The 56,743-nt window shown below is 38.0% G+C and overlaps 4 protein-coding genes across 4 annotated transcripts; 1 reads left to right on the forward strand and 3 right to left on the reverse strand.

Moving 5' to 3' along the window:
• Positions 1-8,538: 8,538 nt before the first annotated feature.
• LOC138607135 (prohibitin-2-like) lies at positions 8,539-17,856 on the reverse strand. Its single transcript, XM_069679700.1, has 10 exons — positions 17,815-17,856; positions 17,350-17,485; positions 16,533-16,617; positions 13,127-13,206; positions 11,848-12,032; positions 11,434-11,563; positions 10,178-10,281; positions 9,926-10,003; positions 9,689-9,768; positions 8,539-9,224 (listed from the first exon to the last, which is right to left on the reverse strand). Exons 1-10 carry the CDS (start codon positions 17,833-17,835, stop codon positions 9,203-9,205), a joined length of 921 nt encoding a protein of 306 aa, XP_069535801.1. The 5' UTR covers positions 17,836-17,856; the 3' UTR covers positions 8,539-9,202.
• A 3,397-nt stretch (positions 17,857-21,253) lies between these two features.
• Positions 21,254-34,869, reverse strand: pde6d (phosphodiesterase 6D, cGMP-specific, rod, delta). Its single transcript, XM_069680144.1, has 5 exons — positions 34,650-34,869; positions 27,986-28,074; positions 26,045-26,170; positions 23,486-23,591; positions 21,254-22,986 (listed from the first exon to the last, which is right to left on the reverse strand). Exons 1-5 carry the CDS (start codon positions 34,697-34,699, stop codon positions 22,905-22,907), a joined length of 453 nt encoding a protein of 150 aa, XP_069536245.1. The 5' UTR covers positions 34,700-34,869; the 3' UTR covers positions 21,254-22,904.
• A 2,996-nt stretch (positions 34,870-37,865) lies between these two features.
• Positions 37,866-40,992, reverse strand: rpl36 (ribosomal protein L36). The gene is made up of 4 exons (XM_069680583.1): positions 40,915-40,992; positions 39,912-40,006; positions 38,201-38,335; positions 37,866-37,991 (listed from the first exon to the last, which is right to left on the reverse strand). Exons 2-4 carry the CDS (start codon positions 40,002-40,004, stop codon positions 37,902-37,904), a joined length of 318 nt encoding a protein of 105 aa, XP_069536684.1. The 5' UTR covers positions 40,005-40,006; positions 40,915-40,992; the 3' UTR covers positions 37,866-37,901.
• A 2,351-nt stretch (positions 40,993-43,343) lies between these two features.
• Positions 43,344-56,007, forward strand: lmnb2 (lamin B2). Its single transcript, XM_069679908.1, has 13 exons — positions 43,344-43,738; positions 44,914-45,050; positions 45,180-45,336; positions 46,576-46,701; positions 47,141-47,239; positions 48,473-48,544; positions 48,692-48,817; positions 49,026-49,246; positions 51,011-51,248; positions 51,525-51,632; positions 52,102-52,221; positions 52,388-52,465; positions 53,190-56,007. The coding sequence occupies exons 1-13, from the start codon at positions 43,526-43,528 to the stop codon at positions 53,223-53,225; spliced, it is 1,731 nt and encodes a 576-aa protein (XP_069536009.1). The 5' UTR covers positions 43,344-43,525; the 3' UTR covers positions 53,226-56,007.
• Positions 56,008-56,743: the final 736 nt, after the last annotated feature.

Genomic DNA, 56,743 nt, shown 5'->3' on the forward strand with positions numbered 1-56,743 from the left:
GCCATGGAGACAGTTATCCGTAAGGGACAAAAGTTACTTGATAATGGTTGTCACGAACCAGCGCCAATCAGTGACAAAAAAGGGTATCACGTTAAATACTGTTTAAACAATATTACATGTATTGTAAAACTAAAAACATAATTATGTAAATTAGCTGGGTCCGTCATGAATGCAGTGTATGGATGAGTGTAGTGTTTGCAAACAAGACAGAAACAACCAAACCAGCTGGTGGAGGCCTGAGAGGAAGAGAGGTGAGACAGACATTAGAGTGAGAGCCACTTAAATAAGCTGAGGCCCAATTAACTCAGGTGCAGGCAGTTTCCTGATGTCCTTCCAGACTCTATTGGCTTGAACCAGGAATTCAAGCAAACCAATAGCACGCAGAGAGGGACGGACGTCACACACCCCCTTAAAAAGCTTCCACTCCCACCAGCTATATAACCTAAGGGACTAAGAGTATAATTAACAATAACCAGTGAAATTTACATTTTTCCCTTACTATTTTAAAAGTCAAATTTCACCATGATTACTATTCCATTGTCAGAGTCTATCCCCCTTCAAACCAAATAAATGCAAAATTTGAGAAATGTACTACCTGTGCCCCAGTCATGTCTCCTCATTACACCAAACTGTCATCCATGCTGTGTTTGAAATCAGATACTATATACTACATACTGCGTTTGGCGGTATTGTGTAGTACAGAGCTGTTTAAATTTATTTTGTCGTATGCAACGCCAGGCAGCAGTTCCCAGTTTTGGAAAGCGGAAGTAATCAATAGCCTGCCAACAACAAAAAGATGCTTCTTTAGTCTATGATAGCGCCCCCTTCTGCTCTTCTGCTGCCGTCGGCCATTTCAACTGCCGTTGCGACGTTTCAGCGCTTTGCATTGTGCGATACAGTAGGCGAGGTAGACTGGTCCGATGCATCCAGGAGTTTTTTTTCCTGGATCAGTAGGACATCTGGGTATTTTTGGCACACTGCACATTCTGCTTTTGTTTGCATACTGCATACTACATATAAGCTAAATCAGTACGTACTAGTATAGTATGGCATTTCGGACACAGCCCTAGTCCCATCCCAGTGACCTTGGATCCTGAGGAGTAATTTAAGAGGAAGATTGAAATAACAGTAAAGATGAAACAAACTGATATGCCAAAGAAAACAATGACATTCTAGAGCAATGAGCAAGCACCTACAGATAGACTGATGTAGAATGTTAGGATTGTTTTTTTCTGCAGGGAACATGGAACAGTGGGAACTCTTTGGTCAGTATACATACCAAATGCTCACTACATGACCAAAACTATGCTTTAAAGGTTTTGCACAGAATTCGTACCAATGCTGAAATGTTCAACCATGGGGTCTGCAGCTAGGCAAGACAACATACAAAATGCCTTGCCTTACAAAACTCCAGCTAACAAAATCCAAACAAAACTGGAGTTAAAGACGCTTAATCAAATTACCGAAACAAGGTCACTCTACCCAATAGTACCAAAGGCTAACTAGCCACCAAAATGTCCAGAGACATGTGCAAATTGTGCTCCTGAGGCAACTACTCTACTCACATTTGCTGTCAAACTAAACCAAACTATAAATAGTCCCCTATTGGGAAATAGACATCTAAACCTTGCATAAGAGTCAAGGGTCAGAAACAAAATAGTAACTCCCCACCAAGATCTAGTACTCCAAAGGCCAAAGTCCATAATTTGTCTAACCTACCCCCAATTTAAGTCAGGATGGGCAGCCACATGCTAAACTTTCACAGGACTTTGGCTTTTCTAAAACACTATAGAACCCACCCAGTTTCCCTAAAAATCTATACTGTTACCTGTTTATCTTCAGTTATGGCCAGGGGCCACCTCAGGGCTATCACACAAAAATAATGAAGTGGTGCTGGTCCAGCACCTGCCAGCTCACTTAGCATGGCACGTTCAAGAAACTACCTCATGTGGCTGCAGACAAATGACCTCACTGACTAACCAAATGGACAAGCCCCTAATTTGTCACGAACTGGCTCAAAGTCAGTGACAAAGAAGGGAATCACATTAAATACTGTTTAAACAATATTAATGTATTGTAAGTATTGTATTGTATGTATTGTTAGCTGCGTCAGTCATGGATGAAGTGTATGGATGAGTATAGTGTTGAATGCAAAGGAGAGGAGAGACAGACATTAGAGTGGAAGCCACTTAAATAAGCTGAGGCCCAATTAAGTCAGGTGCAGGCAGTTTCCTGATGTCCTTCCCGACTCTGCCTGGCTCCTGAACCAGGAAGTCAAGCAAACCAATAGCACGCAGAGAGGGCAGGATGTCACATGGTTGAAATTTTGGGGGATACACTTCTCTCTGCTCTGGTTTTAGATCTCTAGTTGCCCACTGACTCCTGGTTAATGATCTCTGACCACATTCCTGTCAATGCTGAGAGAGGTTTTGATCTGGTGTTCACAGACAGCTGTTGCTGTCTGTTTCCACTGTAATACAGTATCTTGCAAACAGTTTAGTAAGTCTTTATACATATAATCTTTTACTCCAACTAGACTTCCTCAATTTATTTTGTCTAACTAGTAGGCCTACAATGCAACCCCCTGCATTATTTTTACTCATAGCTGTTTTCTGTCTGCTTAAGGTGTTGAATGGTTTGTGTAAGTGTTGTTTCCCTGTGACTTGAGGACTCTGCTGGAGCCAAATTGTGTTTTTATATTTATATGTTCTGTTTATTTAATCTTGGCTGACAGTTTTTGACCCAGGTTTAGTTGATTTTGTCTGTTTTCTGTTTATGTTGTGGACTGATTAATGGAATTTTTTTAGTTTTATGTAAATCAAAGACTATGCTAAAATATGAATAAATGGATCGTCGCATCCAAAGTGGAAATATGCATGTGGACATTAGTTTTGTTGCTTCGACCTGAACACCCCTCTGACACTTGTTCTCCAATTCACGCCTCTGTGTCTCTGTTCTTTAGAAACAGGTGAGTTTTATTTAAATTTAGGCACTACACTCATGTTAGATGCTATGAAAGCCATGTAAGTGAGCCCCACATGAATGCTTCTAATGGTTCCAGTTGACTTAGCTGTCTCTTTTCTGGTGTGCAGGCAGAGGTGAATTCTCATTGTCCAATTTGTTAAGCCATTTAGGTTGCCATTTAGAGTGTCTCTAGGACCTATTGCACATTCCTCTCTCTTTCCACCTCCACAATAGCAAGATGTTGTGCCCAGTGTAGGAGAGGCCTGAACTTTTTAGGGTTGAGATATTTGGCATAAGCAAACTATTCATTAGATCGTTTACTTTTTATAAGAATTGCATTGATGTCATCAACACCAAAACAGACTTTGTTTTTTATTAGGCTTGCTGTACTATATTTACAATAAAACTTTAAATACAACAATAATACAAAATAAACAAGCAAACTACTTTGAGATTTGTAATGACTTATAATGACTAATCTGTAGCTTTGATAGTTAGACAGCAGGGGCAGCATTATACTGACAGTGGACAGACAAGTAAACTGGACATTGTGCTTAGAGAAATGGATATACTGTATTTAAAGTATTCAAATAGTATTAAGGCTATAGTGTAACATATTGTTTTAACTTCTGTTTACTTCTTTCTGAGCTTTTTAACTTTTACTCCCACAATGTGTCTCAGATAATCTTTCAAATTCACTGTCACACAAGAATCAAGCACTGCTTTCGTTCATTTTTTTCTTTCTTTCAAATCATTACAGTGTAAGCTAAAATTTGCCAAACATCATTTAACTGCTAAATTATCAATACACTGTTCACAGGCAGAGGGAAAGCGTGTGTTCTTATTGTCAGAAGATACACATACAATTAATTTGACTGTGCTACAGCAGATCCACAGTGAAACTCCTCTCCACCAGTAAACAAAAAAAGACTTGAAAGTATTATAGGAAAACTTTGCACATTTCTTATATTTTTTTTTTTAAAGCAAAGCTACTCGGCTGTCAAGCACATTTCAGTTGCTTTACAACTTAACCATAACCCTGTAATAACCCACAGTACTGCTCTTATAAAAACACATATAGGTTCAGATGTAAGTTTAGCTCAGGTCTTGGACTGTGATCAGATGTCCTGATCATCTTATTTGACTTTATGAACAAAAGGATTGGAAGGTGACTTTGACTTAAAGGCCCTTTCACCTTATAAGTCCCTCGACTTGTGTTGAGTAAACCTGTTTAGAAATCCACCCATGGAGACAGCTCAAGCAAATGAAAGGCACTTTTTTGTCAACTATAACCGTATCATGCCATGAATTCTGATGTCTATAAAGTCGAAAAGAACACAAAAAACAGATAAGTCCTCAGAGTGAGAAAGGCAAGTGCAATGGCCTATGTGTTGTTAAAAAAAATTATAATCATTATCTAATTGCATTTTCACTGTTTAACTGATTGACAGCCTTTAAGAAAGAATCAAAACCCTCTCATCTGCATTTTAAAATGTGTCAGCTCTGCACTGATCACTGGGCCTGATCTTTTGTCAATAACTCATATGACTTGATTGATCTTGACATGCAGGGTGTTTTTGATGTACCATGACCGGACTGCTAGTGCTATTACTTTTTTTGTCTGTCTGTGAATTGTGTATGGTTTCAGTCAGCTCTTTCCAGCCTTAAAACCAATACAATGTCCATAATGTTGCCAAAAAAGTTTGTGGGTTGGCAAAGCTGGTGAGCATGACATAAACATAATAATACACATATCATATAACATTAAATAGATATGTGGAAACAAACTTAAACCATCACCAAACGAAAATGAATGTGTTCCTCCTCCTCCTCCCATCTAATCTATTCCTCCTCCTTCCTTCCCATCCTCTTTTGCTCTCTGGTTAACAAAGCTCTTCTCCCTCCTCCTCCATCATAGGGCAGGCTGCAGCCGTTTGAAATGGCGGAGGAGAAAGAAGGAAAAAAGTAGCACTGCAGAGCGGTTGCACAGAAAACCCAGTGAGGAGCCACAGTGCAAAGTGGAACTGGATTGACTGGAGACGTTTCATGAAGAGGAAGCATAAACACTTAGGAGCTGTAGTTGTGTGTAAATTGAACAAATTAACAACTTTGATTTGAATGCTTAAGAATAGATCCTTTAAACAAGAAACCCCAGACAGCAATTAAAGGGCAGCTTATTTGATTGTTTTAAAATATCCACTGAGGTGTGTCCTTTACAAATTACTCATTACATCTGTTTCACTCAAATGGTTGGATATTGAATTACTTTCTATTTTTTCAGGAGTGAGGCAAGGCAATTAATGTTCATCCTTTGAGTGTGTGATAAGTACACACGTTAGTCAGACATTAATTTAACATAGCTCAGCATTAAGACAGCAGGCAGAGGGAATATGCTTTGCAGGCTTGGTAATATTCAAAAATACACCTCTAACCTACTTGTTAGTTATCTTTTGTTTTTCAACAGTACACAAACAGAAATAAAAAATGAAAGTTTTTGTATTTAAGGGAAGCTATGTGCAAGAAATATATCAATAGCACTTACAGCATTGGATGTTGTTGTTGCAGCGTTATGATTGTGCATAAGGAGAGACCAAAACCAAAGGCTGTGTTCTTCAACTGAATCTGGCGACTAAAGAGTAAATGGGCGAGGTAACAAGTAGATATTCAAGCTTATGTTCAGCATGTAACTAAATTGTTGTGCCCGTTATGTGTCCTGTGTGTGTCCCTGCAGCAAGACCAATCGCTGATGATTATGTTAATAATGGAAAAACTTGTTTCAGCATTTATGATGATGTCCGGACCGGATTTATCATACTAATGGAGCTTTGACACAGAGGGTCTTGGATACAGTAAATACAATATGCTGAGTGACTTATGTTTCATCAGCATTTCTGGAATTTGCTGCTTTTAAAAAAAGCACAAGAGGAATAATTTAATTTTTACATCAGTAGATTTCATTTTGTGTATTGTTTTTCTAAGGTGTTCATGCTCAGCATGTTTTTATGTGACAAATTCTGATGTTGAACCTATCAGTGTCTATGCTCTAATGAAAGTCTCTTCGTAAAAGAGACTTTCATTATGCCACCCTTTCTGTATTATTTTTAATTCTATCAATAAAACCCCTTTTTGATATGATTAATGGCTACCATTTTAGCAATTTAATATTTGCATTATTTGATTGCTTCATTCAGGAGTAAAAAAGTGACTAAACACCCAAGAGCCCGTTTCCTTATTTTTTCAGCTAAATAATGTACATTTACTGTAAAGAATTTGTGTTCAGTACTAATTTTGAAATTCACTTTTGTCATACAGATATCTTTCTAAGTTAAGATAAAGAAGCACATAGATGTCTAGTTGGGAGCTCAAGAATACTGTTGCATCAGTTTTTTACCTTCTATATTAGCTCTATAACTATTTATCATCATGACACCTCCCTACCTCTCCTTGTAACGTCAAAATTGGATGAATGTCAGATCAGCTTTGAAGCTGCTGTTGTAGCTATTACGGGACTCAGAGATGTACACAGATCAGCCATAACATTATGATCACTGATAGGTGAAGTGAATAACATTGATGGGGGGAGCGAAGACCCCTGTCCACCACCGAAAGCGCCTGCAATGGGCACGTGACCATCAGAACTGGACCGTGGAGCAATGGAGAAGGTTGCCTGGTATGAAGAATCATCATAACTGGGTGTGCGTCGCTTACCTGGGGAAGACATGGCACCAGGATGCACTATGGGAGGAAGGCAAGCCGGTGGAGGCAGCATGATGCTTTGGGTACGTACCACCTACCTAAACATTGATGCAGACAAGTACAACCCTTCATGGAAACTGTATTCCCTAATGGCAATGGCTTCTTTAAGTAGGATAATGCGCCCTGCCACACTGCAAAATGGTTCAGGAATGGTTTGAGGAACACAACAAGTTCAAGGTGTTGAATTGGCCTCCAAATTCCCCAGATCTCAATCCAATCAAGCATCTGTGAGATGTGCTGGACAAACAAGTCTGATCCATGGAGGCCCCACATCGCAACTTACAGGACTTCAAAGATCTGCTGCTAAGGTCTTGGTGCCAGATACCTCAGCACACCTTCAGAGGTCTAGTGAAGTGCATCCAAAATGCATATTTAATTTTCTTCTAGTGTATATTATGCTTTCATAGATATCAAATAATTCTCCTCAACTTCAGTAACATCAGAAATGTATTAGTTGTTACATCATTGTTCATATCACTGCATAAGAGGGAACTACAGTGGGATCTTAGCAAGGGTTAAATTTTACAACGTGCAATAGCAATGCAACATTTCAGCAACCGAAGAACAAACCAAAAAAAAGTAAAATAATAGAGTAGTAATATTATTTAGATGGGAAAACTGCGTTTCACAATTTTGGGAAATGTATATTGGGGGGAAAAGTACTTCACCATTATACAATTTAGTCCTCATGTCATCAAAATCATTGTACATATGAAAACTAAAGTGTAGTAGTGTAACTAACAGGAGACCCCTGGTGGTTGAAGTGATTTTCGAGACCTAACACTTTAGAAAGTTTAGTTTTTACATAGTTTTCCCAATAAAAAGTGTTGTAGTATAACCAACAGGAGACAATCGGGAGGCAATTTGCAGAGTGATTATACTAAACTGTATGATAATGAAGTTAGTGAATATTTTTGTAGCATCTCTTGTTGCACTTTGTAGACTGACGTTACGCAAATGTCTCACAGGCTGCTGTAGGTTCTCCATATGCAAGTTCTACAAAAAAGAAAAGTTGATGAAAATCTGCATTGTATGTTGTCCACATTACAACAATCGGAAAAGATGTGTTGTTTGTGTTTTGACTTGAGTTATTGATTACAAGTTGTGTTTTTCTACCGTTATCATTGAGGCTGAAATGCCATTCTTTTTCATGAAATCTAGATCCAGTAGGTCATGATTTCCCTCCCCTCAAAGGTTGGATGGCGTAAAACCTGCAGTTTTCACTTTAGTCATAAGTTTGGTCCCTTTAAAGCAACAGCTTAATTTTTTAAAAACAAGTTATTTGTTGAAAAATCTTTTGCAAACACTGTCACTTAAAATTATACAAAATTATAAGGAAATATAAAAATTAAAAAATGCACTGGAGGAACTTAAAAGCTTAGCCCACACCAGAAAAAACAGACCTATGCCTTTAACAGGAAGAAACACTGGTGTTTGCCTATTCGCGCGTAGTACCAGGTGTAATGATGGGTGACAACGGGAAAAACCAACAGCTTCAGCGCTCCTTTTCATTGATTCTCCAAGTTTGCCCAATTTGTGATAAACACCCCTTGAAATTAATTCTTCTTATATGGTGGCTGATGTTGTCTCAAACAACAAAACCTCTAATAGCTGTTGAAGTTGGTTGAGATCCTGTGGCTGTGAAGACCACAGCATACGAAATGTTAATGCTCATCAAACTATTCAGTAATTCTTGTGTGCTGTATGGAAGCATTGATGTTCATTCGAGTTTAATTGATGTAATTTAACCTCCTGGTTGCTTTAAGTTAAATTTGATCAAATGTAAATGCGAAAATACAGAAATGATATGAGAAAGTGTACTTGATAATAAAAGTTTATTAACAGAAAGCCAACACTGGCAGCTGCAGTATTAGATTTACCGCATGAATCCACACACTCCACCAAACATCTGTACCACCTGCTTCACCTAACAGAGATATGACATTCAGACACATTTTAAATATCACACCTTTAAGGACTATTAGGAAGAAGACTAGAACTTTAAAAAACAAAACATTTTTGTGTAGATCCTAGAAAAGATTGGCAGCCAGATTCAGAGTTTTGCAGCAGTTAAATCTGTCATTTAGCACATGACACTGGGGTCAATAAAGATCATCTTATCTTGTCAGTAGTGCACTGATGTCTCTTTCCTCTGACATTATTGACATATCAGGCTAACAAGCCTCTCCTGACAGAAGCTACATATCCTCTAAATGTTGTTTTGGAAATTATTGATGCATGAATTCTAATTCACAAGAGGCCCTTGCATGTCATTTTGCATTCTACTAAATAATGTGATACGAGCCCTTTTTTACAATAGTGAAGCTGAAATAAGATCGCTGTTTAATCGTTTTTTCTTGTTGTCCCCAATCACAATTGTCACAGATCACAGAGTCATCTGTTTTGATTCTCTAAGCCACAAGCACAACCGAGACTCCCTGTGACAGGGACAGCTCTACTGCCTCTCTTCATGTCCTCTTCATCACTTGTTTCCCAGTGACATGCTAAAAAACAACAGAACATTCATTAACCACCAGCACTGTCACATTGCTGCACAAGGTAGAATGTCATACAATTTGTGAAAAGAAACCATATGGAAATGAAAAGTTGCCAAAAACAGGAAAATTCAATGCTTTTCTTTTCACAAAGAGAGGAGGCTTGAGTTGGTTGATTAAGAGGGTTAAAGAAGCATGCATTTTAAGCAATACTGAAAAGTTTTAATCAAACTGTTTCCAAATTAAATCCCTAATATCAGGGTGTTTGACACGATTGAATTTAAAACCAGAACTTTTAAACCACTGACTATCATTGGAAGTGTTTGTGTGTCCGAGTCAATGTTTGTGTGCGTGTATGTGCGCTAGTGTGGGTGAGATCGAGAGAGAGACTGAATGAGTGAGTGAGTGAGTGAGTGAGTGAGTGAGTGAGTGAGTGAGTGAGTGAGTGAGTGAGTGAGTGAGTGCAAACCTACGTATTAAAAGATGTCTGATCTTGTAGGTTCAGGACCAAACAGTCAGCATTAAGGTACACCTTGTTCTGAGATGATGCCACCTGGAAATAGACACAGTCATCATTATCATTATGATCATCAAGTCCAATTACATGAGATCTCACACAGTATTTAAATCTTATGTTTTCTAAAAAAATCCAGTTAAAAGCAAAGTGGAAAAGATAGATGGAGTCACATGAGACAAACGATTGCACTGACCGTCTTTGCGATGTTTTGTGCAGCTCTGATTCGCCTCAGCTTCAGGTAACCTGGGTTCTTAGTCACTGCTAGGCCCAGCTGACACATACACAAACACAAAAGCACAACCAAAAACACAAAGTTTTTGTTTAGTGAATATATTCATTCAGTAAGTTTCATCAGTGTATTTCTTAGTAGAATATAACTCCTGAAGTTGAGCACTGTTTTTTCTATTGTAAAATGAGAACCAGGTTAGTTCAGTCACTTAGTCACCATTTTGGCAGCTTCAGCCTCTCCCTCAGCCTGGATGATCTTCTGTCTTTGATCCTGTTTGGCTTTCTCCACATAGAACTGGGCCCTCTGTGCCTCTTGCTGGGCTAAAACATACAAATGCATTGTTATAAATTAAGTTAATAGTAAATATTTGTAATTTATTTTAAAACCTTCAAAGTAAAATATAATAATTACTATTTCTGAGATATTAAACATTTCAATAAATGTAAAAACTTTAATAACATTCTGCAGCTTTCTGTGAAAATAGTAACATGTTACAGCCAATGCAAAGCGAGAAGAACCTAACAAGCAGCAAAGACAATATTTGAATCAGTGGGAAACCTACTATTGCTTACTTTGCACTTGAGCTTTTCGGACTTTACATGGGATCAACATTGTTCTTTTACATCCTCTCATTAAAGAATATATTTATTTATATTTAGTTCCTTACTTTATTCTGTTGTTGGCCAATAATATGTACTAGGTGTTTCATGAGAAAAAGTAAAATTTAAATGACAATCAATAATCACAATGCACTTCAGCCCTGTGTACCCAAGGCACACAATATTCATTTCAGTAGTAGCGTTAAACCCTTGCAGGTTGTCTGTATGTCGTTTCGACAGTGTTGCATGTGAATTATTTAATGTAAAAGTAGATCGCCTTAGTGATACCTTCGGATTGTCATTGTTTAAAATATTCTGTAAATAAAAGAAAAGATTCGGTAAACATGACCCCAGAGTCATCCTACAGTTACAATGTTGTTACAATTTCATTAAGCAGACACTTTTGTCCAAAAAAGCATCTGCCTAATGAAATTGTAACAACATTGTAATTGACCCCAGAGTCATCATGTGTAAATGCACATGCAAGGGTAGTGCCAATTAGTGCCAATTGCCGCTCATAACAGCTGTTGACAGATGTATTTCATCATTAAATTTTGTCTTTTTATCACAAGTCATTTCCAATTGAGACAAGCTTATGTGTTTATCTGTTGCATCAATTAGACAAAGCAACAATCTGTGTCTTAATACTGAAAGCCCCTGCCTATGTAAAGCTGACCAGGGTATTAAACCCTGTTAAATTTGAATAGGCGATATTTAAAATCTTAACTTCATATTCAAGAAACATTTCTAGAATGTTTAAATTAAAGCTCAACAGAAAATAGTCGGAGATCAATGGGGCTGTTAAAGAACATAAGAATGCTGTTGGTAAGTATGAGCCATTCTGCTGCCTCAGTGTGTTATACTGATTCTTACCAACTTGCTTGGCCTCCACAGCAGCAGTGTACTGGTTGCTGAAGCTCAGCTCAGTGATGGCCACATCATCAAGAATGATGTTGAAGTCTTTGGCTCTCTCAAACAGCTCCCTGCGCACCAACAGGGACACCTGGAGAACAATACACACAAACAATATTTAACACAGGTATTAGTTTCTGTGGTAAGACTTGAGGCAGTGGTTTGTAGGTTACTATATTAGATTGCATACATTATATTGTCAAGTATCTGGAGACCTCAATGTTCAGAAAAACAGATTATAATTGTCTTCATAAAAGTTATTGTTTTTCAGGTGGTGCTGCAACAATTTTTTATTACATTAATTGATTGAGAAAAAAATAACATTTAAATACAGACTTTGAAAAAACAAATATCACAGAGCTTGTGACAACATACCTGTGCTCTCTGTGTGATGAGCTGTGAGGCATTAAACTTTGCCACCACAGACTTAAGGACCTCATTGACAATGGAGGGGAGGACTCTCTCATCATAGTCCTTCCCCAGCTGTTGATACATGGTTGGTAGGTTGGACGCTAGGGGCCTGGACAACACCCTTACTGCTATGTTCACCATCTGCAGATCTACACGCACACACACACGCACGCACACGCACGCACACGCGCGCGCGCACGCACACACACACACACACACACACACACACACACACACACACACACACACACACACACACACACACACACACACACACACACACACACACACACACACACACACACACACACACACACACACACACACACACACACACACACACACACACACCATCTCTATTGCATTACATCGATAAAAATATATTTAAGTTAAACTTGTTTAAATGAACACTGGCCAGTTTCTCGCTGGGGCTCCACCGTTGATCTGTCTGAGTAGGAGTTAGTTATTATTTTTTTATTAATTTGATACTTTTATCAGGCCTGCTCGGAGACAACTCTGGGTTTAGGCTTAACAGACCAGGCTTACCCACTTATCTCGCTTCATAATACACCCCTCAGGTTTGGTTGAGAAAAAACAGATATTCTGTATGGACACACTTTATTTATAATCTGACAGAAATGAAAAACACAACGGCTACTCAGAGCAACACAACAGACTCACTCTTCAACTCACTTGTGTATGGGGCAGCCTATAGTTTTTTCTGGTCTGTGCTAGTTGCAAATCTCCTTATATATCCATGGACTTACTATGACTGAACAAATAAGGACATGATGATGATGATGATGATGATGCGGCTGAGCTGACACTGATTAGATCTCTTTATTATTATTATTATAATTATTATTGTTCCTGCTGCTGGTGCAGTCAAATTGTTGATATTTATCTTATTGTATTTTACTTTCTTTTTCTTCACAGAATTGTATTGTTTTTCAGCAGCCATTATATCAGTAACATACAGTTGGCGATAAATAAAATAATATAAAAAAATCAATAAATCCCCCCAGAAATGTAATAAAATAGCATCATCTATACATTTGAAAATGATATTCTCTCAGTCCACTGCTTATCTGAACGGGTACGGTTCTATGGTAGGAATACCCTAAGCATAAGTTAAAGTTTCACAGTGACACTTCAAGATGGTTTACTAAAATGGTAGCGGCAAATGACCAATTCCCCGTTTGTGTTTGTGTGGCTCCAGTGTGTTTTTTTTGTTTTTTTTTACCTTTGCTGCCCGTCAAAGAGGAGATCTTCCTGGGCTTGGCTCTGATATCATATATGATAGGGTACTGGAACCATGGGATCCTACATCACAGATAGACAGACAAGTAGTAATATTAGACAGATGGATATTACTATTCCCAAATTAGTTTATGTATTTGATTTAATCTGTAAAAAATACCTATAGGCTAATCAATTTTATCGTCTGTGTTTTAGCTGTAAAACAGAGTGACCATGGTGCTCTAGCCATGTTAAATGACAGCATATATATAAAACCATCAAAGCCCTACCTCCAATACCAGAATTATAAAAATACATTGATTATTGACATACATTGATTACTGACATTGTGCTAGCTTTAAATAACATTACACTCTCTGCTAGCCGTGCTTGTTTGTTATCAACACATGACAATTTGCCTGAAACCAGTAGATCTTTTGGGGGGCTAATAAATTACGGTATTGAACTGGTGCCTGACTGGCATGCTCTCCAATATGTATACTGCCTAATATGCAGTATCGGAGGCCGATACCCATACTGGTTGTCCTTGAACTTAATGTTATGCAGCTGCAACATCGGACTTAATCTGAAAACTGGAGTATGGAACACTACAATTTGGCCAGGAAACCTGATCACTCAGATTGGGCTTTGAGTAAACCATTATCTTGTAACATACGGAAGCACAATCCGCAAAATTCTTAAAAGCCTAGACCAAGGTTTATTCCGCTTTCTAAATAGTTGAAAATACCTTTGGTCACATCTGTAACTTTGTACAACTAATCTTTTACGACCATTCTCATAGAGGTCAGATAAGATCCCTAAATTACAGTGCTGGTCAACAAGCCTTGATCCTAACTGAAGCCATATGACACTCCTTAGACCACACACTTTTCCAACTTTTCTGTAACTGATTGGTCAATGGTATTGTAATGGCACTAATGGCATCAAAGTTGGGAACTAAATGCCTTCAAGCTCCAAAAGTATCCATACAGCATGAATTGTGTTTCAATTCGGAGAACACTGAAGTCAACAGTGGCTTGGACTGCTCATTTCTACATCGCATCTAATGATCATCATGAACACTTTCCCCCACAACAACCAGTCCAACCACCTCAGAGGGACCATACCCGTTATCCAACTTTGGGCAATTGCTCTTCTCATGCAATGATTTTTAACAGTAACACTGCTTTCTTCAAATAATTGTATTTTAAACCTGTGCATTGTTCTAGTGCTCTGAGTGCTGTCCGACCATTCGCACTAAAGCACTGTGATCCAAAACGCTTAGGTCAACTTGCCATCGCCCATTTCTCAAAGATTTCGAAACTATTTCCAGTGAAGTTTTACATAAAAGGGGTAGCACAGAGCCCATCTTCTTAATAAAAATCTTCACGTCATTTATGTCACTTTTTGCTCTTCCTTTTGGGCTCCATCAGCGCTCTGTTTTCTCTCTTTTTCTACTGGTCATCCTTCTATTCCTCCTGTTCTAACCAAATACTTTCTGAATAGTAGTGATATTTTTAGTTTGCCATGTTTTCCCAAAGTCAAGTTATTTCCCCCCTTGTGTCCTGATTAACTCAAATTTTTGAGATATCTAAACTACAAAAAATTGTCTCTTCTGAAACATTAGCCATTATGCCACGTTTTGTTTGTTGAAAATGTTACAAAAACCAGCCTGCTCCTGTCCTACACATATGGAAAGTTTATTGGACTTTAAATGTTGGAACTTACAGAAGGCAATCCACAAATATCACACTGTCTACATCCAGGTATTATTAAAAATGTGCTCTGTAAAGTCATAACCAAATATACAAACAAGGTAGAGTTTGATTTAACATACAAGTGTTATAAGCTTTACAAATGTAAAGTGTTTCACCACAACCAATGTAAAGTGAGACATATTTATTTATTTGTGAATCTATTTCTATAGGTGAAAAGGGTGAAATTCGTTTTGCACATTTGTTGATCATTTTCTGGCAATTTTAGGCCACATAACATTTCCAACTTCTCTCCTACTTGTCTGACAATTTTTGTCCTTTGTATAAAAAGGACAAAACAGTTTAGTAGAAAAAGACCCACAACTGTGAAATGCAATTATGTGTTTTATGCATAATTGGTATAACAGCATACTATATGTGTAGAGAAAATCCAGGTGCATTTACGAGATACACCAGCAGGTGGCAAAATTCCCACATGAGTGGACATAACCAGTCTGTACAGGAAGAAGGCAAAGACAGTGACCTTCCAGTTCCCAACAGACAGAACCATTGCAGCACTAATTTATAGAATATATAAATACTATTCACTTCACATACACTTTTTAAACTCATCAACTGATAGGAAAGTTCTATTTAACATAATGTATAGTGTACAACTCCAAGGTAGTAACAGAGGTGTATCAGTCTGTATAAATTGGGGAGCCAGCAGGACAGGTCAGAGCTGTGCGTGTGATGCTGGTGCTGCTGTTTACAAGTCAGGGCTCTTTTGATCTAGCATGCTGTGTAGAACTAAACACTGGGGCAGCAATGACTCAGTTGTTTGGTTAAATGTGAAAAACAAAGCCAGCTGAACAAAAGAGATTGTTTAAAAACATTTATCTACAAATGCTTTTTATATTACTTTTTAAAGTGGGAGTTATGTTTATTGAAAATTGCTCTTTATTTCTGTTGATATTGCTTTTCACAACACCAATACTAAAATCAAATTGGTGAATAGTAAAATATTTGTAAATGTACAAACAGAACTACAGATGCCTCAATATGTCTTTACAGGTATCACTGTATTTTTGTGGTTATTTTGTGACTTTTTACAACATGAATAAAAGAATGCATTTCGGAAAAATTTGATATTTTGGAATCATTGAACACTTCTTTATATATGTCTACAGCATTGATTTGCTTCTCACATTTCTGGATTTTTTTCTACTTAACTGCTTCAGTATGAATTGAAAAAAAACACTTGCCAACATAGAGGATGTACGTCACAATGGCATATGGCCCACAAACTAACAGGATGTGATCCACATCTGTGTCAAAACCTATTGTAAATGGACCCACAACTCCACATAAATAAGTCACTTTGTTTTGAAACTGTTTACATTTGTAAAACCTATAACAGTTTTATGTTTTATACAGATTATCGGTTATTTTTATTTTCCAATTGCTGTGTATTTTTGTGGATATGACTTTTCACAACAGAAATACATCCAAAAAAATCTACTTTGGGACACCCATACTAAGCTTGAGATTGGTCTCAGTTCATACAGGTCAACATGATGATGGACATTCATTCACTCTTATGTTATCCTCACTCTGCTTCCCCTTGAGCCTCTAAAATACTATAGACTCATACTATATATTACAAACAGTACTGATACCAGAACACATCAGCTAATAATTGTGTGCGGATCCTACCTTAAGTGCAGCCCCTCAGCCAGAATAGTGTCCATCTGCATCCCGCCAATCCTGTTGAAGATGATGGCTCTGTGACCACCCTCCACTACACACACACACACACACACACACACACACACACACACACACACACACACACACACACACACACACACATTTCACCTATGACTCCATTTTCAAAACAGCAGCTAGGCCGCAGCTGAAGCAGGATTGAGGACGAGTAGGCATATCAAAATTATTAAAACCAACATGGTGATCACTTGAAGGCTTTTAAACAATGGCACAAGTTGGTCTATAGGACAGTAGAGGTGGAACCTCAATCAATGCAATTAGAGGAGTGATGTACCTCGCTTTTTCTCTCTGAATTTATCTACAAAGCATCTGTATGGACCCCTGCCCCACGTCAACGGGGTAAAAAGCAAGAGGAGTCAGTCGACTAGCAAATTGATCTTGGGTGGCGTTGTTTTCTCAGATAGAAAAAATGGACAAATCACAACAAAATTAGTTGCCAAATTTACATTAGAGGCTGTTAATATACAGTAACTTCCCACAAACTTACCTAAGTCTATATGTGGGAAGCCATATGTTGACAGGATGAGTAAGGAATCAAACAAACTGTACTCTTAATCGCCTACGCTCTCTCAATCATATAGGTGGAACCACATACGACATCATTGGTCGGTGGTGTCTTAGAGGCATCTTTATCTCCTGTTTTTCAGGAGTATCAACTTTATCCGGAGATATGAACCATCTATAATAGTATAGTCACATGTTTATAGTTACATGTTAAGACCATGGTACAAGTGTGTGTGTTTACCTGTGTAAGTGGCTTCTTTAATGCCATATGCCAAAGCACCAGCTCCAAGCAGCAGCTTCAGTCCTAATCCTGCCCCTTTGCCACCACCAGATGAGGACATCCGACCTGCCAGATCCCTCAGGTGCTGGACAAAACGCTAATTGACAGAGATGGTCAGAAATTACTTATCAATATTAAATAGCCATCAAAAATATCAAGCCAAGTCATACAATACGACTTTGCTAATGAGGACGGCTGTTTGACAAGTTAAGCGATGCACGAGCTAGCAGAACTGTCAATTAATGCGACATGCTAACTGACCTGACAGAGTGACTAATGCCAATGTTGTCTTTACCAACAACTAGCTGATATACAAAATAAGCGTTTATTCGTTACCAGACCATTAGTTCCTTATGTGGTATATAAACATACGCTCAGTACCCAAATTCAACTCTCCAAAACATATTTAGCAATTAAAACACTTACATTCGGCTCCTTGCTCGCCATGCTGCTGTACGTCAAACCCCAAGGTCGAGACAATCCTCTTCCGCCTGGGCCGCAAAGTCTGATGGGGCTTGTAGTTCCAAAGCATCTTCAGTAATCCTGCTTATTGCTGGTTGTTATTGTAGGATTTCTCATTGGGTGTAATGAAATATAATTAGGGATCAAAGGGGGAGAAACCATCTGAGTCTACCACAGTTTTACTATTATTGTTAGGATAATCATTAGTATTTGGTTTCCGAGGCAATCACTCAGTTTGTCCTGAGACTGAAAAAGTAGGTTAAACATTTGAAAAGGCCAGACATTTGGTTGATTTTGTTGCATTCAGGCTGCCTGCCACACTTAAAGGAGATCTATAAGGTCACTCCACAGTGCAGTTTATTCACAGGAGCTCTCAGCTCTGCTTTTCACCATTGTGAGAATAGTATAGTTCTGACCATTCACCTTTATGGCACACCAGTAACAGTCAGTTGACTGCTGGTCAATTCCCCTTGAAAACTTGAGGGGGGGGGTGGCCTCACCCAAATTTATGTCAGGGTTTTTACAATTCTATGTTAATGAAATGTTATGCTAATAAAGCAGTCTATGGCGAGTCAGAAAGGCTGATGATGTCAGTTCTCTGCAACATATTCCATGTTTTTGAGAAGTGGTAAGCAGATCGGTAACTTCTAGAAATCTTTCAATTGCACTTAAGTGACTTATCAGATGGTGGGTTACAGTTTGTGATCCACAGTAATACCTTCTTAATTTAAGAAATTTAAATTAAAACTTTTGACAGCTCACAAGGATTATCCAGAAAAAGATAAATTGCAAAAAAAAAAAAAAAAGTTTAATGTTGTCAGCTGATACTTCAGTCAGTCAACCCTAACCCTAAAATTAGAGTTCAAAGATATGCATTGAGATTATGTCAGGCATCGTCTTGTAGGTGCTACAGGGACTCCGAAAGAAAAATTTGGATCCAAAAGGTTCTGTGATTTTTTTGTTGTCATCTTATTAAACGCAACAAAAAATCTCAGCCTGCTTTCTTTTAACATTCAAACGAGTCACTCGCTGTGAATCTTTGCCGTGGAAAATATAGAAAAAAGGCTGATTTGGCAATGCAAAGTTGACTGACACCTACCCCCCTGCAGTGGTTACAGGCATTAAAATTAACTATACAGATATGATCAATCTTGTTGCTAATGGTCTTGTTTGCTTTTGGAGCTCATAAAAAGTGCATCCAGAAAGTATTCACAGCGCTTCACTTTTTTCACATTTTGTAATGTTACAGCCTTATTCCAAAATGGAATAAATTCATTTTTCCCCTTCAAAATTCTACACACAACATCCCATTATGACAACATGAAAAAAGTTTCTTTGAAATCAAAAATAAAAAACTAAGAAATCTCATAAGTATTCACAGCCTTTGCTCAATACTTTATTGATGCACCTTTGGCAGCAATTACAGCCTCAAGTCTTTTTGAATATGATACCACAAGTTGGGCACACCTCTTTTTGGGCAGTTTCGCCCATTCCTCTTTGCAGCACTCTAAAGTCTCGAACTCTCAAGCTCCATCAGGTTGGATGGGAAGCGTCGGTGCACAGCCATTTTCAGATCTTTCCAGAGATGTTCAATCGGATTCAAGTCTGGGCTCTGGCTGGGCCACTCAAGGACATTCACAGAGTTGTCCTGAAGCCACTCCTTTGATATCTTGGCTGTGTGCTTAGGGTCGTTGTCCTGCTGAAAGATGAACCGTCGCCCCAGTCTGAGGTCAAGAGCGCTCTGGAGCAGGTTTTTATCCAGGATGTCTCTGTACATTGCTGCATTCATCTTTCCCTCTATCCTGACTAGTATCCCAGTTCCTGCTGCTGAAAAACATCCCCACAGCATGATGCTGTATTGGCCTGGTGATGAGCGGTGCCTGGTTTCCTCCAAGCATGACGCCTGGCATTCACGCCAAAGAGTTCAGTCTTTGTCTCATCAGACCAGATAATTTTGTTTCTCAGGCTACAGACAATTCCTTTGACTTCATGCTTGGTTTGTGCTCTGACATGCACTGTCAAGTGTGGGACCTTATATAGACAGGTGTGTGCCTTTCCAAATCATGTCTAATCAACTGAATTTACCACAGGTGGACTCCAATTAAGCTGTAGGAACAGCTCAAGGATGATCAGTGGAAACAGCACCTGCACCTGAGCTATTATATAATTTTGAGCTTTATGACAAAGGCTGTTAATACTTATGTACATGTGATTTCTTAGTTTTTTTAAATTTTTTATTAAAAACGTTTTTCACCTTGTCATTATGGGGGGAAAAAAAGAATTTAATCAAATTTGGAATAAGGCTGTAACATAACGAATTGTAGAAAAAGTGAAGCACCTAGAATACTTTCCGGATGCACTGTAGAGGCATCTGTATCAATTTCAGTCCATTTCATAACCAGCTAAAAACTCCTCACAGTAGTTTTTAGCAAGATAATCTTCAAAAATGAACATCACTTCTCTGATTTTGAGGCATATATTGAATTGTCAGGAGTAAAAAGCAAAAGGGACATTGAAGTTTATTTATTGAATGCAAACAATTTCACCAAATGTCTGTTTGCATGAACTCCTTTTAAGGTCCAGAATGTCAAACACTATTTTTGTATAACAGTGTGCGAGTGTGTGTGTAAAATGTTTAACCAGAAGTTCCACTTGTCTAGGTGGGGCTTCATGCCAAGAATGGAAGCTCCGAATTTGAGTCTAGCAGCAAGCACATCAATTCAGGTCTCAAGGTATTTTCTTTTTGATAGCTGAATTTCATTATGGTCTTATTTAAAGTTAGTAAAGAGTTGTTATTTTAGAAATATTTTTGTCCAAATCCACCAAACTGAAATTGTTCTGTTTTTGTCTGGTTAGAAGAGCAAATCAGGCTTACAATGTGAAAATATTCCTGCCTGGTCTTCCTCCACCTCTTGGCCAGACATAAACACGTTGTACTAACTACAGATACAGTAAGAAACATCGTAAGAAAAAATGTTGCAGTGTACCAAGGACAGGCTGAACATGTTTTCAGATTGGCAGGGTTTGTGATGTCAAAAATCTAAGGAGCCAATCCCGCTAATGGATGGGGTGATGCTATGCATATCATAACGTACTTATGTATGTATTTTAAATAGAACATCCCGAATAATCAGTCAGGGCTTTACTACAGGTATTGGTACTAAACTGTTTAAGCTAACATCATCAGTGTAAGCGAACAGAATATAAAGGACATTATCCAAATCCAAATTTTTGGGTGATAGAGCAACAACCCCCTCATTTCCAAAAGTCAGGTTTGCAGAATTAAGCTGTTTCTGCTGGCAGTATGTGAAAGAGGGGTCAAACACTATTGGCCGACACACATACATGAAACCTTATTTGAAAGAAACACAATAATGATCACATCGACACACACAAACACACACACATAATTTTATTACAACATTTGTTGACTTTAATTCACAACCTCTGTCATATTAAAACACAAGTCTATTTTACACAGCTCAGTTAGCGGCTAAGAAAAAACATTGACATGAATGCAGTGAATTGGATGGGACGTAAAAGTTAAAAATCTAAGCAGGATGTACAAAGCAGAAATAGTTGAATACCTTAAACTTAAGCTGTTAACATCTGAGTCTAGTTGGTATAAAACTAACAACACGATAACTAATAAGAATAAATTATGCATGTCTCGTTCTACACCTGATGATGATGATAATGATGTAGCTGAAGGTTGAATATTTTAAGTAAGTATAACTCTGAAAGTCAAGTACATGAATATAACAAAACCCTATCCTGTTTGCTGATGAATGTCCCTCAAACACAATGCTTTTCAAACATGTGTCATCATGACGAGAGTGTGCAGGTTTTCATTCAAACATACAGACACAAAGCAATCCAATTAAACCAATTCCTGTTGTTGGGGCTGGAATAAAAACAGGAACTTTGTCCTCTCTCACAATAAAGTGATAACCACTGTTCTATACTAGTTCACACAGTCTGAAAACAGGAAAGGTTTAGTTGTTGTAAGCTGTGTCCCACTTCAGAGGCTGTCTGAAATGGTGTGTCCTACAAAAGGACGAAAGCTACATCAGCAGTTCCAATACTTGGCCTCACAGAGACCACCATTAACTGTGCATTCAGGCAGTCCTTGTTAACAGAGTTTTTGGCCAGCAAAGTAAATATGTCAGAATACATCCGTATATATGTATAGCTTGCATTTCGCTCCTAATAGACAGAACCATTATTTCACTTTATAATTAGGCATAAACTAGCCAGTGCAAAGGATTTAGGAAGATTGAAGACTATAAATAAACAATTCACCTGTTGTTTACTTCAAATGTTTACCAAAAGGACTCTGCATTTTACTGGGATTTTGGAACGGGACAACTTTATTTAACCATGATAATGATAAATAAACCTTCAGAGCTTTGGACACAGTAGGCAGCCACCGTAATGGGACACAGCTAGAAGAAATGTTATCTTGTGTTAATGATGAAGACCTTTTGAATGCACCTCAGGAGAGACACTGAGCTGCATCTTCCTTCCACACTGACGTGCAACTTGTGTTTAAATGGACATCACTTAGAGTGCAGTCTTTCCATGTTAAGACAGAATAAAATAAATCAGATCAGACAGGTTACATGTCTGTTGCTCTGTTCCTGAGTAAATACAACCTTGGAGTGCAAGAGGGCAGAATTTTTAAAAAGCTCAAATCATGTCATTTCAGAAGGGTTCACTGGCTAACTCTCAGATCAGTGGTTATGTATTTTCAGTGGAACAGTCTGAAGATGATATTGTAGAGAGAGATGATTTTGGAACAGAGGAAAAAAATAGTACCCTCTCCTCCTATTCCATCTCCTCCCAAGGTCTAGGTCAGGTCAAAACAAAACAACAAAACAACAAAACACAAAGCTCAGTTCACTGACTGTAGGACTACAGCTGGTTTTCACCCAAATGTGCTGATCCCAAATCAACAACGAGCTGTTTAATGCTGCGAATTGTATCTGACCTTGGTCATTTATAGACCATGGCAGGACGTCAGCATTTAGGAAGGTTGACTCAGGGTGCAGAGGTCAGACGTAGAAAAGTCGTACCCTGGAGGTACTGACATGGAGGTCATCATCGTAGAACTTGGTCTCTATGATCACATTACCACTGGAATACAAACACACGTAAACTTGAACTCAGGTATCAAATATCTCTGAAAAAATAATACTTTTACTGCCACAAAAAACTAATTAACATTATATGACATTACTATTTGATTTGGATTTGAACTATTGTGATAAGACAAGACAACACAAAGTTCAAGTGACTAATTAGAATGGACGCACAGAATTACAGCAAGTACAGCAGGTAAAGTTTTGGCCATTGCATCCCCAGATCTCAGCTATTAACTTTGTAATAAAACTGAAGTTTTAATTGGAATGGTACCTGAAATGTTAACAGATATGTCCTACTATTATTTTCTTTAAGAATTATCCTAGAATGTCATCATTAATAGTATTTAATTGAAAATTGGTGCATTTAGGTAGCATTCCACAGGTTCAAAGGTGTATATAATTTAGATTTAGAGTTGAGAAATAAGATATACTACATGTTCAGTACAGAAACATAAAACAGACCAATCAAAATGATCAGAGTAGAAACTCACGTTAAAACATTGGCTGGCATCATCTGGGACTCTGGTGCTGCTTCTATCAGAGACTGCCATGTGTTGGTAGAGTTTGGGATGACAAAACCAAACTCAAAGAACCATTCTGGAAAAAGAGGCACAGATAGGCAAAGAGCTCAGTGCTGTGTAAACAACATATATCATTCTTAGGAATCCTGGGTTTTTACAGTGTCTAAGTGTATCATAATGGTCCAAATGCTGTTTCAAACACTTCTTCCTCTCTGGTGGAAACCAGCAACATAAACATGTTGTGTTGGTGTGGATTGAGTGTTGACTCCTGGGGCTCTATGTACAGCAGGGCGCCAGGGACAACACTCCAAACACACAGTAACAGGGAACACAGAGAGAATATAACTAACCAAAAGTCATAAAGCTAATCATATCGTATAACACAAATAGAGTTAATAACAAATAAAATAACCAAAAGGAAATTTTTAAAAAGTGGATTTTTTTAAGTGATTTAGGAGGGAACACTAAGTTTGCATTCCTGTTCTCCTCCAATAGGTCATTCCATCACTTCAAACCTTGTTACAATAAGGAGAGATGCATCTGAGGATCTCAGAAAGTGGGATGGGACATAAGGGAAAAAGAGACTGTCCTTCCATCAAGTTGTAAAACCTTGATGAATGGTCTCTTAAGACTTCATTATTAATGGTAATAATTTGAATACAATATTAAAACCAACTGGTAACCAGTGTATGAAAGCCAGGATTGGTGAAACCTCATCATGTATGCTAGCCTCAGTCAACATCCTGGAAGTAGAGTTTTGAAATGACATACAGTAGATGTGGGAGATGAATGTGAGATAAATGGAATTACATATCTGTGAGATATTTTGACTGACCGAGATTTCACTGCATTTTGCGGGGTGGCATCTTATATCTGGCCCCTGAAACCAAAAGTCTTAAGTAGAAACCTGTGTTCGATATAATCTGTAAGTTCTTAGTTGATCCTCATCGACATTGAGAAGCACCAAGGTCCGTTGGACTTGAAAGGAGCACTTTCATCTACCATAGGTATTATTTAGCAGGTCACTTTAATCATTTAACAGCATACTTGCAGAAAGAGGCGAGTCAGAGGAACTAGTGTTGAATACAGAGTTGAATTTGGAAGCAGAGAATTATTTAAAAATGCTATATATGTTTGTCATGACTAGGCATTTCACAGAAGGCAGTAGTATTAATTAAACACAATGTGTTGGTGATCAGATAACATCACTTAACCAAGATCAGAATCAGAATCAGAAATTCTGTTCGCACAAAGGACCAAATTGGTCTGTTGAAACACAACTCCTTCGTCTTTGTCTGCTCAATGTTAAGGAAGACCTGTTGGCCATGGTATTAGCCACTCGTCTTGAGGAGCTTCTTCATAACAACATTTCAGCGAACAGCCAGGCTTTGTCAGAAACAGATTTATTCTCTGTTATTCTCACTCTTTCTATCATCATTTTCTACATGATAATATGAAAGTCATTATATTGTAAAACATGGTCTGGGTAGACTCGCACTGAACAATCTTTTGCAATGGGGATAAAATCATTTCCTGTGTTTCTCATATGGCACATGTAACATTTTCTGGTGATGGTAAGTGTTTAATAGGAGCAGGAACAGGGTCACGCTAAAGTCAGAGACACTATATTATTGCTAGTAGCCATTCCTTCATCTATGTAACTAAACAAAAATATACGACTCTTCAGGAGGATGGTATTGGTGTCTGTCTTTATCTTGTTGGCACTGCAAAGTTTTGTCAATGTGGGTTTGATGACTAATACCATCTGGCTGCAAAACAAAAATCCCTTTGGAGGGAAATAAAGATTTATTTCTCGACTGATAAAGGCAAACTGGTGAATCATTAAAAAATTCAGTCTATTCAATCTCTGTAGGTCATGGCAGTGTTTGTTATAGTGCACTTTTAGTAAAATACTTTGGGAGAAGTTTGGATAGAACAAACTGCTGCTCTTCAAGCACTGGTGAAGTGTGTCTGGTGCAAGCTTGATTCAATAATGAAAGCCATCGGAAATAATGTGTTACAGAGTGCAGTGGAGCTGTACTTCGGTAGTTCCGTAGACCCGTTGCGTCGGGAAGCATATAAAGTAGCAAACTTCTAAACTTGCTGCCATGGATCCCCACTGGATACCTACTTGGAGCTTGGCTGGAATGTGATCCCCGTTGATGATGTAGTGCATGCAGCATCACCATGTAATGACTTTATGCACCATGTTAGGACACAAGTTACAATGCTTTATCATTCAAGCATTTGGAGCAGTGATTATAGAAGTTGAAACTATTTACAGCTATCAGAAGCATCTGTAGTTCACTTCAGGTTTGCCCATTGCCACTGCACATTTTTACCAAGGCACCAGAAATCAGCTATTCTGATCATATTTTGATATTATTTACATAGCTGCCTCACCTATGTTAATAAGAACAATCAAAACAGTACCCACTCAATGTCAATTGTCAAAATGCCACACAGTGAATTCAGCACTGACCTTCAGCTTCTTGTCCCTGTAAGCAGTTTGGTGTTTTAGCTTCTTACCTTCTAGACACTGTCCTTTGAAGAAAACCTTCTGCTCCAGTCTGAACTTCTCCAGTTTCTCTGAGGAGGAAAAGTTCAATTCTCTAGAAACTGCTTTACACTTCAGGATCTTCTTCGGGACGCGGGCTGGAGAGACAATGACAAAATATAATTACTTGTGCTAACCAAAGCATACAGGTTCACTTTTAGAAATAAGGATTCAAGGCTTGAAACTTTTTTAGTTCAAAAAAATTTACAATTACAACAATAGTTTAGGTGACCTTTGTTTTTGTTTTTTAATCAGTGTCGTCTTACATTGAACCAAGTAAGTGGCTGGCACTAGCTTACTGCCACCTGCTGAAAGAGGTGTGTGACTGTACTAGGACTGCACCTGCTTTTTTACTGCTACTGTTGCTACAGGTTAGGCTTAGTTTGGTTTGGTTTTCACACACAAAAAAACAAAACAAAAACAAAGCACCAGTGATGGTAAAGATGGGCCCTCTGATGTAAGCCACAGTGACACAATCATGAAGAAGTGTTTCTGGTAGGAAGAAGAAGTGACATTTCTATTATTGTGTTGCATTAACAGCATTTTGGACAGCCTGTGAACAACTGTCATTAAGTACAAGTATTACACACGGCTTCCAGTATAAATAGCTCCCATACCATGATTTATCACATTCACTTGTAAACCATCATCACAATGATTTGTCCGACACAAAGTTATTATATTTATTATATTTTATATTTATTTTTTCAAATATACAAAATGATATCATGACAAATCTTGTAATTGTATTTCTAAACACTACAGATTACCTCCTTAAGCATACAGTTAAAGGAGCAATTCGCCCCTGGAAAAAGCCACTGTCAGTCAAAGCTGGTGTTCTCTGTAATCGATAGAAGCAATAATATTTGAAATTGCCGTGATAGCTGTGGAGAAAATTGTACAAACAGCTCATGGTTTCGCCCATTCTACATTCCTACAATACCCAGCGTACATTGCGCCCCTTCCTCTGAAAGGAACGGCCCAGCGAGTGAAATATTTCGTTTCGCTGCAGGCAAAGGCTCAGAGTGGTACAGAATCCACAATACGACGAGAATATACCGGTGGATCATCTAAAAAATCTTTGGGTCTGCACTCTACATTTTAAACCTGATGATTTTGAACGAGACATGACATCAGAGGTGGGCGTCCTAGATTGAGGAAGTGTAGTTAGCAAGCTCCCTGGCTTCTGCGAGATGGCGCACTTTACATAGTCTGATGGAGGTTTTCCAGGGCCCATTGGAGAAGCGGATAGCGTCCTCCAAAGACACAGAGCGAGATTTTTTTCCTGCAATAATGGCATTAGCTCCCCATAATAGCATGATAGGACTGAGGTTAAATGGGCAAAAAGACCCTTTAAATTAGAGATTACCCTAGAGATGCTGGCACACTGTCATCAAAGCTGAGATATAAGAAATATGACATCCTGGGGCCTTTCCTTTAATTCTCTTACTAATATGTAGAACTATTTTAAGAATCACTGAAATGTACACTAATGAAATTGAAAATGTGTACTTTCCTTGAAATCTACCATTTAAAATGCATGTGTATATAAAGAGTCGAATGTTCATAATTATAGTCATTACTCCGTGATAGTGAGATTTGTGACAGCTTGTTGCTGGAATAAAGGATAGTTCATAACACAGCTTTAAAGTTAAGTCCACAGGTCAGTGCTAAAAGAAGCAAATAGATATATCAAGTTTAATCCAAATAGCTAACCTACACACAGATTTGGAAGTAAAACAATTGTGCATGCAATCTAAATATCAACTGTATTTTAAAACTGAGTGCATGACCTCTTCATATCCTCAGCTTTGTCTGACATATTGTCCTCTGTCGATTCTTTGTCTCCTTATTCTTCTTACAATAAATATAGACCATATGTGTCTACACTTATGTTTTGTGTGTGAATGTACCTTCATGTTCTACGCCGGGTACAGAGAGGTCCTCAGTTCCCTGCCAAAGGACTTTGCCCGTTTCTGCATCTCGAAGATTCATCCAGTTTCTGTCAGCAAAAGGTTAAGTGACTACAACCAAACTAAAGAACAAACAAATAAAAAAATAAGTGTATAAAAAGTGAACTGTACTTACAGACAAATCTGGAAAAAGGAACAGTGAAAGGATACAGATAAGGGCTGGCAATCAGGTTAACTAACAAATCAGTACCATTAAATACATGCTGCCAATAACAAAGATGGATATATCTGCTTCTCAAAGTAAAGCTTTTTGTGAATTACTGTTGGGCTGCAGTTCTGTCCAGCATGGAAAACGTCTTGCATTTTTTAGTATCAAATGGGATTTGGAGGTAGTGTGTATAACAGTAGGTATCAAACAGGAATCACTGAGTTTAGCTTTAGCACTTTAACCCGTGGTCTAACAGGGTGCCTCTTCTTTAGCGAGTTTAAGAAAGCTGAGTTTTCAATGCGTTTCTTCAATTCAAGGTTATATAATACACAAACTGGTAATAGACCTGTGGTTGTGCACCATAATGTAGTTCAAGCTACGACATACAGTATGTACAATAATACAAAGTGATATACAAACAGCTAAGTTGGACAGTTCACCCTATTTAAAGAAAGTTATATCATTATACCATTATAACTACTTCATTCGTCTCAACCATATATTAGTGTTTGTTCACAAAAATACTTTAATCTGCTCACCTTTCTTGTCTTGAGTTATATTTCCCCACACACCTCTGCTGTACCTGCACACGGGCTCTTTCGGTTTCTCACTTCCTATGTATCTGCTCTGTAGACATTTATCATGAGCTGTACCTACTAGTACCCTTCTGTTACAAATAAACCCCCATGGGGCGGCTGTGGCTCAGTCATAGAGACGGTCGTCTTTCAATTTGAGGTTCGATCCCCAGCTCCCTCACTCTAAATGTCGAAGTGTCCTTGGGCAAGACACTGAACATAGCCAACAGGTATGAATGTGATGACTGATTGACAGTTGGGCACTTTATGCACTTTCTGCCATCAGTGTTTGAACATGTGTGACATGTAGTGTAAAAGCAGCTTTGAGTCGCAAAGACTAGAAAAGCTATAGAAGTACAGTCCATTCACCATAGGTCTGTTATTAGAAAACATGCAAAACCAAGGGCTATAACTTGACTAGGATACTTGGGTATCCAAGCTTTCAATTACATGCTCAATTGGTTGCAATTCATCTGATTATTAGTGGTAAAAAAAATATTAGGCACCCTACAGACATTGTAGTGTACGTGAGAAGAGTGAACTGAAGAAGCCCTTGTGTAGATGATGATGGCTGCTAGCTGTCCCATCAGTCTGTCATTTAGTCAGCTGTACCTGACCTTCACATTCACTTAAAACACAATACAACTGTCAATCACAGAGCCTGTGAGGACCTCATCAGTGAATCCACTGTGCGTTGATGCTTCTCATGCCGTGTCTTCACAATCATTTCAAAAACACACTGACTAAAAGTCTGTGGGGGCACTAATAGCTCCTTATACACACGTTGGTTGCAACTGTTGCAGCCTTTTTAACTCAGGTAAAAGGCAAAAAAACAAGTGTGTAAAAAAGACAATGGATAAAAAATATGCTACATTGTTGTTAAGAGGTTTGGACCCATGTAACTTGGTGTGGTAGACAGCAGTGGTCCCACCTTAGAAGAAATTTTGCCTATTTTCATCCTTATCTCTCTCTCATGGAACTACAAGCTACTCAAGCTTGGATTTCTAGCCTTTGTTTGTATCAAAACCCAACTCTGAACATATTCTATGAAGAGTAAAAAAACGGCAGAGGGTGCTGTGGACTGAAATACATTTCAAAGTGATTTGGCTGAGTGGATATTCAGCCATATTTATCGAGCGGAGAGCAGCAGAGCATGCCTCAACTTGCATTAATTGCATCCTGGTACATGTTGACAATGCCAGCAAGGCTTCCTCACTCAAGTTTAGCACGCACCGAATAATTTATTGCTTAAATTGACTACTAGCCATCAACACTGATTGGACATCCGCTAAAATGTGGAAAAAAATCCCCAAATTTAAAAGCTAAATTCTGTGGTGGGATGACTGAGTGGTCATGAACCATCATCCCACCAGCCTCTGTTCCAGAAGATTCTAAACTCAGCATCCTGTCAGACTCAGGTACTACTTAGTGTCACACACACTCGGCTCTACACCATCTGTGAAGCCCTTCATCCCACGTCACAACCACCATCAATGGCCTAAAAACACACAGCTTCTAAAGGTTTAGGACTTTGACTTGCAATGTAAGCACACTGTTACATGTGTGAAGAGAATAGAGCTGCATATAGATTACTGATAGAATTTTAAACTTGGTTGACTCAAAGGACTCTTTCTTAGCTAAGCCTATTGGATTAAACAATCATTGATCTAACATGTCAGGATGGTCAGGATGTTGTTGAATCTTAAAACATTTTGCTACTAAAGATACAGGATATGTTGAAGAATATATGTGCAAGTTCCTCTGTAATTAAGGACCAGCGTCTCCACCATCATGTTATGCGAGTTAAATAATATTACATAATTAGGTAACAAATGACTTTCTGTTTTTTTTCATATTCATCAATGTTATCTGTATTTTCGTTTCTAAAAACCTCTTGTACTTATGTTTACATTGTTATCTCATACAACCAGCACCTTAGTTTCTATAATTTTGTTAACTAATTACAATGCTTTCCTTTTTTTACGGAATCCTCAAAGATGGGAGAGGTATAAATGCACTAATAAACTACAACTGCTACTAAGCAGGTCAAACAACTATGGTAAGCGGGTCATGTATGGAGTAATAATAATTTAGTGAAAAAGAATTTAAAGTTTCAAATTATTAGTATGGTTAGGGATTAAGTGTAATTTTTTTTTTTTGCCATCTTTAAAAATGTCCTCAAAAATATAAACTCACACTAGGATTGTATAAGAGACAGATTCGATAAACAAATTCTCATTTAACAAAAGCATGCCAAGCCCAGCCTCTCCCTCTGGATTTCTAGTAAAGTATGCTGAGTAGAATGGTTTCTCTAATCCTCTCAAGTCTAACTAAATCCAACCTCCTACAAAAACCCCACCATCCTCCACACCTTCCAGAATAATCCAGACCACTCTGCAATGTCTTTCTCATTGATGATCTTTCAACAGGTCATGCTGTTTTAACAGTGACCTGTGCTACTAGCTCTGTTTGTCAGCATTAAGATAGGATAGGACTTAGGATAAGAGGAAAAATTCACTTGTCACAGCAGCTGAAGGACATTTTTCACAATTCAATCAATTGGCAAATGGTAAGTAGACTGTACTTATATAGCGCTTTTCTAGTCTTGCGACCACTCAAAGCGCTTTTACACTACATGTCACATTCACCCATTCACACACACATTAATACACTGATGGCAGAGGCTGCTATGTAAAGTGCCCGACTGTCAATTAGTCATCATTGGCTACGCCACTGGGAGCAATTTGGGGTTCAGTGTCTTGCCCATGGACACTTCGAGATGTAGACTAGACTAGGGAGCTGGGGATCGAACCAACCTTCCGATTTAAAGATGACCGACTCTCCCACTGAGCCACAATCAGACAGCCCCCTGGACAGCTCTATGCACGTCAGTTTACGTCTGGGAATGTTTTGAGCTATAACCTTGTGATCTAATCACAAAAGATACACATCAATGCCAGTATAAACAGGGCAACTTTAAAAAGAAGCTCATTAAATAATCACATCTGATAATGTGTTCCCTTTTCTTTCATTCTCTCTCAAACCACTTGCTCACACGCTAAACATCAAAAATCAAAGCAATTGATTTAAGCTCCAACACATCTAACAAGGTTGTACCATCGCCTCCTCAGGACCAGCTGCAGGTTGTGTATCTGTAAACCACCAGGGTACTCACACAAATCTGTCAGAAGACACACACCAGTTAATGAGCCCCCAGTGAGAAGCCGCTGTCAATGTTTAGTCTGCATTTATTTTTAAAGACACCTTAATGGCTTAAAGTAAAAGGAGGTTACAACCTTTGCACAATACAACATATAAACAGGTACACTCAACTGAGCAGATTCCAGTTTTCTATTTAGTAATTTCATACTTACAATTCAACATCTAAGCGACACTTGAGTCTATAAGGAAATAGTTGAATAAGTTCTTGCAGAAGCATTAATTCTAAGGCAATGCTTGCAATTTTCATTTTTCAGTGTTATAATATTGCAGTAATGTGTTTAATTTGTCATGTCTCAACATCCCCACTGTGCCTCGCACTAATGAGTCATTAAAACTGAACTACACCTAATTCTAGGGTGTGAAGACAATAGCAGCCAAACAGTTTTTTAAGTGGGGAAAAGGCAAATTCAAGTCACCACAATATTGTCTAATCGAGAAGAGTTTTACTTTTCCAATGATACCTTTTCTTGTGTATTCACTTGATAGATGATAAATAAATAACTGGCATTCATTATTATTCATTTAATTAACCAGTTAATTAACAGATCTTTCTGCACTAACATCATAATCAGAGGGTCAAACAAACATTAGGTATCTTAAGTAAAAACTTAGATTTACAGGCTTTATAGACAATAGCACAACATGTCTTTGGCTGTTTTATGGAAACAATGACATTTTCACTCAAAATTATTTCATAGGCTATTCTTTTACATGTTCTTCATAAGGATTTTGAATAATGGATGGCAGTTTTACCCTGCCAGTGTAGAATAAGAATACAAATATGTGCTGTTTAGCCACTGGCTTTAATAAGGCTGTTCTTTATGGATAGAAGGTAGTAAATCCTTGTTCCATTAAATTTTGGATTCAAGCTTTACCAGTCAAGACAGCAAGAACCCTGACCTGTCCAAGAAACAAGCACTTATGCCTTCATCTTTTGTATAGACTGTGATAAGTAAGGAGGCAGTTTCTTGCGTGGTTAATAACTAAACTAGAGCATAAAATAAAGGACAATAGTTACTTAACACATAAACTGGGACAATAATAATCTGTCCAGCAAAGGTTCATATTAATGTGACTATCTTACTGGAGGCTTATGGATCACAACAAGGCTGACCTGAACCTAAAGTTATAAAGTTAGAAACCTTGGATCTACACTGATTCCTTAATAGGCAGGGTTTTTGCTCCAAGCTCTGAAAATATACAATTTTCACCAATGACATGAGGTTAATTTTTTGGGGGTCTCACATCCTTGGTCTTATCCTGTATAGAGGCAATGCCAAGACACGCCCTCACCATATATTTTATTTGCAGTTATCTCCGTGCTCTTAAAAATAATGAAACTATGATGACAACACAACTAACAGCATATGCAGGTTTAAGTATAGTTGTACTGTTTGTGGGGAATGGCTAAAACACAATTGGTTTACTCTATCACAAACATTACAAAGTTACTGTCAAGAAAACTCAAAAGGACACTTCCCAAAAGCATCTAAATGGCTACAAGGATCTTGGAAAATCTCACAATGGGAATATGGTTAGCTGCAAACACACAGGACAACCAAATCTAAGTGACATATTTTAAGACAGGCTAGAAGTAAACAGAACCAGAAAAAAAGAGATTTCTGAAACAAATGTGTGCTGCAACATTAATAAAAAGCAGTAAAGTTTTAGAAAATCAGCAATATAACAACAGAGTGAAAACAAGTGCCAGGGCATTGGTGACACTGTGGTGTATGAGGCAAACTATACAAATGCAACAACACAGGTTTGATTCCAGCCAGGTGTACCCCACCTAATTGTGTGAATGGAAGAATAATATGCAGAATTTTCCTACTGGGCTGACATAAATTCATCTATTTCAAAGGTAATTTCACGAGTTTAGAAAGTCCTCATTACTAGTCCACAAGTGGCTTTTCTATTCAATTCAGACTGATTGAAAACTTACTTAAGCTCAAACAGCAATGACTTAACACTGACCATAACAACAGAAGATAATGCGTCTTTGAGACAAAATAAGTATTGCTACAATTTCTGTGTTAACATAAGAATGATTGAGTTTTGGGATGGAGGTGAGATAACACAAACAATACAACTTAAACGGAGATATCACAGTTATCTTTACATACTGCAAGTAACATTTCTGCATATGAATTTCGGGGAACAGATTACTCAATTAAAGTTTCTAAGCTATCACAAAACCACCTGCATCAAGCTTAAAATGATCATCATTATCGCATGTTACTATTGTGATATAGCGAATGACTTATCGTTACAGCTGCCACAACAAGCCCACTGAGCAGTTAGCAAGAAAAGTTAGCCTCTAAGCTAAGTCACTCATTTTAGCGTGCAGGCCGTCATTCAAATGTGTACTAGCGTTAGCTTTGTTCGTAACTACAAGACCATTTTCAATTTTCACGTCAAAGAAAGACAAACATCAGCTACGTAGCGCTCATTATCAACTGAGAGGTGAAACTGACAGGTTAGCCACAGCTAAGCTTGCGATTCCACTATATTCAAAACAGTCACAGGATGATACTACCATCTTGCTGATGACGGATGACGTTATCTAGTAAGAAATGGGACATGCCGCTATCCTAATACCATGTGTCGAACCCTCGCAGAACATCCACACAATGCCTCAGCAGCAAAAAAAGGATACAGTTTGAAGCCCCTTAAAATCTCCTTGGCCCTGTCTTCGTCTGAAGACATTTCAGAAATCGTCTGTTTTCGGTCCTCACAGAAAACCCAGGATCTGTTGAAATATCAACGCCTCTGTTTATGTTAGCCTAATTAAATAGCTAACTACAGTGGCAGCCAATGCTTGCAGAAAATAGCATAAACTATGTGTACTTAACTATATTGTTGGACTGCAGTTTAAATCTGATCCGATAATGCAATCAGCTTAATATACCAAGCAACTAAGGACAGCTAGCCTACCCAGTCAAAGACACAGGGTAACTTGTTCCAGCCAATCATAGGACGAACATAAGAAGCATGGGCGGGACAAAAGTGGATAGAGACGCGTCACCATGGGCAACGCCGCACACGGTATGAGAGCACGGCAGCACGGTTCGTGCGTATAGCACTCCTTTTTCCGTTTAAAAAGCAACCATGCAATACCACGTGAATAACAAGAAACAACATTTGCGAAAGCTAAAATCATTTGTTTAGAAAATGTATTTTAAACAGTATATGAGTATAGTGTGTACATATAAAAAAACATTATATATATACATACATATATTCAAAAATGGAAGTGTTAATTGTTTATTTCCATCAATTAACAAAATGCAGTGAGTGAACAGAAGAGTAATCTAAATCAAATCAATATTTGGTGTGACCACTCTTTGCCTTCGAAACAGCATCAATTCTTCTAGGTACACTTGCACACAGTTTTAGAAGGAACTCGGCTGGTAGGTTGTTCCAAAAATCTTGGAGAACTAACCACAGATCTTCTGTGGATGTAGGCCTCCTCAAATCCTTCTGTCTCTTCATGTAGTCCCAGACAGACTCGATGATGTTGAGATCAGGTCTCTGTGGGGGCCATACCATCACTTCCAGGACTTCTTGTTCTTCTTTACGCTTAAGATAGTTCTTAATGACATTGGTTGTAGGTTTGGGGTCGTTGTCCTGCTGCAGAATAAATTTGGGGCCAATCATATACCTCCCTGATGGTATTGCATAATTGATAAGTATCTGCCTGTATTTCTCTGCCTGTATTGAGGACACCATTAATCCTGACCAAATCTTCAACTCCATTTGCAAAATGCAGCCCCAAACTTGGAAGGAACCTCCACCATGCTTCACTGTTGCCTGCAGACACTCATTATTGTACCGCTCTCCAGCCCTTTGGGGAACAAACTGCCTTCTGCTACAGCCACATATTTCAAATTTTGACTCATCAGTCCAGAGCACCTGCTGCCATTTTTCTGCATCCCAGTTCCTATGTTTTCATGCATAGTTTAGTCGCTTGGCCTTGTTTCCATGTCGGAGGTATGGCTTTTTGGCTGCAACTCTTCCATGAAGACCACTTCTGGCCAGACTTCTCTGTACAGTAGATGGGTATACCTGGGTCCCACTGGTTTCTGCCAGTTCTGAGCTGATGGCACTGCTGGACATCTTCTGATTTCCATGGCCGACTACTTGGCCTTATCATTTTGTAAATTGATCAAAAATATTATTGATATATTTGGAAGCATTCTTAGTTTACAGCATTTTTTCACACCTTCCTACGCTTGCACAGTACTGTATACACACACACACACACACACACATATATATATATACACACCTGCCACTTCATTAAGTACACAATCTCAACTATAATATTTGCTTTTATGTTGCCTGTAATGTACAGAATTTTTTCTAAGCTGTCATTATAGGTGTTAATTCAATTATTTTTCACGTCAAGGTCATAATTGGTGGTGGGGCTGTACTGAGCTGCATTATATTCAGAGGTGTTTCTAATACTCTAGCCCCCTCATATATGTAAAGGAGGACAAAAAATTAGACACATCTCAATATAATTTAGTTAAGTACCACACCACCTTTAACTATGGCCTCAGTAACGAACATAATTGAATTTACACACTTCAGACAAAATAATTTAACCTTAAAGCACAGCTGTCCCAGACCAGTGCATTAAGCCTGAAGAAACCATACACTTAGTACTGTATATGGTACATCACATTCACACACACATTTATACACTGATGGCAGAGGCTGTGCCACCGGGAGTTCAGTGTCTTTGACATGTTATTGTCACCTTTCATGTCTTAAAACATGCAGATAATTAGTCCTCAGTTCTTCCCTTCATAGTTCAGTTAACGTTGCACTGACCAATTATTGCTCTTTATGGCTTGAATCAGCTACGAATACTGCGTGAAGTCCACTTCACTAAGTGTTTCTTGGCAGTGTACATCATCCCTTACTTGTTTATTCATTAGACTAAAAAAGTTGGAGCTTGTGAGAGTTAGCGAACTAAGCCGCTGACTTGCAAACTTCTTGGGTGGTTGAACAAAACAAACCTGGTTAAGTTAACCTAATGAACTGGTCTTCTCATCTTTATTGCCAGGCTTTTTTTCAGTCACAGCTGCCTCTGGGTTGGTGTCAGTTGAAGCTATTGCACGCTGCCAAAACACCCTTTGTTTATATTGTCTACAGCAAAGATTCATGGGAAGTGATACGTTTGAATGTTAAGACAGTAGGATGACACATTTCTAAAGAGAACCCTACTTACACATGTACAGGGCAGGATCAGCAAATAAATCAAAAGGTACCACTTTGTAAACAGGGTGGCCACATTCAAACACAAAATTAAAGTTCCTCACGCTAGCTTTAACTTACAACAGATATAGCAATTGCATGTAGAAACTTTGAAATAGAGCAGTAGTAGAAAATAATTCCTGTAAAATGCAAAATTTTAAAAAAGGTTTAAAATCTATTTGCTGTTTGATTGTTTTAAGTGTTTTAAAACCACAAAAAAACCCCACTATATATATATATATATATATATATATATATATATATATATATATATATATATATATTCATTTTTTACGTCATACGTCATTTTTTTTTTTTTTTTTTTTCAAGGATCCAACGCTCATTCAAGCTGCTTGCATTTTCTACCTGCAGAATTTCCCTCATTAAAAAAAACTTGCATCAATATACTAAAGTGTCAACACTACCTGTGAATTACAGTACACCATGTTGGCATTTTGAAGAACGTTTAATTGTTTTTAAAGAAATCACGACAGCCTCTAAACAAAGAACCCTGAAATTTGTTACCGATTAGGAATGACCATACATGCTAGACATGACCATGAGAACCAGTATACCTGTAAAACAGAAAAAAAAAGACCATCAGTGTAGATTTTGTAGTTAAGCAAACTTTTTATTCAGTGACAGATTAGTCCTTCTTAGCGGCAGCCTTCCTCATGGCAGCCAGTACGTTGCTCAGCTCCTCTCTCTTTCTCTTGGCCCGAATGTGAGTGCCAATCTGGGGAAGAAACAAAAAACATTTCACATTGACGGGTAAAGTAAGATGTTTTTCATCCAAGAATGCAGTCAGCGTTATGTGATAACATTAAACTTTAAAAGTTTGTGAACATTTTATGTAAAAACACAGACATACACATGCACACTAGATTTATAAAGCAGTTTGTACATATAGCTTAATCATTGCAATTAACAGAAAAATGAACTGACCCTCTTCTTAATAAACTTGAGGGCTCTCTTGTCCTTTGACACCTTCAGCAGCTCCATGGCTCGCCTCTCATATGGAGCAAAACCGCACACTTCACGGATCATGTCCCGAACAAACTTGCTGTGTTTGGTCAGACGCTAAAGAGGAAAGACAGGTTTTGAACAAGGATTTGAACATTATCCTGTATACGTTTTATCAGTTCAAACTCTTCTAGATCAAATTCTTGATTATTAAGGTGGACATCATTGCATAAATCAATAAAGTTTGATGGATCCCCATATTGCAGCATGTTAACACAAATAATCCAAGATAATCCAGTGCCATTTTGATGACTTATGAAAATAAGACATTAAGATTAAATAGGATAAACCTTTGATTTCTAGCAGCAAATTAAATGGATTAGATACAAATTAAGCAATTAAGAGGTATATTTCTAAACTAATTAAAATAAGAATAATCCTAATAGAGGAAGGAAGAGAATTAAAAAGTTAAAGGGTCAGCAAGTTTGCAGTAACTGCTGGCTAACAATATTAAAGCCTACAGAGGGTTTGCTGACTGAATTGGTGAGCAACCTGGGTCTGAGTAATAAAGAATGTTTAGGCAAGTAATCTCAGACGCTCTTCCTAATATCCTCATTCAGCCCTGTTTTGTCCTCTTATGGCTTCAAGATATCTGAATTTAGCAGAGGGAGGACTGGCTTCACCTCGATCATCCCGCCGACATCATATATGACGGCTGTCACGCACATGTTTATGGGCAAGCGACAGACCGCTGAGGTGCAGAGTCTGTGTCGCCTGCCTGTAAACTGTTAACATGCCCGGAACGCTGCTGCTGTCATGGATCATGTTAGCAGAATGATCAAGGCAGGCTTTTAGTTATGCGTGGGAGTTACCGTCACTGGGCTGGTCACGCTGATTAAACATACATTTGAACACTGTTTGGAGTGGTAGAGTGAGGGGCTTGTTTTGATGGAAGAAAATAGATCTAAACGTCCAAATAAAATGTAGGATCGTTTATTGTATATGTACTTAAAAACACAGCATTTATCTGGTGTAATTTCCTTTTTTTTTTAATAATCTCAATAAATATCGCAGAACAAAGTGATCACAGTGTCTGTTTTTTTCAATATTGCGCAGCCCTACTATGAGCGATGTCCCTGAATTTAACAAAACACTAATGCTATATGGTATTCTGTAGACAGATAGCACTTTTCTCTGGAACAATAAATTATTATTTAGTCATTTGGGCAAAAGGTTGTAATGAATGTACAGATTTTGACTTGGGCTAAAAACAATTTCAGTGTAACAAAAAAAACAAAAAACGTAACAGACTGTAAAAGAGCATTTCTTTAAATTGTTTTTAGCACTGTCCAGTTCTTAGGATTTCTCCTTGTAACTGTCTCTGAAATCAGTACGGGGAATTTCCGAAACAAGCTACAGTAGGGCTGCATGCAACTAACTAAGTGATATTCAATTAATCTTTGTTAATTCCTTGTTAGATCAGCCATTTGCACAGAAATACATGTCTTAAAATAGTAAATTTCACAGTAAACGCTATGAGAAATCACAATCTCACAGCCACAGTTGATATATTCTTATGGTTTTAACAGTCCAAATGGCAAAATCATTTAGTTTAAAATACAGCACACTGTAATGCAGAAAATATCCACTTTTAAGTACTTTTCCAGGTATAAATAAATAAACTGATACTCACCCCGCGCCGGCGGCTGTGTTTGGGGGCAGTTACATTTTTTGTGACTGGATGGCCTTTGTTAAGGCCAACGGCCATGGGGTAGCGAATAGCCATGTCTGTAGAAGATCACATACAAATTTAGTTCAAGCGCAAAGAAAACATTTTTAGTAGCTACCCGACTACACATGCAGTGATGGGGGAAACCCCCTTTCAAGCTCTCAAACTAATTTTAATTGTGATGTTTCACCAAATCCAGATCCCCAGATTTTCTCCTGGCTTATTATAGTCTCAAATTTCTGTCAACAGTAGCACAAGTTTGGGACCAATGCTTTAAAAACAAAGTGAATACTGAAAGACAATAGCCATTGTTTTAGTATTCCATTAAAGTACTCAAACTCAACGCACTGTTAATTCGAAGTAATTACCTTTAAACCATCGCTCCATGGCATTTTTCATTTTAGAAAATTACTCTAGGGAGTTTAGCAGGAGGAACTGTACTTTTACAGTCATCGTGATGCACTGTTTTTATACAACATACAAGAGCGAATTACCCATTACGCTATTCTATCCCAAAAACGAGGCAGTGCCATGTTGGTATCAGTAACAAGTGGGAAGCATTCAATGCCGCCATATAGATATTAGTTCCTGTAAATTCGCTTGCCGACACTTCATTGAAGATTTTGTACTGACCTGGGTTATATATCTTATACTGAGACTATTTATATTACTTCCCTTCGCTGCAGAATATGATGGGGTTAAATGTAGAAGAATAGTTGATATGTTTTACAGAGAACGACTCTTCGTTGCAGTGCGTTGGCTCAAAACACCAACGAGTGCTAGACAGTATGCCTTGTCGCAAATAGACATTAGTTTCATTTTTGTCCAACCGAAGTGTAAAAATAATGTACACATATGTGTAGTTACGTCAATACTTTGCTGTATATTTAATTTATTCGATAGAGATCGAAGGATGGCAGAGATATTCAGAGGTTTTAGCTGATAGTTGTCAACATTAAAATCCTACCTGCTATCTGCGATGGCGGTCAAGCCGGAAGGACTGTTGGATCAGTGAAGCAGGATAAAGAAAGGTTTGACCCGGAAGACACTTCAGTGACGTTGGCAGAACAGTGCTCCTGCCGGCCTGGAAGAGGTACTGTTGTTTTACCAAAGACCACACCATAGACTTGCACCACACAAACACACACACACACACACACACACACACACACACACACACAGTGTTATGATAAAAAAGTTAATTATTTTGGGTAACTCATACAGTTGATAAAAGTGTATATATTATATTTAAATATTTTGAAATGATCTCTTATTAAGAAGCAACCAACTGCACATTTTAAATGTAAATACTTTATGTTGTTTATATCAGACTTTATCTCCTGGCTTGGGCTCATTTTACTCTTCGACTTTATATTTCGCAAAATACTTCCGTTGGGTTCTCCGAAGTACAGAATAATTTTTTTAAGGCTGTTACTAAACCAAAGATGCCCCAAATTACAAAGTAGTTACATTAACATTTTTGTACAATTACAAAGACAATGTCTACCAATACTGTCATTGAAATTCTGATGGAAATCTAAATTTAGAGGTAGTTTGGAATCCTGCCATTTCTTTATCTAATACTGCCATCTAATGGTCTCATCATACACCCTAAACCACAGAGCGCAGCGAGTAGAGCAATCCATTACATTCTCCCTTAACACAATAAAATGTATTGTGAGAAGCGTTTTTGGAAAGTTGTGCTTTTCAAAAAAGGTTATCAGCCCTCCACTGTCGCTTTGTCTTAATCTGTTCCTTTTTTGACTTTTTCCATCACGCATTTAGGCTATAATTCAGTTCTTTATTGTCAGTGGTGCAAGTTCAGGAATCCTTCAGCATTAAAGCTGTGGTCCTTCATGATCTCAAGTTAAAAAAAAAAACACCCTTTCTCTGACTGCAGCCGGGACTCCACAGTCCCCATCAAAAAGACCCCCAATAACGTGGACACTTATCTCCCCAGCATACTAAGATGCAACACACCCTTTTGATGACAATTAGTGTGAACATCCAAATTGATAGGCTATCATGAATGCAAACATTTTCCTTTGGAACAATATGATATTTATGACCCTTCAGTTTCACAGAAATTTTAATATGCTGATATTTTGTGTATTTTGACCACTGTTTTTTAACTGAAGTAACTTTTTAATATCCCATACTTGGAATTCAAGTTCACTTTTACAATCATGTTCATAAATCAAAATTGGCTTGAGCTTATGTAACCAAACTTGGTAGGCTATGTTTTAATGCTGGGTCCAAGTTTCGCTGCAGAGTCCTGGACTATTCTATTTTTTCTTTTTAGGAAATCCACTGATTGAAGATAACATTTTGCTTTGTTTTAACCTTTGGTCAGTTAATTTGTCTGTATTTCCATGAGACCCTTTTCGAGACGTTTTTTCCTCTGGATTGTGATACTGAGTGTCTCAAATGTGTTCCAAACGCTAAGTAAGCAGTGATACTCAATATCTTGTTTTAATTTCAATTTCCACTACTACCATTCTTTTTTTTGCCATACATGTCAGATTAAACGTCACTTGCGGTTCTTTGCAATATAAATATACCCAAACAGCATTGTTTGACAGTAAGAATTTTATGTTTGACAGACAATAGTTAATTTATAACGGTGAACAGTCCCCTTTAGGTGTCAATTCTCAGGAGTTAATTGACATGAGTTATGAGCAGGGGTCCATTATCAGGTTTTTAAGTAGTAGGAGGATGGTTGCTTCCGCGGAGTCTTCCGTCGATGTCGGAGATTTTGACATTAGTTTTAAACTTGCCTTTACGTGCATGAACAGAGACAGATAAGACAGCGAAGTGTACCAATAATTTTGGTCTGGACAGTTCTTTTGATAACCCCCCCTCCTTTTTTCATTTTCCGCCACTTCCTCCCTCAAAATCCCCGCCAACATGTATGTAATAAAAATTAAAACAGTAACAGAAATAATGAACTGAAAGTGCACTAATGATGTATTCAGGGACTGTTGTACGTATTGAAATGCCTTCGCGTTTACCAACTGACCTATGCACTAAAGTGCTTTAAAATGATAATGCAACCGTTTGATTCGGAACTTTTTAGATTTCAAATCAAGTGAAGGAACTACTTAGTGATCTTTTTAACTGCACGAGATTAAGTGATTAAAATCAGCAAAGTGATTCCGCATCCATCGGCCACCCTCCTCGATGCATAGAATAATGTAAAATGTTTGTCTACAGAATTTCATACAGGAGATCTACGTGTTACGTTGTGTAAAACGTTGGTTGCATTTCTTATAAACAAAAGAAGATACTGTTGTGAGACGGGAATGCGTTGTTTCCAATTCTCCCATCATCCATTGCGAGACAGGAAGCGTTCTCTGCTTTTGGCGCGGTCCTAATAGCGGTGTCGGCCATCTTGAAATCACTGTTTAAGTCAACTCTCTGAGAGATTGCACGAGCATACTTCTCATTGATTGACATACATCTAAAATTGGAAAATATATAGGTTTTTTGTGTCATCATTAAACGGATACGTTAAGTACATTAGTTTTTATTTGCTCACTAAGCGGTGACGCAAACTAAAGATTGTTGAAAGAACCGTTATGGCGACTTCTACCCCAAGCCGTGAAGCTGGCCGGCCGGCGGCCTCTACACCTCTCTCCCCGACCCGGATCTCTCGTTTACAAGAGAAACAGGATTTGCAGCACCTGAACGATAGGCTGGCCGTGTATATCGACCGTGTCCGGGCATTGGAACTGGAGAACGACCGACTGATGGTCAAAGTGTCTGAGAAAGAGGAGGTGACTACTAGAGAGGTGAGACCAACATCAAAATAGTCCACATGTAGCCTCACATCTTCAGATCACTTGGTAGTTGTAAAGTTGTAACGTTATCTATTGTGAATCATGTTGGTATTACGCCAAAATTTATTTGAAAAGGACTCGGTTGAAATAATTGTGAAGCGATACTAATACATTCCTATCCGTTGTTAGTATAGTATTTAGATATATTTTTTGGCAAATGGCCATACGAATGCAAACTTATGATTTGCTTGATTAAGTTGTTCTCAGCTAAATTCACTAACTTACGTTTAACAGCATAGATGGACGTTTCATTCACTCAACTTTGTTAACTTTAATAACATCACATATGCTGCTGCATCTCATGCTGCTGCATGCAATATGTTTTCAAATGTAACGGGACCGGGGGATTGAGCGGGTGCTTATGCGCGCCAATTTATAAATATGACATGGTTGTTTTCAGCACTTGTTATCAATATGTTTTAGTAAGTTAATTTATCGACAAATGTGATGAAGACACTGCTTTATAATCTTAGCGATTAACAACACGTTTCAGTAAAAGTAATATGTTCAAACTGCGTGTCATTTTAATTGTGGTCTTTTCTAACGTGTCCGCCTGTTTGGACAACTAATGAATAAAGCAATTGGCCAATCCTCTTCAGGAAAAGCCAATAAGACCATTGAGACAGTGTTGTTTTTTGTACGGTTTCTTTAACAGTAAAATGTGAGGTTATCTTGTGTACTTGTGCTAACTCTAAATGCATTTGAACGTCACCAAAGCACTCGAGAAAGTGTCCCTAAAATAGTTGCAACAAATATTCTGCTCGTTTTCCGAAACCAATGTTCAGTATTCAACACAAACGTAAACTGAGATGCTGAAGCATTGATGTTCTTTTGTGGTAAATGGTAAATGTCCTGTACTTGTATGTGCTTATACTTGTATGTAGAGCTGGTTATCCATTTATCGCAAGATCTGCAGCTAGATCACAATTGATCTGAAAATGCATGCTAAAACACTGTACAATCCACTGCTCTGTATACAATGATGCAGATTGGATTATCCTGGTAAAATACAGCTAACAGTGTTATCTTAATCTTTTTTCCACCATGAATTTTTACATTATATTTGAAACTGTTTTTACCCTAAACAGGCCATTTAGTGATGAATTTGTGTCATTATCATTCTTCAGGTGACAGGACTTAAAGCTCTCTATGAAGCAGAGTTAGCTGATGCTCGACGGGTTTTGGATGACACTGCTAAAGATAGAGCCAGGCTCCAGATAGACCTCGGCAAAGCTCAGGCTGAGCTGGAAGAAGCGACACGCAGGTAATATGTCACCATACACCTAATTATCACACCACATTGTTTGCAATCAGATTAACCTTTGGTCATTTGGAATTAACTGCAGATTTTAAGATGCAACTGTTTGCTCCTAACGCTGTTTTTGTGTTTCAGTGTCAAGAAGAAGGATAGTGATCTTGCTGCAGCAGTGTCCAGGGCCAGTGGTTTGGAAGGCCAGCTGAACAAAAGCGAAGCAGCTCTTTCTACAGCTCTTGGCCAGAATTCTTCTCTGACTTCTGAGCTGGCTGATATCAAGAGCTTGCTGGCTAAGGTGCGTACAGCAGGGTTTATGTTATGCAAAAAAGGAGGGAAGAAGAAAAGAAAGTGTTGAAAGGCCTTATGAAAACTTGAGTGTGCTTTAGTGCCTCCTTCATACATCTGAATCAACCTGCATGTAGCTTCCCCCCTCACTTTCCTGGGAACTGCATAATTTGCTAAACACTCTACATCCAGTACAAGTAATTCTGTTTTGACGTAGAAAATTGACACCACTCATTCCAGATGAATTTTTTTTAAAGATATGACTTTAATATGTAAAAACCAAAGAGATTTGTAATCAGTGAGTTGATGCCTGTCACGTCCAATGTGACAGATGGTGACGGTGTCAAAGCAATAAACTGAGATTGTGAAGATTGTTTCAGAAAGTATGGCAGTGCACTTTTTTATCAATGGAGTCTCAGAGCTAGGGATGTCCCAGTGAGGAATGCTTCCACAGGTTCATAATCCTAGAAGAGACTGGTGTTAACAAATATTTAACAATATTGGTAAGGTTATAGAGCAAATGTTCTATTCACATGGACTCAGGCAAAAGGTAGATGGCAACCCAGATATAATTTTAGTGTATGAAACAGGATGGTTCAATAAGGCGAGGCTGACAGAGAATACAAGCTACGGTAACAGTAGACATTGCTGTCAAGAGTTTAATGTGAGCTCGACTGGTAATCTACAGCTAATAGACAAGTGCTGGTACACTACCAAACATGTATTGGTAAAACACTTTAATAGGCCATGGTCACAGAGTATACCAACGGAGGCATTGATACTAAACCAGATTTCCTGAACCAAATGACTGGTCACAAATAGATTACCCTTTACACCCACAGAAGACATCATGCTCAGTTAACTTTACATTGTAGCAAAAAGGATGTGAAAGAGTTTGACTCTGCCAAGTTCGTTTGTCTGAGATATCATTTTCCAAAATTAAATGTAGAAATAATAATCCACGCAATGAAAAACATTACGAGATCCAACTGAAAAGGTGGAACTTTATTAAGCTCCACACAGAGGACAACAAGAAACCAAAGGACAACAGGATCAGTAGATTAGAATAATAGAAAAGATCCATCTTTATCACAGTGCATAACATCTTACCAGCAGAGAACACTGTATTCCAGTGTTGTATATACATTTTTCATAGTTTTCCCCCCACAGCTTCTTATGAAAGGTCAGCGAGTTACACTCATGTTGTGTGTATGTGCTAATACGTCTTATGGTGTTACATGGTTTCTAGGCAGAGGATAGCCATGCTGTTGCTAAGCGCCAGCTGGAGGCAGAGACGCTGATGCGTGTAGACTTGGAAAACCGCTGTCAATCACTGAGTGAAGATCTGGAGTTCAGGAAGAGCATGTTTGAAGAGGTAAGATGTTTGTATGAATGGCAAATAACTTCCACAAATTATAATTTCCATTATTAGCTAATCAAGCACTTATTGTTGAATAGATAATGTATGCATACCAACTAATATGTTCATAATTATAATATTACAAACTTCATGTTTTTTATTCGGGTTGTAGTTTGCAGTGATGTTGAAACCGACTGCATTGCATCAAGGTTTTCTGAATATTTTGTCCACCCCACTTGCATACAAGAGAGGGACAGAAAAATTTGAAATACCTGTCAGTAAAATGCACTCCAGTACATGAAAATTCTCCAGCTGGCCTAAAATCAAACATGGGGTGTAGGTGTTAGGACTTAGTCAAGGTACATTGTATGCACTCTACCACACAAGCTACCCGGGAGTGCAGTGGTATTAAAAATGTTCCCAGTGGCACTACCATCTTTCTATCTGTGTTCAGGAGGTTCGTGAATCTCGTCGTCGACAGGAGCAGAGGATAGTGGAGGTGGACTCTGGAGTCAGACAGGACTATGAGTTTAAACTGGCACAAGCTTTACAGGTATGTTTTAGCTGTTATTTCTGCTGTATTTATGTTTGTACTGGGCAATACACTTTGGATTACCTGTAAACAGTGTCACATGGCGGATGCAAAGTGATAAATATTATGAATTTTCCTGTGCACATTATACAAGTGTCTGGGTTGTTTCCTTTCATTGCCATTTGTAAATTCACTGTGCTGAAGTATTCTTTTCCGTGTAGCATTATTACAAGTCTATTGATCTTATTGCTCTATAACATTACCACAAAATATGATCATGTTTGGCTGCGTCTTTAAAACTCATTTAACCAACTCATGTGTTGACAGTGCGCAAAAGTCTTTCAATGTCATTAATTAAATTTAAAAAATTACAGTCACTAAAAAAAAATTGAGTTGTCTTAGATTTCAGTTAAGCTTCAGCAACTGTCACTAGAGTGAAATGTTACCATGCATTAGTCAACTGAGCACATTTCAAATGAAAAACTAACTTTATCAGTAGATCCATGCTGCTGAGATTACACAGCAATCAGCCAATAGAAAGCTGCTTCATGGATTTAGGGGTTAGTTGGCACTAGCTTGGCAATAAGCAATATAGACAAATTAAAACAAGTAGTTTGTGCCATGGATCCCCCTAGGTGGCTACTTTTTCCCACTAGCTGACTACGTGATATATTTGTGGAAAGCCCTGAAACATCCATTAGCAGAAAATATTGCAGTGCATGCAGAGGGTGTTTTGGTGACCTTTTATCCATAATAGTCAAAATTAGCGAGCGAAAGACTGGGGAACAAGTTATTTAGGTTTGCTACTGGCTAGTAGCATATATATAAGTATAAATATTTTTTGCTTGTTACTCAATTAATCTGTTTATATTGTAAATCACTCAACACACCTTAAATGTCAATATGACAACTTTTCCCATTCCATTAATTTTTTTATTGGCTCACTTACACTGAAAAATAATTTGATTTTTTTAAGCAATGACTAAATAGGTTATATTTAGGTCTGTTTGCCTATAGAGTATGATAATGAAGTGTTGTACATGGGCAAACACCCTGTGTGAGCCTTGTAAAGTGTGTAGAGGAGAAACTTACAGTATCGGTTTCGTAACTACGGCATGGTTCTGCTACGGTTTCACTGTAGTCATTTCTGTGGAAATATACTAATTCTTGAATTTCTCATGTGGGCTATTTAGTTTACAAAAAAATCTTTTGTTGTAAGGATAAGCATTAATTAGGTTTCTGTGATCCTACCAGGACCTAAGGAGGCAACATGATGAGCAAGTGTCTCTTTATAAGGAAGAACTGGAGCAAACATTCCAGGCAAAGGTAAGAGAGAAATCCTTTTTCCTTTTGTCTTGAGACACTCTGACCCGAAATCTTCCAAGAAATAAAACGTGACACAGTAGTTCATAATGCATGCAGCTGGAATATTCAAAGAGAATCCTATCTCACACAAAGTTTGTCTCCCTCTAGTTGGATAATGCCAAGGTGTCCTCCGAGATGAATGACAAAGCAATAGGCACAGCCAGGGAGGAGCTGCAGGAGTCCCGTATGAGAATAGAGAGCCTTGGATATCAGCTGAATGCTCTGCAAAAGCAGGTAGTGCATGATGACACCTTTACACAAGTTTTACAGGCTTCAACCTCTCTTACAGTTTTAGGTGCTTTTGCCATGAAGCTTCAAAAATGTAATTGCTAATCATCTTTACCAATTGCCGGTTTTGCTGGTTGGTTGGTTGGGTGGGTGTGTGTGTGTGTGTGTGTGTGTGTGTGTGTGTGTGTGTTTGTGTTTGTGTTTGTATTTAAAGCTGGCTGCCTCAGAAGATCGTATCAGAGAGCTGGAGGAAATTCTTTCCGCTGAGCGAGAAAAACACCGCCGTGCCATTGAAGGAAAAGAACAAGAGATGAGTGAATTGAGAGACAGGATGAATGCTCAACTTAGTGAATATCAGGAACTTCTGGACGTGAAGCTCGCCCTAGACATGGAGATCAATGCATACAGGAAACTGCTGGAAGGAGAGGAGCACAGGTACATCACAAATGGCCGAGGATTAATGAGAACCATTTCAGTCATCACTGAATTTATAAATACAATAAATATAGATAATAAATAGATAAATATGGCAATGAAATAAACAAAAATACAATATTAATGCCTATGTAATCAATCCTGAACTAAATAATCGAGGAGAAGGGAGTTGACCTATTTTTTGTTTGCTCTGTGTTTCTGTCAGTCTTTGTTACAAAGGTCAAGACCTCTGTAGTTATTTCCAAATGTAAAACATTGAGTACAATATAACTACAATTAAGACATTGTCATTTGTTTCTGTGCATTCTGCTCCAAGACCTCACTCAGCAGGAATTGCGTGTAAACACTGATGAAGTGTGAATGTGGATTCAACATACAAAACTGGATTACAACTTTAATGTTTGTTTTTCTTACAAAGCTGTTATCAAGCTGAAAAGATAAAGCACAAGAGCCTAGGTCTGGAAAAGAATAGAGCATGAAGAAAAAAGAACAGGGAGCTTTAAGATTTCTCTAAGATTTCAGTTTCGTTCTCTTTGGCGGCACCTTATAGTGATCAACAACAATCATGCTTCCCACATATGTAGATGTCCACGGTTGGCTCCCTTTGTAACGGTTCTAACTCTTGATTTTCCTCGCCGACGGTCGCTTTCCTTTTTAGACTGTTTGCCTTAATCTGAGCATCAAATTTGTTTATTTTCCTTTGGATTTTCACATATTTTCGAAGTTGTATCTGTGGTCAACGATCGTTTCATTGTTTGTTCAGCCGTAGTAGATTACTGTTTACTCACTTGCAGAGACCGGAAAATCTACCACTTAGCTCCACCTACCCTCTCTGTTAGACCAACCACTGCTGGGTGATGGAAAACGCGCCACTAACTGGCCGCCGCGAATATTGCCACAGACACCCAGTCCATAACAATACTGTATACTGCAAATGCAAAGGCCTCATCAGTGGGCCACAGGCTTAATCACCATTGTGTTATCTAATTTGGCGATCGATAGTGACTTAACAGACATTTATTTAAAGGAAAAAAAACTTCTGGAGAAATTCTGGGGTGACTGATAAATTCAGTGTGTTATTCATGAATACAGTTAATATACAACTAATAACAGTGTTTCCCACACATAAACTTTAAATGGATGGGCTGCCCAGGTATTTTAACCTAAGTAGGTAATAAGTGGACAATCTCTGGATCTCTGGATCTGCACAGTAATCAATAATTCATTTTGAGCGTTTTGATACACTACCCCAGCAACAAGCCTCCTCCACACTCAGCTCACCCGCTGTTGTGAAAGCAGGATCATGGATGAAGACATTTTTTTCTCAGGACTGTATAAACCATACTGCTGGTTAAGAAAGTCATCATAGCAGAGACATACAGGTAGAAACAGAAAGAGGCAGAGCAAGTCACTGTGTGTGTCAGTAGAGGAGAGCTGTGGGTGGGTGTGTGTATGTGGGTGGGGGGAAAAGAGAACTGGAGCAATGTAGGCAGTTTAAAGTAGTTTTATTACTAATTTATTTTTTACATTAATTTATATTTGGACCTCCATTAGTGTGTTTAAGCTACAAAACTTGCTCTTCATTAAGTAAAGTGTATGTTAGTTGGATTGGAATCAGTGAGAACAGATCATTCTTTTTTTTGGTATTATTTTAACAGTAGCTATTTAAATGGCTGTATGTGACTATAAGTATAGTTCAGACCCTGCTGTGTCATAAAGATATGGATAGACATTAACTACTGGTGGCTGCTGTGCTTCTTTTAGACTGAAGTTGTCCCCCAGCCCATCTGCTCGAGTCACTGTTTCCAGGATAACAGGATCTTCCTCCTCCCGCTCATCCAAGAGGAAGAGAGCGGAGGTGGAGGCCCAGGATGTGCCAGAGGGGGAAATAGGAGAGGGGCAGCTGCTGGTGTCAGAAGAGGCCACAGCTAGTGGAGCAGTCACCATATCACCTACTGACATGGATGGAAATGCAGTCACACTGACCAATGATACTGAGCAGGTGTGTAACACTGGACTTAGACTCAAAATGCAATGTTTTGGCATTTCTCGTCTTGTCTTCACAGATGACCAACAGTAGGTGGGAAAACGAATATAAAGGCTTTATTAGGTCTGAAATTTTTCAGAAAATGCTGATTATGTAAGTTTCACTAAAACTTGAAAGGGCAGCATCCCGACATCTGAAATAGATTCAGCCTATGTGTATGTGTGATTAAGATTTTGTGTGGGAGTTTAGAAGATTCTGTACTTGTATGTTAAGCTGTCTTGTGTTTTGCAGGATCAGCCTTTGGGCAACTGGAGGTTGAAGAGACAGGTTGACAACAGTGACGAGATCATCTACAAGTTCTCTCCAAAGTTTGTCCTCAAGGCTGGACAGTCAGTCACGGTGAGGAATACAAAGTATAAAAGAGAGACAGTAGTTTCCTTTTTACATTGAAATTTCGCCTCAGCACAGTAACAAAGTTCCCATGTTGCGCTGAGGATGATCTGGAACTTAAATTCAGTAAAAGTTAACTCCAGTGGTGGTTGGTGAAAAATATTCTGCAATATGGTTGCCTTGATGAAAATTAATACATCAAAATTTCAAAAGAGGTGAACAGAGATCAAGAAAAACAAAGTAACGCTTAATTCTAGTATACTCAGGTATACCAAGGCTTACCCTGCTATCTGTGAGTCCTTAAATGTAAATATACAGATTATTCCCACTTGTTTTGTGTCTTGTTATGTAAAATCTGTCATGAGGAACACACAAAAGTAGTAAAATGATATAAATGTAATATATTATTGGTTATCATTTGTCAGGCTCTGATTTTTTAAAACTTTATTACGTATTTAACTTCTCTGTGTGTATACAGGTGTGGTCTGCTGATGCTGGCGTGGCCCACAGTCCACCATCTGACTTGTTGTGGAAGAGCCAGGCTTCCTGGGGCACAGGAAATGACATTGTTACCACATTAGTCAATGCTGATGGCGAGGTAAAGACATCCATGCATAACTAATTAGACCTGTTTTTGATTTGGTTAGCGCAGACCACAACTTTACGTATGAAATGTTGTTTTCGTTTGTTATACTTATTGAGGGCACTTGAGCTTCACTGTGTGGTGTTTCTTTAATGAGTCGTGTTGAATTGCTTTCCTGCAGGAGGTGGCCAGTAGGAGTGTGACCAAAACTCAGGTGGAGGTAGAAAATGGGGAGGAAGAGGAGGAAGTGGCACAAACGGTTAGTATACTTGTTTTCTTGCATAATAAAAACATGTGAAAACCGTGCAAAATTGAGTTGTATTTTTTCTGTCACACTTTTTTGAAATATTTTTAACCCTGTAAATGTTTTTTTTTTTTTATCTTAAGTTTGTAGAGAAATAGTAATATTGCAATGTTGGGCCTTACTGGGAGCAAAATTTCTCTGTCAGAACTCACATTGTCTGAAACTTTAGACGTTATTTTGTAGGGTTTATTGCTTATTTAGCCACACAAAAATATATATCATTAATAATAATAACAACAACACAACAGTCATTTTTTATGAATCATCATTTGTTAATAGAAAATGTTGAAATATGTGTTTACGAAACTGAATTTCATCTTACTTCAAGTTTTCTGCTAGCTGTGGACTCAGGAAGAATACATTATGGATCCCTTCTTCATGTTTCCTCCACTTTATGAGAACTTTAATCAGGTTTTTATGCACATCAGGCCACCATAGAGGACCAATATGGGACTGATCAAATCCCTTTTTATCAATTGCCACCTGCCATGGGGCATGGTGGGTTTGGTTATCTTGGGCTTAATGTATTGTTATGTTTTTATATTGTTTGTTATTTATAACACCTTATTGTCTCTAATGTGTATGGGGTATATCTAACTAAAAGTAGTGTAGTCTGCTACAACAGTCATGTAATGAATGAATTGAAGTACGTAATCTAATTGTCTGTTTTTTCCTACAGGGCAAGGTGTCATCCAGAGAATGTGCCATCATGTAAAGCCTTCGGATTAATGATTGGTTGGGCTTACCCGTTATATTCTTTCAGCTACTCAGAAATGATCATGTCCATTGCCTCATCATTTGGTGTTTTTATTGTTCAAGACAATATAAGATTTTTTGTACTAATGGACACTGTTTTGCTGCCTCCAAAATTTCTGGACCTGTTTTAATGAGCTATTTCCTGAACATCTTAACATCTTTCCCCACATTGCAACACGCGACGATCATGGATCCAAGTATTCAGTCAAACTTGTCATTATTCTCACCCCTACTAACAGTACCTTACATGTCTTCTGTTTTTTACTGGCTGTAATTCATTCTTAGGTGGAAAGCATCTTGATTTTATCACTTGTGCACAGTAGAACACAGTGTGTGAGGATTGAAATCAACTCTAAGAACCTGTTATTTGAGTAAAAAGACCTCTTCTGTGCGTTAATAAACACAGAATTTTTAACATTAGTGTTGAACAATGAAGGACAGCTCTTGATTGAATTGTAGTTTTTATTTTTCTCTCCATAATCAATATCTTTCTGACCCAGAAGTCTTAAACGATGTCACATATATAACATTTATTTGTGTGGTTCCCCATATAGATTTTGCCTGGCTGCACATTTACCTCTGTATTTTCTATTTATGTATTCCTCTGAAAGACCTGCATTGAAATGCAGTTGAAATTACAGGCTGCTTGAAAAAAGCCTGTTAAAGATTCTTTTTTAATTGTGTTCGGAAAACTGACTTTCCCAATCCAAGGTGCAAACCCAGTATGGATTTGTACACTTGGTCCTTACTTGACCTTCTGTTAGAACCCTGATCATTACCCCCCTGCTTTTTCAATGTTCTTTCTTTCATCACTCTTTTTTTTACAATAGAAATGAAATGGGATAATTCATCTGGTCTAAGTTTTACTTAGCAGAGCTGAATCAAAAAATTAAAGATGAACATTTGCAACTTTCTTGCAAGGTTTGGAACGAATTTGCATGGAGCTGAAGTTTCTTGTTGAAACTGTATTTTTCAGCCAACTGTTGCTATTACTTGTAGGGGCTCGCTGAATCCTGCACTTTTTTTAAACACTACAGGTTCATTTTGACTGACAACCTTTGATTTATGATTGCAATTCTATGAAAAGGTGGCGGGTCAATTATCTGTGCTGCCTTAGTGTGGACTGTAGAGGAGAGAAAATGTACTGAGTCATGTAAAACAGGCTGTTGACTCTGACTCCTCCAGGAGGCCCAACAAAAATCTCAAAGTTTCAGAATGATGGAGCACTCTTTCCAATACTGTAGAATTAGGGAAAGATGTTGTTAGCGAAGGAGCAGTGGCCAGTTAATATCTGATTTTTTTCTATATATTGTGGACTTTTATTACTATATTGTGTAATAGTTTCAGGGTACACAAAAATCTGAAATTAGTAGCAAATGTTTGAAACTACTCTGAAACCAGAGATGACCCTGTGAGAGTGTGACAGCTGTCTTATAAGAACAGGCCCTCATAAATCTGCTGTATGAAAGCAGTGTTAAAGCAGTGTTAAATTAGTGGGTTTACAGCTATTAAAATGTTCATTTAGACATGTCAGTTCTGTTATAACAATCACCAGGTTGTCTCTGCTGGCTTGTTTTGCCACACTCTTAGAACATTGACTTGCTAGAGCCTTAACCTGTGGATGTTGGTTTGATGTTTTGAGCCACGCCTGGGTTGCTGAAATTATATGCTTAAAAGAAAAGCGCTGTGACTGGATTTGTTGCTAATATTAAATCATAGGCCTCCAAATTTGTTAGGACACACGGGGTGAACAGTGAAAGCAACACTTGATTACGTGATACGGTGTATAATGTGATATTCTGAGAGATTACATTTTCTCCATCTCTATATTCTCACATTTTACTTTGGATTGCAGTATGTTGTACGAGTATTGCTCTCAGAACTTGTGTGCAAACTTGGGAAACTATTTTTTTCTTGTGTGTTTGTATGCTGTTGCATTGCTAGTTATTTTTCTATAGAATTATCTATGTATTCAATTTGTCAAATGAAATCTTTCATTGATTATTTTTCCTTTGGAATTTCTTTTTGGGTGACAAAGGTTGGGTGTTTCTGACCTAAAAGGAAGGTGAAAACTGTTATGGGCTTAAACATATGTCAGGATTGTGACAAAAAGTTGATTCCTCTACTGTTCTGCTAAGAGTTAGCATCTTCACTTTGAGGATTTGAAATCTATTTTCTGAGTTTCACTTTGACAAAAATACGTTTTTATCCAATAATCAATAAGTGACTCACTTTGAACATTTAAATTAGCTGAAGTCTGGCTATGTTAAACTTACTATGACAATGAGTTAAGACTGATCTGATTCAGACTGCTTTATGGAACAGAGTCGTTGCTATGGTAATTCAATCCCTCTAGGAATTGATCCTGATTTATTTCAACCACTTTAACTGTTGCAAATTCAACAAATCCCTTCAATATTTTTAAGAGCCTTTAAAAATAAACTGGTTAATACTATCTTAAAAAATGGCTTTCTTGAAACTAAATTGGAATTTCTTTCTGCCTTTTGTTGCATACTTGTATGCATTATCATTAGGTTGTTGGTAATCACCTTTTCCTAGAGGGATTGTTAAATTACTTGCATCTGAATAGTTCTGCTACAATGTAGACGTGACTGTGATAGTTCTGTTGAGAACTTTATAACACCTAAGTTTTAACCACTGGTATGGGGGGGATGGTCAGTTTTCATTCATGTTTTACTGTTGAACTACTTTTTGTACACACAATAAATGTTTTGCATATATGCATTTGATACCATTGATGGTTATTAATAGCTGTGTAATTTGTTCACACATGCAATTCATTTGTTCGTTTACACACCAAAATCTTTGTAGTCTGAACGTGAAGTGGATGGGATTCAGATGATAGAAGAGAAGAAAATACAGCGCCTATCATAAAGTATCAGGTCTCTTTATGGGATACTATGATTGTAAGTGCATTTGGCGTTGATTTTAATATACAAACATTTAGAGGTAGAGAGCCCATTTAAAATATAGCTGAAAAAAGCTCCTTGGCAAGAGAGAAAAAGTCTATAAAAAAGATGAAAAATGATCACAATGTCATTTGAAAAATAGCAGCAGTATACAAAGTCTTATTTTTTTCTTTTCCTTTTTTTTGACTTGTGCAAAGCATGCTTTGTTGGCTGTTATAGAACAAAAAATCTTGACTCAAAGATCAAAAGTATTGTAAACATCGAACATATTGCAGTTTCCATGGTGATTGGATGGAAAATAAAATAAAGAGCAGTGGTAGCAGTTTATGCTGTTGAGAAAGCCAAAGAAATGTAGAAAAACAGGTTTCTAATCAAACTGCACCCTATCTCAGAACCCACTGGCTGTCATCTGACGATGATAGCCTCTGGGAGTAAAGGCAAACATTTAGGGTATTCTGGATTAGCCAGCGTTTAGCTATAAGGACTTCCAGCCAAGACTTCTTTTTCCATTCGTGTTTACAATCCAGTTAGCTGCTTGAGAAGCTAC

This window comes from Semicossyphus pulcher, unplaced genomic scaffold (genome assembly GCF_022749685.1).
Source record: "Semicossyphus pulcher isolate SPU_LCO1_2020_fin unplaced genomic scaffold, fSemPul1.0.p SCAF_4, whole genome shotgun sequence".
Taxonomy (NCBI): domain Eukaryota; kingdom Metazoa; phylum Chordata; class Actinopteri; order Labriformes; family Labridae; genus Semicossyphus; species Semicossyphus pulcher.

What these genes read in the sequence shown, in the direction of transcription:
- LOC138607135 (XM_069679700.1), bottom strand. Translation starts at nt 17,835, where the DNA reads ATGGCGAGCAAGGAGCCGAAT. An exon ending in CTCTTTGACGGGCAGCAAAG is followed by an intron (nt 12,033 to 13,126) that starts GTAAAAAAAAAC and finishes GTGTGCGTGTAG; the next exon opens with ATCTGCAGATGGTGAACATA. An exon ending in GATCAGACATCTTTTAATAC is followed by an intron (nt 9,225 to 9,688) that starts GTAGGTTTGCAC and finishes GTTGTTTTTTAG; the next exon opens with CATGTCACTGGGAAACAAGT.
- pde6d (XM_069680144.1), bottom strand. Translation starts at nt 34,699, where the DNA reads ATGTCTTCAGACGAAGACAGGGCCAAGGAGATTTTAAGGGGCTTCAAA. An exon ending in ATTTTAAGGGGCTTCAAACT is followed by an intron (nt 28,075 to 34,649) that starts GTATCCTTTTTT and finishes TTTTGCTGACAG; the next exon opens with AAACTGGATGAATCTTCGAG. An exon ending in CAAAGGACAGTGTCTAGAAG is followed by an intron (nt 23,592 to 26,044) that starts GTAAGAAGCTAA and finishes CTCTTTTTCCAG; the next exon opens with AATGGTTCTTTGAGTTTGGT.
- rpl36 (XM_069680583.1), bottom strand. Translation starts at nt 40,004, where the DNA reads ATGGCTATTCGCTACCCCATGGCCGTTGGCCTTAACAAAGGCCATCCA. An exon ending in AACACAGCCGCCGGCGCGGG is followed by an intron (nt 38,336 to 39,911) that starts GTGAGTATCAGT and finishes TTTCCTCTTTAG; the next exon opens with CGTCTGACCAAACACAGCAA. An exon ending in TCAAGTTTATTAAGAAGAGG is followed by an intron (nt 37,992 to 38,200) that starts GTCAGTTCATTT and finishes TTTCTTCCCCAG; the next exon opens with ATTGGCACTCACATTCGGGC.
- lmnb2 (XM_069679908.1), top strand. Translation starts at nt 43,526, where the DNA reads ATGGCGACTTCTACCCCAAGCCGTGAAGCTGGCCGGCCGGCGGCCTCT. An exon ending in AACTGGCACAAGCTTTACAG is followed by an intron (nt 47,240 to 48,472) that starts GTATGTTTTAGC and finishes TGATCCTACCAG; the next exon opens with GACCTAAGGAGGCAACATGA. An exon ending in TAGTCAATGCTGATGGCGAG is followed by an intron (nt 52,222 to 52,387) that starts GTAAAGACATCC and finishes GCTTTCCTGCAG; the next exon opens with GAGGTGGCCAGTAGGAGTGT.